The sequence below is a fragment of the Falco peregrinus genome, chromosome 4 (genome assembly GCF_023634155.1).
Source record: "Falco peregrinus isolate bFalPer1 chromosome 4, bFalPer1.pri, whole genome shotgun sequence".
Taxonomy (NCBI): domain Eukaryota; kingdom Metazoa; phylum Chordata; class Aves; order Falconiformes; family Falconidae; genus Falco; species Falco peregrinus.
In genome coordinates this window covers 92,450,389-92,522,477 of record NC_073724.1, presented here as the reverse complement: position 1 = coordinate 92,522,477, position 72,089 = coordinate 92,450,389, and the positions used below count along the sequence as shown (strand labels likewise).

General features: G+C 40.2%; 1 protein-coding gene across 3 annotated transcripts; it reads right to left on the bottom strand.

The window, feature by feature from the left end:
- Positions 1 to 14,977: 14,977 nt before the first annotated feature.
- On the bottom strand, positions 14,978 to 54,363 carry RNASEH2B (ribonuclease H2 subunit B). Of its 3 annotated transcripts, none has more exons than XM_027790668.2 (11): positions 54,193 to 54,362; positions 41,158 to 41,229; positions 38,096 to 38,203; positions 35,759 to 35,835; positions 33,028 to 33,145; positions 27,740 to 27,804; positions 26,463 to 26,568; positions 23,362 to 23,440; positions 22,391 to 22,433; positions 17,629 to 17,706; positions 14,978 to 15,676 (listed from the first exon to the last, which is right to left on the bottom strand). In XM_027790668.2, the coding sequence occupies exons 1-11, from the start codon at positions 54,254 to 54,256 to the stop codon at positions 15,569 to 15,571; spliced, it is 918 nt and encodes a 305-aa protein (XP_027646469.1). In that variant the 5' UTR covers positions 54,257 to 54,362; the 3' UTR covers positions 14,978 to 15,568. The 3 variants fall into 3 exon arrangements, with proteins under 3 accessions (XP_027646469.1, XP_027646467.1, XP_027646470.1); XM_027790666.2 differs by having other exon boundaries at positions 33,028 to 33,148; positions 54,193 to 54,359; XM_027790669.2 differs by lacking the exon at positions 41,158 to 41,229 and having other exon boundaries at positions 33,028 to 33,148; positions 54,193 to 54,363.
- Between the last annotated feature and the right edge of the window lie 17,726 nt (positions 54,364 to 72,089).

The following is a 72,089-nucleotide window of genomic DNA, read 5'->3' as shown; positions in this document are numbered from 1 at the left end:
AAGGGCAAATCCTGTAGTGTTCACTAAGGCAAAATTCTTACTATTGAGATTATAGTGGGACAACTGAAGATCAGGACTCCTGTATGCCAGAGCTGCATGAACATGGCTGAGGAAATGTGCCTCGCCTCAAGGAGCTCACGTTAAAAATACAAGGCATCACAAAACCCCTGACGGGGGGGGGGAGAAGCAGAGATCTATATCCTTCCCTCCCCTCCATGAGGCAATAAAAAAAGATGTATCTCAGCCCAGATCCCAATGAAGTTTTGGAGCAAGCCAAGAACTGAACCCAGACTACACAGATGCCAGTCTTGGCTTTCAAGCTCCTCCTCTGGCCACTCCATTCACCTTTACCTGTGTGAGAGGGGAATAGACCCTACAGCTGTTGGTTTGGGTCCAGCTGGTGCAGATGTTGAGAGTCTGCTGCTCCTAGAAATGCAGAGCAGAAGCACTTGTTGGCACCTGGACACATCTGCTGAATGTGAGGAGACCCTACCACATCCCCACAGCCCAGGGAGCCTCGCTGGGAAACTGTGCCTACTGCTACCCACAGCTCTCGGGCTGGGAACCAGTGTTGATGTCATTGGCTTCAGGACATGAGCCCTCCTCTCCCCGTCTTCTGTGGCTCCCTGCTCACTTTTCCTACCTCCTCACTGACCCTGGTCACAGGCTCTGGTTTTAATTCTTTTCCTAGTCCCCCAGGGAAAGCATCACTCATTCATTAAGATACCCCCCTCCTGATCCTTCCTCTTGTCTCATTTATTTCATTCTCAGCCCCTTGCAGAAGATAAACCACATGAAACCTGAAAGTGTTCCTTGAAGACAAACAAGCGCTGCTGTAGCACCAGTAGGTTAGCACCACATGGCTTCTTCAACAAGAGACAAAAATCAACGCCCCACAGATGAGGTGGGAAAAATGAACAAACAAACAAGCCCAAATGATAGAGCTCCCTGTAAGCACAGAAGGGGCATCAGTATCACCATCAGCTGGGCTTCCGTCAAGCAAGGCTGGGATGGAGGGAGACGACCTTTTTTGGCCCTCTGCAAATAACTTGGCAAAATGCACAAAATCTTTCCTAGGAGTATTTGCAGCTGATAGGGTGCTAAAAGAGAAAAACAAGTTAGTGGCACTGTCAGGACAGTGGGCCACAAGAAATCCATCTGCATGGCAGCACTGCCATGCCTGGGGGTAAAGACCACAGGCCATCCCAGGAAACAATGAATCTGAGAAAAAAGCATGGTACGGGCCTAGTGTACTACTGATGGACCACCCACACGTTGTGCAACACCGGTTAAAAAGGAGATTGTGATCCTTGGATTTTGAATTACAAAATCCCAAGTAGGATCCACATTTTGAAAAAAATTGGACTTGAACCAAGAGAACGGGAAAATAAGTGTTATGATGAAAACTCCAACCTACCCAGCTTTCCCAAAAAAAGCTGAAGGGTGGTGACTACTCAGGGTACAGAGGGTGGTTATGTTCTCCACCCCTGTCGTGGTTCAACCCCAGCCAGCAACCAAGCCCCACGCAGCCGCTCGCTCACTCCCCCTCACCCAGAGGGATGGGGAGAAGAATCGGAAAGGAATGTAAAACTCGAGCGTTGAGATAACAACTTAATAGGTAAAGCAAAAGCTACGCATGCAAGCAAAGCAAAACAAGGAATTCATTTGCTGCTTCCCGTGGGCAGGCAGGTGTTCGGCCATCCCCAGGAAAGCCGCGCTCCATCACACGTAACGGTTACTCAGGAAGACAAACGTCATAATACTGAATGTCCCCCCCTTCCTTCTTCTTCCCCCAGTTTATATACTCAGCATGACATCATATGGTATGGAATATCCCTTTGGCCAGTTCACGTCACCTGTCCTGGCTCTGCTCCCTCCCAATTTCTCATGTCCCTCCAGCCCTCTCACTGGCAGGGCCCAAGAAACCAAAAAGTCCTTGGCTTAGTATAAACATCACCCAGCAACGACTAAAACCATCAATGTCCTACCAGCATTGCTCTCACACCAAATCCAAAACACAGCACTGCACCAGCTACTAAGAAGAATATTCTCTATCCCAGCTGAAACCAGGACAACCACACAGTGGCTAGAAGGTAAAGCCCAACGTACTTCTGATAAAAATAAAGTACACACTTTCAATCAAGAGGATACTTAAGCACAAACACCTTGCCAAAGTCTGGATGAGCAAATCAACATTGGGTTTCCTTATTTTCCTAAGAATGGTGGTCTGCTTTATATGGGAGTTCATCTAGGTCCTCGGTATCATAGGAGAATAATTAGCGTTGGAGGGACCTCAGAAGGTCTGAGCAGGGTCAGATAGGAGATCACATCAGGTTGTGCAGGGCTTTATTCAGTCAGTCTTGAACCCTTCGGTAATGGAGACAGCACAACCTGGGCTGTTCTCATGGGGAAAATGTTTCTCTATATTTGCAGTCAGAACCTCTCTTGTTCCCACTTCAGAGTGTTTTTGTTTGTATTGTACTGCTGTGAAGAGCTTGGCTCCATCTTCTCTGTGACCTTCCTATAGGCACTGGGGTCTGCTGGTGGGTTCCTCAAAGGACGTTTCTTCTCCAGGCTGAAAAGTCCCCTCTCCCACCCTCTCCTCACAGGGTAAGTGCTCCAGACCCCAACAAACTCAGTGGCTTCCCCTGAGCTCCATTCAGTTTACCAGTGTCTTTCTTGTACCAGGGCCCCAAAACCAGACGCAGTGTGAGATAATGAATGCTGATCAGAGCGGAATGACCACTTTCCTGGACATACTGGCTCTGCTCCTGTCAGTGAAGAAGGCTGTTGCCCATCATTGCTGCCAAGTCGAGCTGCTGGCTGCTGTGCAGCTCGCTGTCCCCAGGCCCCCATGTTCTTTCTGCAAAGCTGTTCCCCAGCCAGGCAGCCTCTGGCCTGTGTCACTGCAGGGCTCCGTTCTTTCCAGGTGCAGGACTTGGCATTTGTCCTTGTTGAATTTCATAATGTTCCTGTCAGCCTGTCCTTCCAGCCTGTCTCAGTCCCTCTGATGGCAGCTCCCACCTCTCAGTGTATTGACTGATCCCACTAACTTGGTTTCATCTGCAGAATTAATGACAACACACTCCTCACCTCATCCAGGTCACTGATAAAGCTGTCCTACATCCAGGACAGATTCCAGGATAGATCTCGGGATAGCCCACTAGTCACATGCACCCAGGTAGGGTCTGAGCAGTAACCATGACTTTTCAAGCCCGACCATCCAACCAGGCTTTTACCCATCTGGTTGCCCACCAATCCAGACCATAATGTCCCAACAACAAAATACTATGGAAAAATTTGTCAAAAGCCTTAATAAAATCAGTGCAAATGACATCCACTGCCTTGCCCCAACCACAAATCCAGCCATTTTATCACAGAAACCCATCAAGTATGTCAGGTGTGATTTACCTTCTTGTAATCTGCGCTGTATTTTTCCTTCGTGTGCCTGGATATGTGCTCCAGAAGCACTTGTTCCATGCTTTTCTCAGGGACTGCAGTAAGGTCAACTGTCCTTTAGCTTCCTAGATTACTCTTTTGGCTTTTCTTTGCAAATGGGTGCAATGTCCACCTTTCTCCAGTCACCAGAGACTTCCTCAAACTGTTTAAAGACTTCATGTGCTTCCTCACCCTGGTCTGTGACATATTTCCATATCAGTCTTCTCTTCTAGTCCCATTTCACAAGTTCTCAACCAGGCTGTTGAGGAGCTTCATACATCCAAACTGCTCCTTCATGTAGACTCTTCATCTTCTCTGCCACTTTCCTGAGCTTGTATCAGTCCATCACAACTCTCCACTTGGGCAAACTGTCCTGCTGTGTCTGTTATACCAGTGATGTTGTAGTGTTGTGGCACGTAGAGCTCAAGTTCCTCCTGCTTGTTTCCCAGACTGTATTTGTGTAATTATATTTGAGGCAAGTGTCCCTTTGCCCTGCTCTATCATTTATGAAGTCTTTCTTTTATCCAACACGGAGCAGCTTCTGCTTTTGACCTTGTACACTGCTGCCTCACTTAAATGGGTCATCATCGCCACCTTCCTAGTTCAGCTCTCCTTACCAGGTTGGTCAGCCTATTGGCAAGGTTTCTTTTGCTCCACTTTGTCAGGTGGATCCCATCTTTCCCTAGCAGGCATCAGTCCTCAGAGTGGATCCCACGGTTGTAAATACCCGGTTCCTGTTGACACCAGGTGTACAACAAGGTGCTGACCCGCTGGAACTATCTGTTCTTCCCAAAGCCCTTCCCTTCACTCATGGAGACTAGTTGTTGTTGAGCATAACAGCTTAGGCTCTGCCAGCCTATAGACATACATATGTTAATACGCACCATTCATTTAAACTCAGTGCTTCCAAACCCCAGGACAGAATTTAGTACACAACTCCCATCCTGCCCAATAGGATCTGTGTGGTTACACTTTGGCAGAGTTGAAAATACTCACACACGCATAGAGCGGAACACATGGACACAAGTATGAGGACATCTGAGAACATCACTGTTTGTAGTTATTCTGCAAGTCCTCTGGGACAGATACTTCATCTCTCATGGTCTTCAAAGCCAAGAAAGACTTCTTTGTACACTGCAAAAATAAACAGTCTTCTATAAAGAACTGCTGAAAAAGGCCTTGGAAAACTCTGGACCCAGAATCTCTCTGATCTTTGTAAGTGCTACTGGCAAACTCATTTCTGTGGTGGTTTTCTCTTAAAAAGGCCCAGTAACATTTTCTTCTTGACATGGAGTAGCATGTCCATTCTAATGAGCTACTGCTTTTCAGTAGTTGCCTGCTGCCTAGTGGTTTTCACATACCACTGGCTCAAGTAAAGAAGAACATTTACTGCACAACTCCCAGACAAAATAAGACAATGGAAAAGTGCTGAACCACGGTCCTCTTTGCTCCCCTGTGCTGTCCAGTCTGTTTCCCTCCTTTCTGCCCTTCCCATCATGAGCCTTTTTTCCCCCATAGCTTCCTGCAAAAAAAGTACTCTGATCCCTGCAGGAGATCATCTGGCCCATGCTGCTGATCACTAAATAGTAGCCCTGGAAAGTAAATACCAGTTTCTTCGAGCCCAGCATATGCACACAGGGACAACTGGCCTTGGACACAAAAAAACACAGCAGACAAACCTCCCTGAAGATCTCCTCTCAGCCAAAGCCACACTCTCTAACCAACTGGCTGGGAAAAAAAGGACATGGTGCACTCACTGCGGTTCTGTGACAGCACATCCATCACAGATTTCACGGAGTTACAGAACGGCCCAGGTTGGAAGGGACCTTGAAAGATCATCTGGTTCAACATTTTGAGGGAAAGCCTAGCACCCTGCACATCGCATCTTGAAAACCTGTAGTGATGGGGACTCCATCATGTCCCTGGAGAGGTTGTCCCAGTGAATGATTGTTCTTACTGTATAAAAAATTCTTTCTTACATTGAGATAAAACCTCTTCCAGTGAAATTTATATGTGTTGCCCCTTGTCTTCTCCATGTGGCTCCTCATGAAGACAGAGCCTCATTTCTCTTTGTAGCTGCCCTTTAACTACTGGAACACTGTGATGAGGTCCCCTCTGAGCCTTCTCTTCTCCAGGGACAGGAGGCCCAACTCCTTCAGTCTTTCCTCATAGGGCAGGCTCTCCAGCGCTTTGATCATCTTTGTGGCCCTCCTTTTGGACCATCTCCACTCTGTCCACATCTTTCTTGAATTGTGGGGACCAGAACTGGACGTGGTTCTCCAGGTGCATCCTGAGAAACACTGAGCAGAGATGATCACGTCTGTCTCTCTGCCGTATTTCCCCACTACATTCAAACTTATTTCCTCCTTTCAGTCTCACTTCAGTTCTGCCAGTGCTCCACCTGCTTAGAGCTGGTGCAGAGTACATGCTTACACCTGTGCTGGGTGCGGAGCATGTGCAAAGGTTAAAATCCTGTCCTGCCTGTGAGGAGTGTGCATGGGGAATCTCTCCTTGTCTTCACAGATCTTGCAAGTTGTCCAAATAACTTGTCATTCAACAAGATACCCTGGGAGAAACTATCCTGCTAAACCCCCATGATTTCTGCTCCCGCCCCCCCCCCCCCCCCCCCCCCCCCACCTTATGGTATAACCAGACTCCAGGAAAGCCACAAGTTACAGTTCATGCTTACTAAGGGCAAAATCAGACCAAAGCAGTACAAAAATGGAAGGGTCTTTTGTTTGTTGGAACAAATGGCAGCATTAAATCCTCTACAAAGCTTCTAGCTTGCAGAGCCTAGCCTAAACCAACAACTCATGACCTGGCCGTAGAGAAAAACTCTCCATCAAGATCTGAGAGCCTGCGTTGGGGCCCAGTTACTTTGCAGTAGGTTGTCTGCCTCTCACAGTAGTACAGACCAAGTGGTAATCTCGCATTGCTTTTCCTGAAATCGGAGCAAATCAATGTCTCTGTGTAGCTCTGGTCTCCAAAGAGGTATTCCTGCTTGTGGTAGGCATATGGGAATTCAAAGAAGTTCAGGTTGAGTTCACTGGATTCAGTTTTAAATGTATTTTTATTTAAACTGTAATCCTGTGAGCTAGTAACTGTCACAAATTACTGTGATGAGGCAGGGAGATATAATTCACAGCTTACAGACTGAAGGCTGAGGGACAGAGCTGAAGTACACTTGGATATACTCTTTCCGTTGAGCCTTAACAGCTTAAACAGTTATGGCCCTCAGGTTGTTGGTTGCTGTTTTAATTCACGCTGAAAGGCTGCATGTGCCTCACACAACAAGTCACAGCATCGCAGCTAAAGGGGCAGGGGGCAGCTAACAGCTGAGAAACAATAACTGGAAATTAAGGGGCTAAACCCCCTTAAAATCAGTCGCAGGAGTACATCTGGAAAGGGGGAGAGGCCCAGATCAGCTTACTTACCTCCACTGCTTGCAGATAGAGCAGATAGTCCAGTCCAGTTCCTCAGTGCTTCCCTTGTGGCTGGTGGGAATGTTTCAGGCACCAGAGGGTGGACTGCAAAATTATTAAAAACAAGTTTTGCCTTCTCAAACACGGAACAGTAATTTGGCAGGGGGAGTAATAGGGCAAAATTTCAATGATTCAGTGGGCTGTAGGGGAAAACAGTATGGCAACTCTGCGGAATGTAATCTGTAGGGTGGAGAGGGGAGGTTTCCCCTTCCAACAGAACAGGTTAAAATTTAAGTTTATTATGTATTTATTAAATGAAGAGAGAGAAGAGAGAGAGAGAGGAACAATACTTACTGGAAAGCTAAGGAGATCTTGAGAGCCTGACTTACCCAGTCTAGCCTGGAGGCTAAGTCCAACTCCTCTGATACAGGACTGCCTCCGGTTCTGGAAGGCACTGGCGTCACGCTGAAGACAGCCATTGACGAACCATGTGTGCAGGCACACACCATGCCCAGGCTCGTCTCACCCTGCAGAGAAACAGCCACAGTTCCAGTGGACCCTTCTTCCTGGAATACAAAAGCCGCCTTTTCAGGATCCTAGCTATGAATAACAGAGAAGCTGTGTAGAGGTGTGCAGAGACCTAACCTTCAGGTGGTTAAAAGGAGTAGGAGTGACTCCTTAACGGCTTCCTTCAAGGAAGCTGCAGTTATCCCTAACTAGCAACCTCTGTAGCCATTCATCTCAGTTTCTCTGACACAGACTACAAGATCAGAAAGTGTATCAGCTGGTTTTTAAATTTCACTCCTACTAAATCAGGTTTGAACTGTTTATGAAGAAACTGTAGCAATGCCAGCTGCACAGGGAATTCAAGAGGAAGCGGCTGGTCGCTCCATTCATGACCAGGACCGGCTTCACTTATTTTGCAGGGTTGCAAATAGCTTTGATTTTGGCTGTCTTCATGAATGTGGGTGCCCGTTCTGCAACAGTTTGCTTGGTTGGCCTGAAGTCAAGGGGAGGTGGGGCTGTACCGAGTTAGCATCTTTTGAAAAATAATCAGGCCCTCAGAGTGAAAAGACAAAGGGCAAACACAACAATAAAAATAATCCCAAATTAGAAGCCAGATTTTAAAGCACAGCTTTTAATTTTTTCTGTTAGCTTCCCTTTTTTAAAATTGATGAGCCTTACCGGGGCATTGTTTTATCTGATAACATTGCTTGCTTTGCAACTATCTCAGGGTACCAAATTAATTTTAAAAGGGAGCTTTGGACAAATTAGCACAATTTGCAGTGTGACAGACCTCAGATGTTAACAGTTGTGCACACAGAGGGTACATGAGAGCTAAGCTTAAGACACTTGAGCTGTGGCAGTTCTTTAAAGATGTAAAACAATGTGTCATTTTCTTCAGTCTTTGCATTACTTTGCAAATTGACTTTATTGAACTAAGCAGTATAAATGCTGTTTCATATTTAAATAGAAGCTGCCTTAGCGCTTTGTCCTTAGCACTATTAATTCTGCTTTTACAGAGAAATGCTGATGAGTGATGGGCTTATAAAATGGTACAAATTTTCCTGCTTTTCTTGCTTGGTTCTCATTAATACCAATAAACTTGACTGCCAAATTACAAAAAAAAAAAACCCAACCCCTTTGTTCTGCTTCTTGTTCTCTGGATTTTACAAACAAAATGGCAATAACTCTCCTAACTGCCTTGAAGCCTTATGTCACCATGTCCTGGTTTTGGCTGGGATAGTTAATTTTTTTAGTAGCTGGTACATTTTGGGTTTTGTATGAGAATAACATTGATAACACACTTATGTTTTAGTCATTGCTATGTAGTGCTTACCTTAAATCAAGGACTTCTGAAGCTTTCCATGCTCTGAAAACACGAGCATGTGCATAGGAGCAGGGAGGGAGCAGAGCCAGGACAGCTGACCTAAACTAGCCAAAGGGATATTCCATATCATAGAATGTCATGCCCCGTATACAAACTGGGGGGGGGGGGGGGAGGTTGGTTGGGAGCTGCTGATTGCTGCCTGGGGACTGGCTGGGCATCGGTCAGCGGGTGGTGAGCAACTGTGTTGCGCATCACCTGTTTTTTTCCCCTTGGGTTTTATTCCTCTTTCCCTCTCCTCTTCATTACAATTATTATTATTGTGGTGGGTTTTGTTGTTGTGTTTTTTTTTTTTTTACTTTATTTAATTTATTAAACTGTTCTTATGTCAACCCACGGGTTTTACCTTTATCCAACTCTCCTCCCCATCCTACAGGGGGGTGAAAGCAGGGAGTAAGCAAGCAGCCACATAGTACTTAGCTGCTGTCTGGGGTTAAACCACGACATGGCACTTAGCACAGCACTGTGGTGATACCAGGATGATGTTTGGTACAGGACCAGCTTTCCCCATGTGTTTGACCGACTGTCACTACAAAAAACATGGAAAAGAATTGTCTATCAGTTCTGTGTAAGTCTGTGATGGAGCACCTATATACTACATATGTGATGGAGAAGATTATGAAATATGTAAAAAATGACATTAATATCACATCATTCTCCTCACTTTCATTCTCCTCATCCCACCGCTGCTCAGAGATTCACTGCCATATTCATGAAACTCAAAATCCTGAGTACTCAGGTCAACAACTATACGTACACAGAAATGAGTTTTCACTAGAACATCTGTAGAGTAAGGCCTTCCAGTATTAGTCTAATTGCTTCACTGAATCTGTCTTATTGAACTTCTGGATTTCTATCGATTCCTATCGATTCCTATCAGGATTCATTACTTCCTTCAACTCAGTCTAAGAACTACTGACTACCCTGTGGAGACTAACAGTATTAGTCTGACTGCACTGCATTTTTCTTTGCATTTCTCTGTGAAATTAATGAAGTAACAATCATAGAATTATTCCAAATATATTTATTTATTTCTTGTAAATGATTAAAAATAAAATCTTTCCAAAAAATTTTTACTGAAATATATAATCTTATTCATACATCAAGGAGTTTTTTTAACATAAGCTAGAAAAATAGAAATTTCATCTTGGACATATATAATATTCTTGCAGTACTGCTTAGAAAACTATGTTAAATATTTTTTCCTTGAAAAGGGGCAGTGCACATTATTTAACCAGGAAAGTATAAAAGTAACAAAAAGAATTCAGTGCGTATTTCTAAAATATGCATTCAGATTACATTTCCTTTCATACATGATTTCTAAATAGTTAACAGTTCAGGTTTTTCATATTCTGAAACAGAGTGGACCAGAATCAGCTGAAAATAAAGTTGAATAAGCTATTGCCCTTTGTCTTGGAACTTAGTTTTCAGCAATGTCGTAATAAACTCTTCTTGGAGCTGTTCTATGACTTCAAGTTAGGCAGAATTTGCCAGAGCGGAAGCAAAATATTTTTTACTTCTTATCTAGAATTCTTCAAATAAATTCAGGCTTTATAGAACATTTTGGCCATTTGCTGTAGGCGTCTAAGAACTGGGGTTATAGTTAAAATTTACAGAAGTACACATTCACTGTGTTCAAAATCCTGTCAAGTATTACTTTTGAAAAGTTCTGTAGCACAGAGTTAGATATTAATGGTAGTTTGATAAACAGGTATTTAAATTAAAAACATCAGACAACATCTGACAGATAACTTTAAGGATCTCATTAGCATTCACCTTGTGCATATTTTATGTAGATTCTGGTTGACATTTTGGTCGAAGCTCACTCCATGGAAAGTGTCTTTACAAGAGAAAAAATTAGGTTTTGTTTTTTTTTACCTGGAGCTTTTGCTTTAGTTTTGAACAAAAAATGTACATGTTATTTTCTATATGTTTCTGAGGCTTCAATCCCTTAGAATAAAAGAAGTAAAATAAAAATTCAGCTTCTCTATCTGCCCTTCTAAACACAGATCCTACCTCAAGCTTTAGCACTTCAAGAGTCAGACTGTCCACACAACCAGAGCTCAGGGACCTCTCCTGAACAATAAGTCAGGGCTGGACAAAACCATGTAAATCAGACTCAGCGAAATTATTTAAAAAAATGTACATGTCCTAAAAAATAGAATTAACTTTTTTTATTTTGGATGATTCTGTATCTGAGCATTGGACTTCTAGTCCACAAAGGCCATCTTGCTGAATTTGGCTAGGTTTTGAAAAAGAGAAAACTGCATACAACATATTTTGCTATGCAGCTTCTAAAACTTGTAATTATGGCCACTAAAATCACCTGCTCTGTTGAAAAACGAGTACAAAAAAAGGAAATTTGTTCAAAAGCAAGTAATTATTTGAGACTTCCTAAAGGATGCTGTTGGGCTGGCCTTGCAAAATACTTAGGCAGGTGCTTAATTTTAAGCATGAAAGTCATTGTGCCAAGACAGATTTTATGGTGAACACTAATGTACAAATACTAGACTGGCTCTTCCACTTCAAGATAAGCATGGATCTAAGTGCTTTGCTGGATATGGATCAGGATGCTCAGCACCTAACAGGACTTTAGGCGTTGATCCAGCAAAGCACTTATCCATACGAACAACACTGCTGACTTTAAGATCACTGCTCATGTGCTTAACATTAGGCATGCTCGTAAGTGCTTTCCTGGAAGGGCCCGATAGACCAATAGTGTATAAGCTATAAAATCTGAAGCAGTGTATGTTTTACACACTGCATATTTAACAATGTTAATCTGCTGAGATTTGCTTTTTCTTGGAACAGGGCATGTCTAACTTCAAGCATTTATTTTCAGAAAGTGTGTAAAAAAAGCCTTTAAAAGCTGCTTTGAGATTATGGCAAGTTAAAATAATGTTAGCGAGTCTCCTTATGCTCCTTTCATTTCTTCTTTGCATGTCTTTGCACAGGCATCTAAAAAGGAAAGAGAAAACCCTAGTCATAAACATTTATTTATTCAAATATGCATCAATGCATTTAGTTTCCCTCTAAAAAACAATAAAGTCAGATGCAACTAAACACCTGAAAACAAGCATCACCGAACTCTTCCAGATTTCAGACCTGAATAAAATTCTGCCAACTATGCCACCTTTTCCACTGAAAATATTGAAATCACCAATTGTCGCTTCTACAAATAGAACTAGTTTATTACTTAAGACTGAAAATGATGTGCAATTTCAACCCCTGCATATCCCTAAGTCACTGCTGGTATTTCCATATGAAGTTTTCCAGGCCCACTGATGTCAATCCATTTGCAGTGTGACGTCTAAAAAAAGTGGAAACACAACAGCTGCTTAATCCCAAAACAACAACTATAAAAGCATCACAACTCATCAGATATTTACACGAACAGGTAGAAATGGCATGTTAATCCAGAAAAAGAAATAAAGTAAGACTGCATTTCTGTAATGGTGTTGGCATATTGTTTCATACTAAGCTAACCAAGGAAGAAATAGCAAAGCAGTGCTTCATAATGACCTACTGCTACTGCTGGCCAGGCAGAGTAACTATATTTAAATCCTCGTTGTGGTAGGAAATATTGTTTTATGTATTTGGCTCTATATGCTCTTCATAACTTCTTACAGCTACACACTGAGGAAGTTTCAAAGTTACTAAATGTATTTCATTCTTTCCTAAAGGGAAAAGAGTTTTTTGTTTTCACGTGAAAGCACTAATGGCTTTTGGAAATGGCTTACTTTTTTTTGTCGTGCACAAATTCTTGCTCAACCAAAAGCACAGTCACTAATAAAATTACTATTGTTGTAACTTAATGGCATAGCTGACAGCTGAAGTCGAGATGTGACACACTAAAGCACAACACATCTATGCACAGAGGAAAAACTCTAAACTTATGTCCTTGAGTGCAGCGGCAGATGTGAAACTCATGTGGAGAGAAAGGAAAAATAAAAATTGCCACCTCGGAACAGAAGTCAGCACAAAGGCCTCCCACCTCTATCAGAATTGTCCTCCTCCTGTCCTAAATTCTGACCAGAGAAACCAGACTTTTTCTCAGAAGTAAGGTTCTTGAACTGTTCAGTCAATGAAAACACATTTTGAAAATTTGCTTCACAAAACGTTGGAACTATTAAAACCAAACCCCTAAAACTAGCAGATTTAAATATCCAGAAGAGCTTCTACCATACATCTGTCCTACTCACAGTTCCTGTTCCTAACATAACTCCCCCATTCTTGGTTTTCCACTTAAGCATCCATTTCATGCTTGTCTGTTTTCTCAAAATCTTCTAGTGCTTGGAATTAGCTTTCCATTAATAGATACACAATTCCATTCCTCTCATTTACCAAAACACTCCCTAAGATGTTGGTTACAGCACAAAACATCTCCATTAACACAATGGCATGTGTCTGTTCTTTTTTTTTTTTTTTTTCATAACATTATCCTGCACTTTTGAGTGGTGGTTTTCCAAAGCTGTCATCCCTTCTCCTACTGATAAGAACTTGGGGTGCTTCTTCAACTGTAAAATAAACTGCATTTTTTTGAAATGTTTTTCAAAATCTAAACCTTCCAAGTTCATCACCACAACTGCTCATTCTGGGCTCGCTAAACACTAGTTATTTCAATTACAGTGAAGACCCAACGGATAAACCAATACATGCTGCAACAGGGCTGGTCTTCACTTACAGCCCACACAAGTAAGGTAGGAAAAAGGCAAGATGGCAATTCTAAAGGTTGTGCACATAGAAATTGTCACGTACAATGTGCCTTTTTTTAACTTTTAAACTTGCCTCATGGTTAATGTCAGAAAAGAAAACTTTACCAATAGGGCTGATGAAATTCTGCTAAAGAGAGCAGAACAAGGCAGTGTGGTATAAGATGAATTGCTCTACAGCTCCATGTAGAAATCCCTGGGTTTTGTGTGTCCACTATTGATCCCCGCCCTCTTATATCATTTCAGAAAGTTGACACTCATGACTCAAATTTTATTAAAGCACCAAATGACTTGGGAGAATTATTCTAACTGAAAAAATCAATAAAGTCTCTGCATCTGAATCACACACTTCCCAACCTACAGTCAAACACTAATATTACCAGCGCATTTTCAGAGATAAGGAAGACTTACAGTAGTGATTCCTCAGAACACCTGAAAAGTATTTTTTTCTAAGGAACTTAATTCTGGGTCTAGATAATCCCTTTCAGACAAACATATTTAAGACTGGGAACATCTACTGTATGGTATTGGGAAGCCATTTGCATTTGTTAAATAAATCTCTCTGTAATCAGAGATAGCAATTCCACAGATTTTCAAATATTTCCCTCTATCTGGAATTCCAACCATACTGACTTCCCCCTTTACAATGTCTGAAAGTTTCAGAAAAACACTGGTTTAAAAGGCATACAAACCATAATTGCAAAACTGCACACAACACACAGCAAGGCTTCTCATTCTTTTCTGGTTGGAAAAGAATGCCACAGAGCTTTTTAACCTAGCAGACACCACTGTAATCCAGGGGTTGTAAATAGCAGCAAGCACAGTTACTAAAAATGAAGAAAATCCTAGTTTCTCTGAAACTCCTTACTATCAAGGGACACAGGCAGATTCTCTACTGAGCTGAAGTAGCAAAGAATGACAATTTTAAGAGTGCCTCTCTAAAACACACACTGCAGTTGATCCACAGTAACGACTCAGTGCAACAACTGACAGATGAAACTATGAGTGCTGCGCAGAACTGGCTAGACCTATACAATCCAGTGACCTCATCTCTTTTTCAATTCGTGAATCAAGGACATTGCAATGTAGCAGACAGCTATCCCTCTGAATATATAGGAATACTCTCTAACGAGGTAAGAACACACGCAAGAGCAAGTAGCGTGTTTTTAGTAACAGTCCTACTTTACACAAAACTCGATAAAACTAAACCTTAACTAAGGCACTCATACTTAAGCTTTTGAATCCAGCTCCAAACAGACTTCATTAAAAACCCCAGTTTTGCCTTTAAATAAATCTTTCCCTAATTATTTCTGTAAGGACCTATTGACCTTGGAACTGAACATAAAAATATCCCAACATTGCTATGTGTTAAGAGATTTATCAGGTAAGCCCAAAGTGACACTGTAATTCTTCAGGGATTAAGAATTATACACAGAAAAATACCAAAACTCCCTTAAAGAAATGTCCTGAAGCCTATCCCAACTCTTGAAGCATACAGCAAATACAACAAGCACAAATTTCTAACAGAAAGCACTTTATTGAATTACATGCACATTGGCATTTATTGCAACTTGTTCCTAGCATATTCAAAACAAGTCAAATCCCAATATAGAAACATATCAGCATTTAGATTTGGGTCAACATAAAAATCTACTGATGCCATTCTACTCTGGTGTTATACTGTGTAAAAATCTCCAGAAAGTCTCAAAAAATAATGCTCTGTACAAATGAAAAAAATCTCCTCTTAAGATCTCAAAGGAGGGCACATTTCCAGCCCAGAATGGAGTGCAATGCAGAAAACTGTGGTGGCCTTGACTGAGCTTGCTCTAGAACAAGCAGCAGTACAGCACAGCACCATGCTAAACCTCGCTTCTCAGCTAACAGAACCATGCTAACGCAGCTAGGCTGTCTTCCCCACCCAGGCTGGAATATACACATGGTACTGCCTCGCCCCACTGCAGCCTAACAGCTCTGTGCCACACTCGCTCACAGATCTCTTCATCACACTACATCATGTACACAGCACGCTCGGCATATAGTATACTAACAAAAAAATCCAGGAGACATCTTTAGCTTAACATAAACCCAACTATTTCAAGAACAAGTCTTTATTTTGATGCTTTGGGTTTGGAGCTGAAGAAAGCAGAAATAGATTTCATTCCACTCTTATCAACTTTGGCCAGAGCCTTCTGTGCTGCAGACATCTTGCTGTTTGCCTGTTAGTGAAATGATAAACAGAAAAAGTTAAGCAGCATCTGCATAAGAGGGGAGTATAAGCTACAAACTCCTAAATACAGAAGTCAAGCAAGAAGCTGAATTGCTTTTTTTGTGTACAGCAGTAAAGATAATGTTATGCAGCCTTTAAATTGTAGGAGAAAAACCTTACAAAACAAATTTGAGATTATTCAAACAGAAAAATACTTGTCATGAATTACTTAACCTCAGACAAAGACAGAGAATCAATTACAAGGACAACGAGGTGAAACAACTTTCCTTTTTGCAGCATGAGGTATCCCAACTCAAACATTTACTTTGGGATAATCCCTAAGTGTACATTAAGAGGAATAATGCATGCAATATAACAGATGCATACTGTACCCTCTGACTCAATCTCATGATTATGCTGTCAGCAGGCTGAATTACAGCCTTGCATTACAGATGATGAATAATTCACACTGATTTATTATCAAGGATTCTACACACAGTGAAATGAAAGAAAGAGAGATGGAAGAACTAAGAATGAAGAAGGTAACTAACATTTGCAAAGCACTTTGAGGCCACTGGGACAACTTCCCAGACTTTTACACCTAAAACACATTTTATGAGCCACATTTTATAGAGCTGACCTCTTTTCTTTCTTACATTTTAAAATGCTATGTTTTAAACCTCTAGCTGTTTTCCCTATTAAGAAAACTTTGCATTGACCTTTCCTTTATGATACTCCTCAGTCTGCAGGACTTCACAATTGCAATACTTGGGATCAGCTAGAAGGTTATGGATAGGACGGAGATACGCAACAACAGTATAATCGTCTGTGTTACTACACAAACAAAAACACTGCCAAAGTATTTAAAAAAGAGTAGTATACTGCACAGAGTCCAAGAGCTATCTTTTCTTTCCCAGATTCTCTCATCAACGTGCTTCATTATTTCAGAAGTAAATCATATTTAATGTTAAAATGAATTATCTCTCCTCAGTTTTTTTCTATCTTTATGCTCAGTTCAAAAGCTATAGTTACATAATGGGGGAAGCAGGGGGGAAACATGCATATTTTAAACTATTTAGCACCTTCACTTAGGGGGCAATCCTCTTCTTACTTCAAAAACAGCACGTGCCCTGAGTACAAAAATTCTGGGGTTTTGTGGGGAGGAAGGAATGCATCTGTCACCAGCTGCTTCTCTTTGCAAAGGGATAAAGAGTAGTCAGCATTAGCCTGAAGGTCACAAAACCAGCACAGAGGGCCTTTTTGGCTCCCGATGGATTGGAGAAGGATTCATTTTGTTTCAATGTTCAGAGAAATAAGCCAGTGCAAGCCTCACAAACCTTGGCACACAAAGACAGAATCTATTTCTTTTCACATCTCTGTTGCTCTCCTAGGAATAGTACAGTGGCAGGCATCACTGGACTCAGATTTGAATTGGCCTCCAAACTTGCGTTGGAGCTGGCAATCAGCAAGCTCTGTGTTGATTTAACTTCATTAAGTTGACATAAGTAAGTGCACAAGCAGTATTTCTAGGTAAAAATAAAACCTGTTTTAGCATCCCTTGGAATTCAAGTGAATGCTGCCATCTTTGTGTCTTTTTCAAATAACTGAAATGTAACAGTTGCTATTATTAAGCCATAGGATTTCTCATCTAAAGATCTCAAAGAACTTTGCAAACATTAGCTGAGCACCTTAACAAATGTCAAAGTCTGTGAGGTTCACTGGAATGTTCACTGATAAAACAGCTGACCAGTAACAGTATAGAAGAGTTCAAAAAGGGATAGTAAGACTATCAAAGTCAAATTAAACCTCAATAAGAAGTTCAATGAGTTATAACTATGGGTATCTTCTGTTTTGTATTTGTTTTTCTGATGTGTTTTGGAGAGAAAAATAGGCACTCTTGTGCTGATGTTGGATATTAACCTATGCTTCAGCAAAACATGCATGAATGCAAGGCTTGCTTACCTTTTTGTTTTTCAGATTGCTGTTAAACTTAGTATAGTCTTCTTCTGCTTCCACAGGGACATCTGATAATTTCCTTTTCTGAAATGTTAAGAGTGAGAGGAAGCTGCTCTGTCAACCACTTTTATGATGTACACACATGGAAGTTAAAAACTTTGGCTTTATAATGGAACCATAGCACCAAAATAGGACTAGCAATCAACTGAAGAATCTGCAGTAACAGTGGAAGATTCCTCTTTGTAATTGTCATCTACTTACGTGAATATATACCATCTCTACAGTTTTCAGAAGAGATCACTCAATGTCATGGGAAGCATTTTCTCCTTCCTAGCCTTCTGAAGAACGACTTCTAGAAATCACTTGAATTCCATTTTTAACTTCCATGACTGTGACTTTGGTGTCACTCTATTTAGAGAACCTTTATGGAACAGTTGTTGGAAGCTAGTGCCTAACAGCTAGGGAACCCAGGCTCTAGTCCCCATGGTCTTGTGGAACTGTGCAGCAACTTCAGTGTTATTTTATAGCTGTCTGCCAACACAAGTGGATCACTGTCTAGTCCATTATCTGTTTGTGCACAACCTTTAGAAGCAATTAGTTTCTACAGTTTGGCAACAGTGAAACACTGACATAGTTCTGCTAACTGCTTCATCACTTGAATCCAACAGTATATTAAAGAAGTTTGATGCTGCACATGCTGGGTGCCTTCTAACTTCACAAATAATGGAAGTGAACGGTTCTCGGCACTTCACATGATCAGGCCGTAAGAATGAATATTTCTTTCCATAAACTGTGAGCATGTGTTTAGTTTAAAGGTGAAAACTTCCTGGTATGTTTCCAAAAGGGAAAAAAAGTATATAGGTTTTTACAACACTGTATTTTTATTATTATTATATATCTGATATTACTACCCTGTCCTTAATATCCTGTGAAATCTAAACTGCGGCCTTCCTAGTTTTTGTGCCAAAGAGAGTGATTTTGCAAGCAACTTGGATGGTACCACACATTTTAAGATCCTGTTTTATTCATTTTGTTTATGGTGCTTGTGATCTCTCTCGCTCCCCCCCTCCCCCTCTCTCTCTTTGGCACAGAAGCCAGGTCTGCAGCTTAGATTCCTCAGCTCTTAGAACCAGATCCAACAGCAGCCTTTTCTTTTGATTTCAATGGGATCTGGACCAGCCTCTTTAGGAGGCTGTGATTACATTTCCAAATTACAATCTAATGAATAATTACTATTCTCCTCTTTTTGGAATCTTATAAACAAGTTTTTAAAACTTACAACAAAATGTTTGCTATTCAGCAAAACATTTGCTGTTTAGTTGTAGCAGTCTGCGTATTCTTTGTAGATGTCTCTGATCATCTGCCTATGGCCAGAGTCCCTAACGCTGACAAGCGGCTTACAATTAATACACAGAACAAGCAATTTTGATTTAATTGTTAAATCACAGAGTCCAGACTGTACCCAGTTTAATCTTGTACTACAGGACAGAGAATTTGTTGTAGCTTTTCTGTTAACCACTGAAGTTTCTAAACCTCTCCTACTTTCAGAATTTATTCAAACATAATTTCTAAACATGCAATTACTTCTCCATAATAGGAAATACGTTAGACCCTTTCTTTATTTGCAATAATCCTATACTATTGTCTGTCAATACATCTTGCCCTTATGAAGAGAAATGTCAATGCATGTGAATAAAAATGCTTTGATTGAAGGAGACTATAGGTTCCAGTGTAGAAGGTTGTCTTGCTCCTGTGAGACTGTGAAATAAAGGAGTGTTTTAACCTCTGAAGTTGCAAAGACTTAAATGCAGAAGCATCATACACACCCTGGTCAGTGCTCTGGAAATTAATCAGATCCTCAGCAAGATTTCACTGCCCAACAACTGAACAGTTCTAAGCCTCATTTCCTCTGTAACCAAACTGCTGAAATAAAACTATTTTTAAAAATAGATTCTCAGAACTATCCCAATGGTATAAAAGCTATTCGTATATAAATGTAATGTACATCACATGTAGTTTAATATAGTTGTTGTAATATGCTTATATGGCTAATGAATATCAGTTGGCTCCTGATCTGTGTTTAATATTTCTTACAATGCATAAAGATAATTCTTAACTGAATCAAAGGTTCTTAACAGAATCAAAGGGCCAAGTAACTGTGCAGCCAGAACAACTGTCCAACCACATGGAAATAACTTATATCCATGGATATGCATTGGAGAACAAATGCTATTAATAACAGTAGGGCCCAATTATTCCTGCATGTGCTAACTGACATACTGCTTAACAGAACAGTCACTGAACCAGCCAGAAATGAGGTTATTTTAGACTTTGTTTCCGTAAGTAGCAGGGACATGGCAGGAAAGGTCAGTGTAGTAAGTGACCTAATTTCAGTAGACATGGGGTGTCTCACTTTAAATTAAATGAGAAGAATAACCAAAAATGGGGTTCTTGACTTTAAAGGGGCAAACTTTGCAAACCATATGTCTTACATCTCTAAGCCAAAGCCAAAGGACTTGATGTGTGGGGAGGACACTTGGAATGTAAAAGAAAAAAGATGGAAGAAGAGATTGTGTATCTTTTATTACAAACCAGGTGAAAAATCTTGAAAGTTAAGAGCTTCTAAGACTAAACTATATGAATGCTCCCCCTTGCTCACACAGATGCACACACATCCCCCCCAAATTAAAAAAAAAAAAAAAAAGGATGCTAGGAGTAAACAAAATTCTACAATGAATGGGGAAAAGGCGGCTGCCAAAAAAAAAGAAAAAAGATTTGTTTTAGGGGTCAGGTAATACTGGGATATAGTGAGAACTGCCAAAACATCAAGCTGAGTTAGACCTTGGAGAGGAAATTAAAACAAATAGTGGAAGGTTGTTTAGCCACAGAAGCAAAAAGGGAATCAAAAAGAAAAAATGAAGCTGCTATACTGTAAGGATTGGCTAGATATTAAAGCTAACGTATGTGTAGCCCCAACACGGAATAAATCCTCTGCCTCAGTAAATTGTTTTCAATAAAGATGAAGAGGTTAAATACAGAGGCAGAAAACAGACTAGAAAGCAGTCTATTCAAGACCTAAGTAAAATTCAATATGCTGACACTGTTGAGAGACTGCCTCAGAAATCACAAGTCCAGAGGCAAAACCTGGCAACTGTTCTATCGGGTAGGGACGATACTGCTGTGGAATAGCCAAACACCCCTATTTATGTAAGGAGGAGGAAACAGTAGTAGGCCTCAGCAAAATGGAGGGGGGAGAAAAAGTGAAAGAAGGAAGAGTAAACAACAACTGAACATCGGTAATGCCTACCAACTTAGCTTTTTTTCTCAAAGTTAGCACATTTTCTGGTGACAGAAAATGTGAAGAATTGCCAGAGAACTTGACATGGTGCCACTTAAGCAACTGAAATTATAGAGAACAAAGACTGCTTAACAATTTTAACATAGGTAAGAAACTGAGTAAAAGGGAAACAAAGGCAAATAATGCAGAAAGGGATGGATCAGATGGAGATTATTACTTGGAGTGCCATGCACAGTATCTATTCAAAATGTTCATTAATTGTTCATTAAAGATAACAGCATGCTAACATTTGCTGAATGTACACCACTGAGTAGCATTATAAATACCTAAGGAGCTTTTAACACTGTGATGGAAAAGCCAGAGAACCTTCAAGACTGGAAACACTAAAAACGGATGAAATGTACAGAAGTACAAGGTCACGTACACAGCAGTTAACTGCATGAATTTCTTGTAAATCTGAATGCTGATCAACTAAAAATCGCAGTGGAGGAAAAAACCCCAACTGTGTGTCTTAACTGTTCACAGCATGACTGTGAGCTATCTGGTACATCGCACAATAATAGAGGTAAATGGGATTCTAAGATGTAATGAGATAACGTAATTCCAGTTAAGACATGAAGGGAAGAATGCCATCATATTGTACCAGTAAAGGTTTTATCATGAATAATTATATATGATTCTGGTCACCTGCTTTGAAACAACTGAATTCACCTTGGAATAGGTGTAAAGAAATGTTCCTGCAATGATGAGGGAACAGAGAATCCATGTTACACAACCAAGTTTGGCTTCACAAAACGAAAACAGAAAGGATCTATGTTTTCCCTTTACACATCAAGAGAATTAACGTTAGGGAAATGTAGGGAAAAGAGCCATTTCAATTAAAAAACCCAATGATAATGTTAGCACAAAAGCACACGGGAATAAACTGGCCATGAATAAATTCAAGGTGGAATTTACAGAAAGGTTTCTGAGCATCAGAGGAATGAGGCTATAGAACAGTCTTCCAAGAGAGGTAATGGAAATAAAAAATCCTAATGAGACTTAGAGTGAAGAATGGTCAGTGTACGAGAGATTAACCAACATGGTTGTCTGGGATTCCATGACCCAGGAGGTCCCTTTCAGGGTCCTCATAAATTACATATCAAAGAAAACCTATGAGGTCATATTGTCCCATCAACCTCAGTAAAACTTAAGTAAGCAAAACACTATGAGAAGACTGCTGACCAGAAACATAAAATATATCTCTTTCTTTCCCTCCCTCCCCCTTTTTAAACAGGAAAACCAACTGAAATATTCCTTATTTAAAAATATGAAGTACCAGGTAAATTTCTTGTGTTATTTCAGACTGCTTTTCAGAAGGCCAACTAACTGTATTGTACTCAGTGCTTGGCCTAGTCTAGTTTTAGTAATAATCCAGAGAAATTAGCTTACAACACAAAGTATCTGTCAGTATCTTAATGTCCTCCCTACCTTCAATGGTGGCTCTGATGCTGGGCTTTTAAGTTCTGGGAGCCTGTAGAACAAAAGATTTTAAGTTACAAAGTCAGCTGGATTGCACAACCTAAAGTTTATAATTCCTTCCTCACAAAGGCTGCTTTGGTTATCAGTTGCTCACACATGGCATGCATTTGCGAAAAAAGCAGCTCATGGACTCCCTATTTTTGACTTAGATAACTAAAACAAAGCCAGGCACCATACAGAAACACGGGCTCTTTTTAAGTTCTTAGACCTGGCAACCAAAACAGGAGAACTCCACCTTATTTTTGAAAATCTTGGCTATTAGTAAGATGATTTTAGAAAGCATGTTACATCACTCTTCAAATGAAATTGTTAAGCTGTGAGCCTTCAAGCTGCAAATTGCACATACTTCTGTAGGCCATCATAACAGAACCCTTTGAACAGAACTGAATGGAGGGGCCGGTACAGGGTCCCAGTGACGCTCCAGGCAAAGTCTGTTGCTGGCAGGGAACACCAGGGTGAGGAGCTGGTTCACCTTCCAGATTTAAATATAAACTAATGCAGGTTAGATATGTGAAGTCAAACCCCATCAGCATTGAGTGAGCAGGGTAAGAGGACTGGGGATGAGGGTCCTACTCCTGGCTCTGCTGCTCAGGCTTGACAATTCTAGACAAATTGCTTTAACTCTGGATTTCCTTCCCCACTTTGCTTTAAAATGGGACACATTACTCAGGGTTTCATGATGCAACTGTGATAAAAGACCTACCAGACTTACATCTCTCCTCCAGCGCATGGTCCTTAACATCACAGGAACAACAGAAAGACATTATGTACATTTGAAAAAATGTAAAATGTGGCAAACATAATCTCATTGTGTCATCCACTGCAACCTCGATAAACAAATCTCAGTATTCAATAGAAATGACCAAAAGGACATTAATGCATGCCATATAAAACTAGCAGCTAGCTGCAACAATACTTACCCTAAGTATTTTAACAACTCCTTACTCAGATCTTCAGGAATATATTCTGATATTAACCCATGGGCATACCGTACATAGTCTTCAGGAACAGGGCAGGGAGTGGGAAGGAGAACAAAAAGAACATTCACATTATATAGACACATTGCCTTAGCCATGTTGCATCCACTACTATAAATCATAAGGTTGAATTAATAGTAAGAGACTTCTAATTGGATACACTCTGATGGTTCTTTGTGTTTATGTTATATGACACTTGTAGGTTTATTTAAAAAGTAAAGACTTACTACACTCACTTTGTCAGCACATGTTATTAATATCTGCTGTATGTACTTTACAAAAGCTGTTCGCTTTTTGAGAATACTAGATATCATGTATTTTTCCAAAGAAATTAAATTTTAAAAACCTGCAAAAATAAAAAGCTGACTCAACAGAACACGCAATCATTAATTTTAAAGCATCTGGATCCTACAATTATTTGGCAAGTGCTTCAGTACTAAAGTACATTTTCTGGCTTCAACTGAAAACAATTAGATAAGACAATGAGTCTATTTCAAAGTCTTGTACTTAATTTCAGTACTTTACAGAAAATGCCAAGGCCTATCTAAACATCACTGGCAAGACGAGGTAATTATCTGCGGAAATATGAACTACTAGAAGCTGTTTTCAGTATAGGGCACTTCTGCTATAGATGTTTTTTTCTGAGAGACTGGGGGAAAAAAGTGACCCTTTTATAACACAAAGTCCTAAACCAGATCTTTTCCGGTCACGTTCTATACAAGTGCTTACTGATCACAGGCTGGATCTTTTAAATCCGCTGTTGTCAGGGCTGCTAGGGAGTAACTATGACCATGCAGAGGAAGTATTTGCCAGACAGACATTAAGCTAAAATCTCGGATCTGAATTCCATCTACAACAGGCCAGCTCTATCTGTTCATATGCCTACACACTTAAAGAGTTCAGCAACACATGATAAACTAGCCTCAGGGTGGTAAAGTACTATTTCTTCTGTGCCAGAGACAGTTTCCTTCTTTTTTTTTAAAATCTAAAACGTCCAGTGCAAACTGGCATTGAAGCAGAAAGCATTAAACTGACACCAGCATATGCAATTCAACTATACTGACATCAAATTCTTAGTATCTCCTATCTGCACTTCTTCCTCCTCCACTGCCTAGATTCATCAAGGATTTGTCACTCCTTAAGCCCTCTTTAGGATCAGGAGAGAATAAAAATAATTTCAGTCCAAGACCATTTCACCTCAGCACTTAATATGTCCAATTTATTGCTTAAAAAAATATTCCCATCACTTCACTCTTTGCATTATGACACTGAATGGGGAGTCCAATTGCTATTATTTGTCAACTGCTATTATTTTGTACTAAATATAAAATCCATTCTCTTTGCATTTCTGCCTTGAAGTAATCTTTACCGACTTCCTTTACCAATTTAAAAATACCACTGTTTGCCTTCTAGGGAACCTCTGTTCTCACTCTACCCTTGCTTTAATATTAACCTCCTACTGAACATCAGGAATACTTGCGCATCTCCCTTTGTCTTCTGAATGAAATATTCAGGTTTCCCTTCCTTCCCTATTTGCACTCATTATATACTCCCAGATTTTTGCCCTACAACATCTGTAGATGCTAACTACAAAGACCCATCTATTTATAAAGTACTGAAATTTCATAATACCCCTATGAAAGCAATTATCTACAGAAATAAATTGCACTGTCATGGCAGTGAAAGGATCAGACAAGAAAATTAGTCTTATTAAAAATAAGTGTTGAGTAAGGTCCATTTGACTCCTTGTCATTCACCTTGCTACACACAGTGGGAATGCCTCCAAAACTTACTTACTTTTTGTTCTAAGTATTCCCTATTACAATGCTGCTCTTTTAAATCTAAAAAAGGCTTTTAAAAAGACTGTTATATCCTTGTTACTATAAGTAAGAAGGAAGGTGGAAAAAACACTGCAGATGAGTTATTTAATTATAAATTTCAGAGATAAAGTATTTAAGCATAATCAAGATGGTTGCTGTCAGGACAATTTTCCCTTTCTTTAAAAAAATGGGGGTTGGGAAAAGGATGAAAAGCTACTGTAAAGTTAAAGTCGCTTACAAGTTTTGCAGCTTTTCCTCTTTTTAAAAAACATATATTACAATCTCTGTTCTATAAAACTGTCTAGTTGCCTCTTAAATCTCATTTATGTTGTTTCCTTTGATATCATTACTCGGTAACTCATTTTCCACTTTGTCAGCAAGTTGCTTTGTTTCTCCTTATTTTTCAACAGCATGCAGACTTCTGCATGTCTTTGTAATAAGAAACAATTTTCTTTTGTTCATATTGTTCTAAACTTTCCTTAATTTTCATTAACATTCCAAGAATTTATTCCAAGAACATTTTCAGGTTTCTCTACACAACTTCATACAACTACAGAACTTAATTCCCAGTAACATTCAGGACATTGTCCTCCCCAGGGAAAAGGCGACTAGAAGCAAACATGATTACTCCAGATTTTTTGGTACCAGGATTGTACATTTCTGGGCAATTTAATAAACATATTATTAATTTTTTTGTCTTTAATCAGCAGAAACATGTACATTCTATACATCTGTCACATAAAGTAATGTTTGGACCAGGAGCTTTTACTTTGTGACTATGACTTCCTACAATCCCTTCCCTTTTGGGAATTTTATGAAGAGCTAATAAAAATAATAAAAAAGAAGTCTGTTCTGATACTGAGACACTTATTTGGTCGATGCTTATATATATTATAAGCATATGTCCTATTGTCCAAGACAGTCTCAGTTCAGCAAAGCACTTCAGTACATACTTCACTGAGAAAAATGTCTTCCATGAACTAAGGAGAAGCTAATAGAAGGCCAGCTGAGACCTACTGCTAATTACAATGTCATCCAATGAAGACACCAAAGAACCCAGAGTAAGTCAAGGCACAGTCACAACATATATGGAATTTTCTGTACAAGGAACACATTTACTGCAAAGGCTGATTTCAGTACATTTTACATTCTAATCATGCACTTTTATCTCCACATATGCGATTTCATAAAACTTAAATTCCTTACAATGTTTTCTTTCCTTACCTTCTTTAGTATCTGTGATCTGTTTACCACTGATAAATGTAGCTGCCCGTACCCTCTCACCTACACATATATCGTTGCTTTTAAGTGCTTTCACTGTTTGATTGACCTATAGGAAACCACAAAATGAAATATCTGTATCAATGTTGTTATGCACATGTTAATACAGTGACAAAGCTCTTGTAATTTTGTTTCAAGCATATAAAACACTCAAGTTATGGACTGTGGTAAAATTTAATATACATTTGTAATGACTAGCATATGAGCTCAAAAAAACCCAAAGAAACTAGCATGTCTTTGAACATGTTGCCTTGGCAACACAGCACCAGTTTTGCAGTACCCTAAGATGAGCTGAGCTGCTCAGATGCAACAGCCACAATTACACAGGTGAGAAATACACCTGCCTGGAGAACAGAAAATGTGTGAACTCAGCTGGATTGCAAAGGCAGTCTGCATGGAAATCAAAGATAAAGGGCATTTACAAGGCATTGCAATACTGGATCTAACAGAGAGATAACTGGCAGAAGAAGATATTTCTAACACCACAAACAGGTAACATGTTCAAATGTAAATATTCAGGTATTCATTGCAAAATACATATCCCAATACCTCATCATTGCAGAAAGCAGACCAGATTTGGTACTGACATTGACACTAATTTAAATGAGGAGGCTTCCTCGTATCATGTGATACAGACATTCTACAAAGTGGCGTAACAGTAGTGGCACATGTGTGTATGTAAAATGAGATTTATCTTCTTTACACCAAAACACAGACACATCAAGCTCAGCTATAAGACTAGTGTATTTTCTGCAAGCTGTACAGACGTCTTGAACAGCATGACTGGATCAGGACAGTAGCAACCATACCAGGACCATTCTGAGAGACTGTGCCAAAACTTCATGAGGAAACTCACTTGTAGCACAAACCCAAGGCATTTCTGTCCAGCTTTAAAGCACGGCAGAATTTAGAAGTTGCAACAATCAAAGCTCTCCTCTAGCCCATCCATGAAGTGGATGAAGCACAAGACAAGGCCTTCACCTTATGCAAAGCTTAACACAGTGATAAGCTGAACTTCAGCTTCCTTTTCTGCCTCCCTGCACTCCATGAATTCCTTTCATGCCAGCCCCATCAGAAAGAGAAACGTATGTCATTTCTCTAATACCTCACCACATTCCCAAGTGCAACTTTACATGGCTTAAATGCAGAGATGGACAAGCTAATAAGCATTTGCATTTTAAACATAAAGCAATTTCAAAAGCAAAAGAGAAACACAATACCTTTTTCTTTAACCACTTCAGTGTCTTCTCCTGGCTGTATTTGTGGAATTTCTGACTGCCAATCTCTGAGAAAAACCAAGCAAGGGGAAGAAAGCGATCACTGGTTTGGACTGCATTTTCACTACTTTTAACATATTTTAAATTGTAGATACAGCTTCAAAGTTATTTTGTGGCTTGCACATGTTTGATATCAGGGCAATAAGTTTCCATAATATTGGAAAACAGGAAAAATAAACAGACAGCTGAACTTGACAATTCTTTAATTAGGCCCTAATCCAGTAAAGCACATGTTATATTTATGTGTAATCTTGGGCTGCCTGAATTCACTAAGATGCTTCTCAAGCCCTTGTAGTTTACCAAACCTTCACTGCCCTGTGTCACCAGAATGGTCATTTTAGCTACATAGTTCACAACACAAAATGTTCGTTCCATGACTGCTTTTACTTTACGTACTGAATTCCAGCACCTAGTAAGGGGCCAAGACACAAAGCTGGTTAGTGAAGACAAACCATTCAAACTTTCAATAAACCCTTTTTCTTTCAGTTCTCCCAATTCTCTCCTCTCACTTCACAGGGTGACTAAAGCAAAAGTTTTACTTCTATCCCCCCTTTTACGTAGTTTAATACAGCATTAAAAGAAAATACAGAATCCAAAACAGTGAAACACACTCCTTGTGGGAGGAAGTACGTGATTCATTTATCATTTATTGAGCAACATAAATTAACTCAATGGTATAAGAATTTCAGAAAGTGTTCCCCCTGTGATAACTAGGGTAACACGAACACTTGCTATTCACATACGATTAGTTATCTGGAGATATGTGAATTCACAATGCTGAGGCAAAGGAGAGAGAAAATTACAAAGGCTCCTTGAAATTTCAGTATAAAAATTCAGTAGTAATTCACAGAAAGCTGTATTTTGGAAATGGAATGAAATGCCTAATGAGAATTCACAGGAGATTTTAGAGCCCAGAGTGTTTCAGTCTTTTTCTTTAACAGGTATTTCAATAAGTTTTAATCTCCTGTTTACCATTCCCATAAATACCTACATCTGTTTCATGTCATTTACTGATCCAGTATCATATTCCAACACTCAGTTCATGGAGTTTCCTTCTCCCCTTGCAAACAACAACATATTATTTATGATTCCTGCAGCATTTCCTTCTTTGGGATTTATCTTGGCTCTTTCAAATTGCATACAAATAGCTAACTATTATGTGCTCTTTGTGTATACATGGCAGGGGGTATGGAGAGGTCGAGGAAAGCTGTTTACAAGATAAAGTTTAAATCTATCTCAGCACTCGCAGAAGAGTAAAATGCCAAAATTCTTCATAGCAAAAAGGAAAAAAACCACTAATATACACTTTGCTTCATGGAGCTGATGAGTTGCAGGTAAAGTAATTAGCTGCGGCACTGCTGGCTGCAGCCTTTAGGACTTAGAAGCTTCTATATGGCTCTGAAAGAAAAGAAGAAAATGGGGGAGATGCTCTGGATACATGAACCTGCTTCTCAAAGAACTAACATGGTCTAGGTCCAAGTACAGTAAGTACGATTTGTGGATTCTTATCTAAGAAAGTTCGAGGAAGGGACATCCTCCAGCCTCCACCCTGCAACCCATGCTGAAAAGTAATTCTAGTTTGTATTCCCAGGCAGGCTCCCCCACAACAGCATGATTCAGAGTGACTCAGTTAGGGAAAGGAAACATAGAACTGTGAAGCCATTTTCATTAAAACATGAAAAATAATTACACTGAACCCTTCAGAGATCACTTTGTTTGAAAATATTTTGTGTGCTTGACAGTTTTGACTATTAAATTCTAGAAACTGACAGTATTTGAGACCTCTGAAGAATTGAAGTGAGTTATGAAAGTCACAAACTGCTGACAAAAGGATTCAATATTGGAACGTGGATTTAACATGTGATGCACATTTGATATTGGTGAGAGTTAGCAACTATGTTTGATAATATGAGTATATATTGGAAAGCCTTTTGTTCCCTAATGTGTCTGGTGCTTATAAAACTGGTCTGAGACATCTGGAAAGATTGGGTTTGAGAAATACAGATGGAATATAAGTGGTTCTACAATTAAATAATATGTTCAGTGATCGGGTAATCGCTATGTAGACTTGGAAGTTTCCCTGATGTATTGTTGAGCAAACTGCCTAAAGCACATTTTAACATCCATTTTCTCAGTGTTTTCCATAACTCTGAAACTCACATGGCCCCTTTTTTCCTACCTTCTGGGAATACAAGCTTGGCAATATTACTTTGTTATTCTAATCAGGTAAGTTTTCTTGGCTCTTCATGTTAATCACATCAGACAAGATCACAGTGCAGTTTTTGCCTTGCGAAATGAAATAAAAGAGTAAAACTCTAGAACTGGAATTCATAAACCTTTCTTAAACCTTTTCTATTGTATTTCCTACCCGATGTTTGAATTCATTAGCAAACAACCTGCCTCACCCAGATTTAGCGAGCTGTTAAGACACTCTTTCCTCAACTACTAAAGCAGGTAACCAGGAATTTAATCCAGCAAAATGAATTTGCAGTGCCCTTCAATACTGAGGCCAGGGAAGGTAGACTTTCTGCTAATTCAGTAAACTGTGTAAACTGTGAGCACTCTAGGGTAAGAATTTGTTAGACAGATGTTAAATGCCTTAAGATTAAATTAAGATTGAAATAATTATGTTGTTAGGTTCTGCCAAACAGAACAGAGCTGCAGAAGACTCAACACAACAGATACTTCTTGCCCTAAAGCCCTACTCCTTAAACAAGAAAGGCTACAAAGTGGGCAACAGGTCTTAGACCTAGAAAAGAGTACTTTAGTCATAATAATTTTACAGGCAGTGAAAGACGTGAGAGTATGAAACACATAGAAGTGGACTGTACAGAAAGGTGACCTGTGCATGACAGGCCAGGAAGCACCAATGTGTTTGTTGCATAACAATATGCTTGGTGTTCTAAAAAAAGAAAGAAATCCTAAGAATAAACCCCACTGTTACATTTAACCCAAACCGGAATAAGAAAAAAAAGCTTCAGGTACATGCAGACACATACCTAAGGACATCCAAGAACATCACATAATGCTGGTGTGTGCATGTGTGTACAGCTTTAATGACAAAGGCAATTTTTACCTTACATTTCAAAACAAAACCCAGGAAGTGAACACAAATTCTTTAACAGTTAGTATCATTTGCTGGCAAAATGACAAAAAACGTATAGGTGTACATATTATGTAAAAACACAATTGCAAAAAAAACAAGCAGTAAAGCATCTTCACTACTATCTAACAGAATAATGTTTATCAGAGGATGCGCTGATGGATAACTGCAAATACAATTTAAGAATGGACACAGAGGTTAGACCAAGACACAAGACCTTGTCTATAGCAAATACTTCATTTTTTATTATTATTTTTACTTTGCTGCTAAGAAGGGAATAAATAAATACTGCCCTCAAAGGCAGCACTGCTGTTAGGAGGAAGTGCCTTTTCAGAAAAATAATCCAGACCTAGTTCTACATTCCTATACAGACTTCTCAGTTTGACAGCCAAGAGGATCTGGCATAATTTTTCACCTTCTCAGATGGGTGCACAGCAGTTTAGTACCCCTTCTCTCACCCTTAGCTCCTTAGCCAGTGTTAGACAAGTTGCAGGGCACAGTAATTGCCTAAAGGCTTAATAATGGTTCTTTCTGGAAGTATTTATCACTTCACAGGAAGGCAAAAGCAGTTTTGTATTTCAGATGCACCTGTCTTAAAGAAGCCTCAAAAGTCAGAACTCACCCAAGGAAAAAGTTTGCCGGCTCCTAATGATGCTGAATATAACTAAATGTTTTCCAAAGGTTTTTTCAGAAATGCAGGCGTATCACAACAGCACATAATTCCAACTACCCCAGTCTCAGCAAGAATGCAACAACAGTCTTGCTGCCCAGATTTCCTCATCTCTTGTTAAAGTGATCATTTTCAGTGAAAATATGTCCTGCCTTAAAATTCAAATTGATTTTCTGGGGGAAGCAACTGCCCTACATGACTGCATATGCACCATATCACACAGGAAATACTTAAGCTTAAGCATCTGAATCTTTAAAGAAAAACTCACAGCCCCACCCCCACCCTCCCAATATTCTATACAGCAATACAGAGGTCTGGTGTTTTACTTCTTAGCAGGGTTTTTGTTCGTCCATCACCCTTCCTTAGCCACTTCCTAATTATTTGTATATCACCTAAATATTTCTTCTTTCATATATGTTTGTATATCAATGACAAGGGCAGAGTGCTTTGTGAAAGCAAACTCCTAATATTTCTGGCTTTTAATCTGTGTACCTCAACTGCTTGGAGGAGCTCTACGTGCATAAGGGTCAGACAGCTTAGTTGTTATGCACTTGGTGGTAGACTTATGTTCTCAGACTCCTGTACCTCCTCCTGTAGAACTCCATCTGCACGTAGGTAAGTCTCCATTCCCTATCAGGAAGTCAGCAAGCATAAGGAGAATGCTCTTTAAAGAACTGAATATAAAAACTGAGGTCTTGCATCTTCTGCAGGTCTGCCAGGCTGCCAAAATTACATAATGCTCCTTCATCTTCCCTCGAAAACAATATATGGTCCTCAAACCAAAAGCCCTTATACCAAAGGGAGTTCTGTGCAAAGACTGAGAAAACTATGTACCAAATTAATACTTTGCTATTTTTTTTTCCATTTAGGTTTTCTCTCTTATACACTTATGCATCCCAATCAAGTTTTCTATTTTTAAAAAATTAAATCTTTGAACTTAAACCCACAACATGAAATTATGCAGAGCCAGAAAACCTGTGCTCTCCTTTCTCAGCAGTATATTCTCTCTTCTCCAGCTTCTTCCTACTTATTTGAATGCTTTGCAACAAAGGGAGAAAAAAAGCCAAATGGACAATGGTTAACTTCTTCCCCACCAGACCATCCTACACTAAATAAAGAATTTAGAGAGATATAAAACTTTCTTCAAAAGGCAAAGAAAGTTCACAACACATACAGTAATGTCAAGAAGGCAGCTCTGCTCAGTTTATCATTTTTATGAAACCTAGCAACAAGACTGCACAAGTATTTCAGAGTTACAGTAGATAATCTGAGATCCACACATCACTATTCACAATACTGCAATGACAACTTCTAAGCCTAAGCTTCTGTTTTTAAAGTACAGCTGCACGCAGCACATTAGGTGTTTGGTAAAGCAAAAACCAGTATTTAGATCTATCTTGTAATGAAGTGACATTAACAAATCCAGTCTTTTTTTGCCCCCCCAGCCCCTTTTTTCACCTTTTTCTTCTGTTATATGATGTATGTACTGTTTAACATCTGCACACTTCAGCAGCAATGGGCAGCTAGGGTACTCCGCGTCTAGCACAACTTGATCAAGTGGCTGGAACTTTCCCTGCTGCTGAAAATACATCAAAGAGATTATAAAAGCATTATTATAATGTTAATACACATATATACACTACACATATATAGAAATATATATGTGTAGAACAGTCATAGCTTTAAAATAAAGGATTTAAAGAAGATCGCATTTTGAATGGTAACACATGACATTCAGAAACTGATTACAAAGCAAGCTATAAGTATTTATTTCAAACCAGTAAATACCTGCAAAATGCCTAACTCTTCAATTACTGCACTTAAAAGACCAAATTTAAAACAACATGGGGAGAAACTAATGTAAAGTACAGTGGGATTTTTTGGAAGATGACATAAGGCACCATAGTCAGTGTGTGCCAATAGTATTTTAGACCAAAACCTGTTGGATTAAACCCAGTGTCATAACTTCCATTCAAATTTTGCTTCTCCTTCCATAAAGATAAATCTCAAAGGAGCAGGGCAGCTTCTGGAACACAATATTAACCTTTCACCTCTGCAAAGTCAATTCCAGTTTGGCCAGAGTATGTATATAAAGTGATTTTGGCATAACTTAAATAGCCCCACACATGACAGAACCATCAAACAAATTTTGCTGTTGCCAAACAATGCATAATCATTCAGCACAGTTTGGCACAACTGGCAGCCTTCCCTTTGGAAAGATCCTTTAGCGCATCAGTACAAAGACTCAGTGAGCTCTCCATCCTCAGAGTGCATGGTCTCAGGAGCCAAAGCTGAAGTCATTATACAGATCAGCATGAAAAAAACCCACTTGGGTATACTGCTTTCACTATTAATTAATCCTCTTGCTAGACAGTCAGAGGCTTAATAACAGTAACCATCCATTGTTAAATCACAATAAAAACAGGCCAAAACTCCCTCAAAACACATTAAAAAAAACCCCAAACAAAAACCAAAACCAGAAAGGATTTTAAGTTTTTTTCTCCTGAAAAAGAAAAGGCACAATAACACTGGCAAAAAGAAGGCTGAGATGCAGAAATAAAGCTACAATGAACTGCTTCCTATAGATAACTTAACCTGCACAAACCTGCCTGTGTCTCAAAGCAAGACAGCCACGCTTACATTGTACAGGGGCCCTGGCCTAAACCAAGAAAGCCTGCTGTATAGGGGATGGCTCTGCTCAGAAGACACATCAAGCAACTCTGCATCACAGTATCAAAACCAAAGGATTGCACAAAGGATGATCCTAAGATACCCACTGGATACCTTGATACCCATTATTTCAAGCCAGAAGTGACTGTGCTGCATTCAAGCTGGCCTTAGACAAAGTATCTGCAACACAGTTCTCAAGACTTCCCCTTTACTGAAGAATACACTAACTTAAGCAGGGCACTGCAGGAATGCATTTGCCCTCATTTAGGACACAGAACTCTGTGCACTTATCTGGCATCATGCCTGGCCTAGAAAACCAGAAAACCTAGAAAACAACGTACCAGGAAAGTAAAGGGCAGTACAGGACTATTCCCAAGAACAGGAACATCAGCAGTAGTTGTCTTTTACTCAGGCTACCTCAAACACTCTACCACATAGAGGAGATTTACTGTGTCCCTAATTTAAGTTTGGTATAAAGCTTTCAAAGGGATGATGAATTCAAACAGAGCACAGTGCCTAGAGAATGAGCTAAATTATTCCTTGTGAAATGACGACTTCTGATGGGCTATCCTGAAGCAGAAACAGAGAACAGATACACAGGATATATTTGCGCATCCTATACCATATATAATTTAAAAATTATTACAGAACAATAGGTTACTATTACAAATGTGTAGCTGGGCTTCATTTCTTCACCATACAAAAATTGTTTTCCTGCATTCTCCACTTGCAATCAAAAGCAGAGAATAGCAACCAACCTTACAGGAAATGCTCTTGGAACAAAAACTCTTTGGATGCATAAAGTGAAATTATTGCCTCCATGAAACAAAAAACAAGGATCAACATTAACGTTTTATTTTATGCCCTTTTTTCCACAGGCAGATTATAAACAATAAATCAGGAACTGCCTTTGCCTTTTGATACACTTCCAAATTTTAAATAAACTTTCGCCACACCCACGATAAATCAATTGTCATTTATTAACTATCCGACTTTTGGATACTTGATCATCCTGTTCCTGTTCTGTGATATAGCATCTATACAGACACTTCTTCTAAAGAGGCAATGCTTCCTTTCAAGTTCAAACTGCCACAGAAATGTTCCTTGCTCCTCCTCCTTAGCATCCAAATTCTTCCTTCTTCTTCTCTTCTTTCTTATAATAATTCATCTCCTGGTGCCTCAGAAAGGGCACTGATTTGTTTCACTCTGATGATATCTCATCATTTTAAATTCAACAGTCCTGGGACAGGCTCACACAAAAGGACAAAAGAGATTCTCCACTGCTCTTAAAAAGCAGGTGATTCGTTTGTTGAGATTGCAAGCTGACTCCTGGAACATACTTTACCAACCAAAAAACTTGATGCAAACGAAAGTACTGCTAGGGTGGCTTTCACTGCTTTACATGCAAATTAAATTTCTATTATTATGGAAGCCCCTCTTTGTAGAATTAACGTAATTTCTCAAGTCAGAAATAACATTTTCTCCTGAGAATTCCAGTGAAAAAATAAAGCAGCCTTACCTCCTTGTCTGCCTTTATGAGGTAGTGAAGTATCAGAAATAAGGGGTCCATCGGTGTAACAAATAGCAGACGCCCATCTAAGTGACAGAAATGTAAAAGCAAGCTTAGTACTAAGAGACACAATATATTGACCTTTGGATTTTTTAGGATGTTTTTCAGGAGTGGAGGCAAGAAGAGAAGAATCTTTTTTTCTAGTAAGTATCTCAGTATTTTAATCAGATGGGCAGGAAAATAGAATTTGTGATTGTATATTAAAAATACAGAGCTAACTCAATTCTCAACCCTGCCAAACCAAAGCAGAAGCTCCGCTGCAGGTCTGCTAGCTTCAAGTACTCGTTATTTTTGCCTTTTTCTGGACTATATTAAAAACATAAAAATTGAAGCTGCCCTCTATTGGCAGATTTAGGTGTAACAGAAACTTATTTTGGGATACCAGATGTATCCAGTATACTTCACCTCAAACACTGGGCAAGGCAACACTGTGCTGGCAGAAGAGGTAGGCAGGGCAAGAAAGAATTTCAAGAGCTAGTTAAGTTAGAGCTGCCTCTCATCTATAAGGGGAGAATCTGCACGCTGTCTCCTAGTAGAAAAAAAATAATTAAATAGATCAGAAAGTATGGCTCAATATGTTGTATTCACTTGGTCTCCCATTGAAACAGACACCTCTGCCCATCTGGAGCTCATTGCGGGACAATGGCTTAGTCAGGCTTTTTGTATAATTGTAGATAATTGGAAACAATGTAACATCAAGAAAACTCACTAATGAGACCAAATAATTGACGACAATTTGACATCAATTAGCAAACCAAAAGCAAATAAATGTAAATTTTTTTGGCTTAAATCAAATGATTAAGATAATTAAAGAAAAGGAAATCCTATTGCAATGGCCCTAAAACTAACAAAAGATGAAGTGGGAAGGCAAAGCTGATACCCAATCTAACATCTGTATTACTAACATAATGCACTAAGTGAGACAAAGCAAGCACCAGGACTACTTACAAACATGAAAGCTTTGATAATAAAACTGGAGGGGAAAAAATACTAGCCACTTTCTCACAGCTTCCATTTAAATGCTTTCCACTGTACATCCAGGAAGAGGTATTTTTATTTGTTCTAAAGAATTTGGGCTCTAGATGTACAAAGACCTTCCCCCTTCTCTGCAGATAATAAGATAATTTGCTTTAACTGCAAACACACAGCTTTTTTCTGTTGTTCGTTCCCTGATTGTTTTCAGAGATGCAGCAGCCCTAACATTCAGGAACAATTTCTTCTCCTCTATCTTTTAAAGAAAACAGGCAATGATTCCTTAAGGCAACTGTTTCCCAAGGGCCAAAAGAGAGGTTAGAAAGGGAGGGGGGAGAATACAACGTGGACATAATTGGGAGCAGGGAGCAGACTCAGTCTTTTGGCTCAGCCCCAGATGGAGCAAGGAAAAGCTCACAGACATACCACTTGGATTGCTATATGCACCTGCAGAGGATGTTTAAAAGCTAACACACGCTTTGGGATATTACCATTAAAGAAGGCACATGTCCAGTGGGGTTGCTTTTATTTGCTTTTATTTATCGATATAAACGGTCTTTTTTCTAGTTAAAAAGGACACAACAAATATACCTTCTTCTCCTGAATTAATACTTATTGTTTGGTCTGTGGATATGCTGGCAGAGAAACACTACTTCAGTGACATCGTTACTGATAAAGGCTTGTTAAAGCTGTCACAAGGAGTTACATGAGTTTCCTCCTCCTTTTCAGAAAGGCAAGCTAGGTACAGAGTATGACTGGGATGGTATAGATGAGCTCACTTCAGACAGAACAGTGAAATGGCACCTTCAGACAGCAGGCCTATCCTCAGATCCCAGCACTCACACACGGGACTACAGCTGTAATTAAAAGAAAGCAAGACCTTACATTCCAACACTTGGAGCTCTAACACAACACTCGGCTGTTCAGCTAGCTAAGGCCTTCCAGCCCTTTTTCCCTCCCGTAAGATCACACATATTTTTCTTGCGCCGAGAACTTGCTGGTGTGATTGACAAGGCAAGCTAATCACTTCAGTTTAAATACAATTGAATGACTTACACACACACCCCCAACCCCCAAAGACAAATGAACATCTGTCTAATTGAGGCTGCCAAAGGCTGCCTTTTAAAGAGAGACCACAAAGCCCCCAGCCCTGGTTAAATCCAGATGGCAAATGAGTGTGTCAGAAGCTGGGGATATGATACAGCATGCCTCAAACAACTAGGAAAAACACCTGTAAATTTACTAGAAGTGAGAGGGAAGGTCTGTGTATGCACATTAGTTACAGCTGGGAGAAGGATACATTATAGTACTCACCTTGTTGAACAGTCTGACCTATAAACCAGGAACGATATTCCTCATGAAAAGCTTTTACTTCAAACAGCTGCTGTGCACCGCTATTGAATAAGTAAAGAGTTGCTTCCCCTGTTGAAAAGAAATCTGGTTTGTGTTTGTAAGCTTTCACAAAAATCAAAAGAATACCCAATACATCTGAAGAATGTGCCTTATATACATACAGACACACAAACATACACACATTCTACATAAACTCACTACAAAGAAAGCTCAGACAAAGAAAACTATTATATACAGATGTTCATTTACCAGCTCTATAAACTAAACTGAATTTGAATCAATAAATAATATGTGTGAATAGTTCATCTTACAACACAAAGCCTTTGATCCAAACCCAAATCAAAATCACTCAAGAAATCAGCTTTTGTCTGTACTGAAGGGGGAAGGTGGAAAAACAAGAAAATACCCTCTCCTTTGATCATGTTTGTCTCCAAGATAGCAGTCTCTAGGTTAGAAAAACAAAAGTCTCAAACCTCCAAGTGACAATTTGAAATATTTTTTTTTGCGTGTATCAAAATGGATTGTCGATGACTCAGTATGGGTAGACAAACAATGTGAACAAGGAAGCTAAAAGGAGTTGCTTTGAAGTGCCCATCAGAATCTTCATAGTTTGGAAAGGAAAACTTTATTTTAGGCCACCCCATAGCACAGCTCTGCCATTTCACATTAGTTCTGGGTTACAATAAAAGGGTGAGGAATACGTTGCAAGCAGGATTGGCATTTTCCATATCTAAAACAGGAAGTTGCTAGAACTACAGAAAGAGCCCCTGAAATTTGGTCAGCTGAGTCTGCTGGCTGGAGTGGTCCTGTCTTGGGTATCAATGCATCTTCAAGAGACAAGAGCAACTACAACAGGGCATTTCTGCTCAAAACACATAAATTGCAAAGCTGCACTGACTTGCAGACCATGGGCTGGCTCAAAAAAAGTTTCAAATGTAAGCACCTGCAAGCTGATGTCAGCACTGCTGTTCTAAGTTTGCAGAGATCCCTTGGTGCATAGGAAGGTCAGCAAAAATGGCCAGACACACCTCTTCTAAAAAATTACTGATAATGCATTTCCCCCCCTTTATCCAAAAGGCTGACCAGATGTTTAACCTCACCTAAGGATACAGTTTGAGTTCTCTCATGATTTTTTTTTTTTTGAGGGGGAGTGGAGAGTAGATACAAGGGAGAGCAGAGGGCTCAATCACTACCATGTGCTTCTCAGCAAGGGTCTATACCATAGTTTGCTCAGTGCCAGACATCAAACTACTCACAGAAGTGCTCACTGAACAACTTTAGACTCCTACCAGTGACAGCACAAGCCAAATACTATGGTGACCTATGAAATCTTGAGAAAGGGACCATTCCTACTGCCTACCTCCAGCTCCTTAATTTATTTGAGTATGTTAAAAGGACAGTCACCACAGGTTCCCAACAGTGTCATTAGACAGAAATACTAATGGATGGAGAGAGAACTTAGGCAGCTTTTCTCACAACTTTACCACTTCAATTAGTTGCTTAAGTCTTATGGTACGGTTATTTCCCTTCTTTTAGTTCAGCGCTTTAAAAATGCTTCTTTTTCAGAAGTGGTACTTCTGAATTGCAGGCTGAACCCTAACTTATAGTCTCTGTAAAGGACAGACATTTTGTCCTTTTTGCCTGTCTATAAAAAGGACCATGCATGCTTTTATTTAATAAAGTGGTTAGCATCAATTCTATAGCGTGCTGAGTCCTTCAGTGCATATTTATACAGTATCTGGCATCAACAATTCATCAGTTAGACCCAAACATAAGGAAAATACATTAATAGGGTGTTCTCAGTCCTTCCATTTTCAGACCCTATAGTTATAATAGGCTACATAACTGGAAGTTTATGCAGGTCTATAAATAAGCTCCTGTAAATTCTAAAGGAACACACCCAGGCAATCATTGTGCTTTAGGCTTTCCCCAGAAACCTTTCAGAAGATCTCTGATTCTACAAGGTAAACAGATCTCTTCTTTCACAGAATAAAGCAAATTATATCTATGCTTTTAAAAACAATAAATTAGAAAGCTAATATAATACAACAGGTGGAAAATATCCATGACTATACATTCCCACTGTAAATCTGAGCAATCAAAAAACAGGTATCATGATTAGTAAGTGATTTCACATTCTGTTTCTATTATTTTTAATTCTTTTCCTCTTTCAAGAACAAGTAGGAGTTAGTACATTGTGACATTAAAATGTACCTGAAGACTTTATTTACAAACACGTAAATATGAGCAGTGAATTTCAAAACAAAAACATACAACTTAAATCTACAGAAACCAAAGGAGCTTATGAAAAGAAAAAAAAAAGCATGAAACATGTTTTTCAAACAAAATACATTAACCCTAACAAAGGCTTACTGCAAGTTTCTGTTGCAGTATCTCATATTCCAATTATTACATTACTCATATAATAATAACAAATCGTTGACAAAAAGAACAATCTGATTATAAGAAAGTAACTGTGGGATGGTGGTGTCATGGTATCACCTGCATTTGCTGGTCTTTCCAATGTACTTTGAATTCAAAGTGCCTCATCATGAGAAAAGAGACACCACCACTTTGACAAGGGAAAGAAGAAAAATTAGATTTAAAAATGAAAAGACCCAAAAATCTTGGTAAGTATAACTGAAACACTTCTTCTAGCTCCAACTATTTATTTTATAGCATAAGATGAATGCTATGAAGTCTAAATTTGGATTAAAAAAAGCCCAGGCTCAACACCCAACACTGTAAGCTTCCCAAAACTAATGCACTTAAAAACAGAACTTAAATTACACCTCTTTTTTGTGCTGCCAATATTCCTGATGAATAAACAGTTCAACCAATTAAAATTATAAAAGAAATCCTAAATGTTTGCACAGCATTAACTATCTGGCATCACCAGCAATATCTTTGGCACATAGACTTAAACTATCATCATTATTTCAGCTTGCAAAATATGAATTTTTTGGTGGTGGAGGGAACCAACCAGAACATTAACAGGCTCATGTCACAATTCCAAAACTTGCCTGTGCTTGGATTGCGCAGTCTCGTAAACAAAGGTTCGCTGTCAGGTGTCTTAGGGGGGTCAGTAGCAGCCTCTGTAGAGGGAGAGGAAAAAGTTATGAACTTGTAAATTGAGAAGTATTTCAAGTTTTGTCATGCTTCTCCAAGACATTCGGAATTGGATTGACACTTCTTGAAAACTCACGTATTTTCCACCTAAAAGTTGTAAGTCTCAGCTCAAATTCATCCTACCTGATCAAGGCACCAAAATTATCATTCCAGACTTCCTGGCACTCTCCATCTGCTACAGGAAAGATATGTACCTAGGAATGATTTAGATTCTGAAAACCACTTCGCCCTAGAGAGCCTCAGGCAAGAGATCTCCTAAGTTTGACATTTCAGTTAAGCAAGATGAACTGATATGTCGCCCTGACTAGACACAAAAGACAATGAGAACGCTTTGGTAAGTTAGGACAAGCACAATGTGGGCATTAAAAAGTTAAAAGTGCAAAAGGTAAAATACTTATGGGAAGAAACAGTGGTCCTCTAAAGCTTTCAGGAAGTCAGATTACGCAGGAATATGCAGCATGATTTGTCTGAGTGGCCATTGTTTTTGTGAAAAATATACACACTTGTTTATCTCTTATGTATAATCTTGAAAAATAAAGAGTGCGTTTAATTCCCCTCCCCAGGAAAAAGAAGTTGAGAGAATACAGCACCTTTGGCTTAAGCCTCTGACAGTTGTTCTCTTTTCTGTGTCCTTAAGCAAAAAAAAAGACAAAAAGCAGAGCTACAAAGTACAATTTCTCTGTGAAATTATAAAAAAAAAAGAAATAAAGGAAACAGTTCCCACAAGGATGCTGAATCAAGTCTGAAAAAAAAACCATCTATAAGGATCCCCAGTTAATAATATTCTATCCAAGCTCTCTTTGTAGCGAAAGTCTAACATATTTATGAAAACAACTTCCCACATCTGAGTGAAGAGCAACATGACAGCATCATCTTTCTTAGCTTGCATACTGCCAGTTCTGTCCCAATTCCCTTCATACAGCCATTCATCAGAGGAAGGAAAATTACTAAAGCATTTCACATACACAACCAGTATCCAGACCCCAGAGAATTGACTGACAGGGATCAGGCTGACAATTTAGTTACGGTGCTGCTGAGGAAAGCAGAGAGCAGCAGCAGAAGTGGGCCGCACAGCTATTCACAAAGGCTTGTTGGAAGGAACACAAGTGCCACATCGTCCTTCCCCTTTCAGTAGCATCCAGGAGGTTTGCAGAGTGGGAGATAGCACAGTTCTTTTCTGTGGAAAACAGGGAACTAGGAACCTCAAGCACAACCAAAAATAGCTGTCCTCCACTCTGGCTGAAATCCTATCCCCAACACATTCAGAAAGGACAGGTGGACTTCTCACAGGTTGTTCACTGGCACCTCAGTGGCAAAAAAAGCTCCAAATAACCCTCAACTTTTACATCCACTCCTGCTTATTCAGTTGTGTCACAAACAGAAATTGCCCAGATAAAGACGTAAGCAAGGCTTAAAAAGCAAGTGTGTTTTATGATAGTGTTGGAGGATAATAACTCTCAGAGCTGTTTGGAGAATTTACAGTCATTTTCCTTCCCCGAATTTTTAGCTGAGTCTTCAGGTGGCTTGAAAAACTGCTCAAAAAGTTTCAATGTAAGTTGAGGGGGTTTAATGGAAAAAGTCCATATTTGCTAACCAGACTTGCTTCACATGCGAATACATAAACACACACGGTTGTCAAGCTACATTTGCCCTGGCAAAGGCAAACTTCAAATTTCTAGAGCTGTGTATATTTCAATTCTTGACCACAGTTTAACATTAGGGTATTTTTTGTTACTTTTTAAAACACTACAGTGATTAATGACAGTGAAAGAAACACTGTGTTTACTTTGATGTTTCACATGAACATGTTAAAATATACACACTAAATGTGAGTTTCAAAATTAAAAAAAAAAGCAAAACAAAAAAAATCCCAAAGGAACTTTTAGCACTCAGTTGCTCTGCTTTCTTCTTGCATAGATTTATGAACACTGGGAATGAGTCCAGCTGAGCCCTAAGTTGCATCTTGTATAATGTGAACAATTAAGTAGACAATCCTTCCTAATGTAGCTGTTTTTAATGAAGTTCACATCTTTATTTAGTTGACACGTTCTTTTCCTAACCTTCTAGTAACACACTGAATTTATCTAGCCCTGCTAAGCCTGGGAGACACCTGCACTTAGGGAACATTCATTGTAGCAAACCCAAGGGATACAGTGTCCCATCTCTTCCTCATCAATCTTCTGCCTTCCCAACACCCCATGCTATCCCAGGCTCAGCAGCCTTTGCTCTGCCCCTTTGTATATGCAACCTGGCCCTGCAGCTGCCTTGGCTCAGCCAATAGCTCACCATGTGAAGAGAAGCACAGCACTGCCCATTTAGTTCTTTGGTCCTCTCCAATTTCTGTGGGATTCATCACCGCACAGAGGACAGCTGTGATCAGACCCCACTGAACAGTCTGAGCTGCAGCCTTCAGTCCCAGTATCTCATGCTGATGGAATCAGAGTATACACGTCACATTCTCCACACAGCTGCCAGAGAAGATGGGACACACACACACACACACACACACACACACACAAGAAGAAGGGAAGGAGTGGGCAAAGGCAAAAGTTGTTTCTCTGAGTTTCTTTTATCTTCAGTTTCCTCAAAATGTAGGCAACACCACACTCCATTTCCAGGGGCATCTGAAGTATATCTTTGTTATAGATTGGTTCTACTAGATGTCAAATTGGCAGTTAAAAAGAGGCAATTGGGCAAATGCCTGCTTGGAAAACTGGATGCAGTATTAACATGGCCTTAACGGTGAAGGCGGCCTTATTTATCTGAATTTAAACACTGTATAACTAGGAAAATGCTGAGCAAGAGAATTTTGAAGTTAGGTGTCCAAAGCTAACTTGTGTGTGTTTTGGCCTTTAGCCAGGAAAGGTAACTGGATTTCTTTAATGTCATTACATTATCAGTCCTTGTATTTGTGCAAGGATCTCCTATAGCTAAATAAATACAGACTTCTTAAAAAACAGTACTGTAGAAATTTTCTAACAAAACTAAGTTAAACTAGTTTCGTTTTTAGTTTTAAGATTCACATCCACATAAGAAATAATCTTACATAAAATAAGCAGACAAAAGGGATATTACAGGAAGAGGTTTTTTTGCTAAATCCTAAAGGAAAACATCAGGTGATTGCCACTATGCTTACTACAACAGCTTCCATAGCTCAGCCCAGAGAAACTTGTTCATCTACAAGAACAAGTGAGAGATGTAAGAGTTTTCTGACTACTATACTCTCTACCAACTGTCTTGCAGCTGTAAGCTGCAGGTAACACACAGTCAGTACAGGTCAGCTTACTAACAGATGTGCCAGCACAGCATGCTATTCTCCTGGGACAACATTTACAAGGATACAAAAAACTGATACAAGGCTACAGGACACAAAAAACTGACACAAGGAGGGGCTCAATTAATCCTGTCCCAAGAAGGCATCTCAATTAGCAAGCCACTCTCTAAATTGCCAGGGAAGACAGATGACAGGCACTTCCAGGAGGCAGTTGAACCCACCTAAAGCCTAAACCCACCTGTACCATCCCCTGCAAGTATATGCCTCTGTCTCCATGAAGCTTACAGACACTTCCAGTTACACAGAGTACATCCGGTTGCAGTACTGCTACTGCTATACCAGAGGAGGGAGTTCTGAGGTAAGCACAATGCAAGACAATTAAATGCCAACACTGGACTGGTAAGTATGTCTACTTTGCTTAAGTTATAGTCTACTGTTCATTCACTATTAACAACCAAATCTCACACAAAGTCCACCTAAAAATGTGGGTGATACGTCAGTTGTACTGGAGTCTACAGACAGAACCTCTGAATCTTGAAGCTGAGCGAAAGAGACTATAAAAGTTTAAAGAAAGCTTTCCATTACAGAAAAGGAGAAAAGCCTATCGTATTTCATGGAGGTCAGACATACAACCAGGCAAATTCTATAAAACATACAAACAGAACAAAGTAAAAATGAACCAGCTGTCAAGGGATTTCTGCCAATAATTCTTCCACAATGGATAGATACGAGGCACTAATGAATCTGGCCATTTTAAAAAAAAAAGTGTTAGCTGGTACAGCAACATGTATAAATTGGAAAAGAACATAAAACTCCCACTAAGATCTATGAAACTGTTATGGATGATGCAAGGTCTACTCACCTTTTTTATAAAAAAAAAAATGCTTATAGAATACTATATATATAAGACTAATATCAAGTTATATGGAATTCCCATGCAAAAAGCTGCCAGCCAGGCAAGCAAAGAGGCTGTAAATATCTGTCAATTGCGTAAGAGGAAAAAACCCTCTGAGAGCACAGATTTCCCTACCACCATCACCCTGCAAAAAAACAGGATTATTTAAAAGTCTGGAAATATAAAGTTAAGATTTCATTTAAAAACAGATATTAAACCATACGTCACCTACACAAGTCTTTTCCATTCCCTTCTTAACTTCTAACCATGCATGAAAGGCGTGTCAGATGGAGACATTATGATGGAGCCCATTAAATGGACATTTTATGGAAGACTTTAAACTATGTAGCCTAAGGGTACAGATATGTTAGATCTAATAATCATTTTATTTATGTTATTTTTAGAATCAGTCAACTCTGAAGTAAATGGTTTTAATTCAGCGCCTGTGTCCTCTGTCCTGCAGCATGCCCTGAAAAAAGTCCAGTGAAAATTAATAAATCTAGTAGTTTGTATCACCCAAACTTCTGACATATTTTATAATTTACAAGGCAATTAACTCTTAATATAAGGAATGCATTCACATACGCACAGGCTGAGGATACAGTTTCATGAATGGTTTCAAATGACCAAAGATCATAGGCCATTCAAAAGTGTGGTCTTGAGGTCCCCACCTCTCCTCCCTCCCTGTTCCACATCTCTGATGCTTTCTTTCCATTTAAACTAGCAATCCCGTGGCCACACAGCAAGTCAGCTCATTTCACTGATCCAGCTGAGAAATAACCAGTCACAAAAAAGTATTAATTTTCAAGCAGATCAGTAAGCTATTCTCACTTACCATATGGTTACATGATCACCGGAACAAAGGGACAGAACCCATGGCAGGAGCAGATGGCACAGAATATAACCTACCCTGTATGTGACACTGGGGTCTTTAACCACTGTAAGCTAACTGGAAAACTACACTGTATGTGACTTTACAGAGGTGAGAACAAGAGATGAGCCGCAAGACTACATTGTTGCTTCCTTGGCTCCCAATACTCTCAGGGGGGTACTAAATGGCGCACAGCTCAATTTACTGCTGCAGCCCCTTTTCCAGGTGCTTATAATTAAGGTATGGCTTTGCACTTGCACACACTTGATTTTGTAAAATTTTTTAGTTGTTACTAAAGTTATGTTAACTTGATGCTACTTCACCACCTTACCCTCTCCTTTACCATACACAGTACTAGACTTCTGACATGCCTGTTGTAAAAGATAGAATGGTTTTCAGTTTGGTAATTATAGCATTTATTATTTGGTGACCTAATGAAATAACAATTAATGTGACATAACTTATACCCCTTAAAGTTTTTCTGGCTCCCACTTCACCTGCTAATCCTATGATAAAACACAATGGTATCTAAAAATGGCACTGTTTTCTATCCTGAGCAAAACTTCACATGGAAAGGCTACTAGATGGTTTGAGTGGTGTTTTGCTCCAGTACACAGCTTGCAATACAGCTAAATATTAAGACTTCTTCCTGAGAGCATCGCTGTCCTTATGCTGGCACAGTTCACCTCTTACGCCAATAAAACTTTCATGGACTCACTGGCAGCAATGGACAGTACTAATTCATCTGTTACTGAAATCTAGATGCTTGACAGAACATGCAGGGGTTTGAGCTGAATGAAGGAGAGGTCAATCTGGAGAAGTTCAAGAACAGGTTATCACTTGAAAGGATAAAAACTTCAGACTTCCCTTCTCAATATTTATAGGGTCAACACTGGTGCAGCTGTATTACTGGCTGAATCAGCCCTATTCCCATGTGCAGAGAGGCCTAAGTTGGCATAAGTTGGCCTCTTCCAAGCCAGATGGCAGAAAGCAGAAGTAGGAGATGGTGTTACACATTAAAACATCTCTTTTCAGTTATTTTATTTGCTGTGCTTCCTTCTGGCTCCTTAGCTTGCCAGTTATATCTGCTTTATACACAGCTGAGCTCACTATGCCTTTTAAGAGATGACATATAAGTAATCGTGCAAATTACCTGCAGGCAAAAGGCTTTGTTCTGGAGATGCAAATGCCAATTTAGTGGGAGGTTAAGTAAAATATGCCCAGAGAGTGCTAACTTTAAAATAAGCGTATTCACGTTCACCTTATTTAAAAGGTATATAAATATGTGCACATATTTTTATATGACCTTTCTAATGTTTTAAGTCAGCTCTTAAAAAACATACGTACTTGTTTATTGTAAACATTACTTCCAAATTCTTTATCTAAATTATTCTGGAAGTATTAATGTTCAAGTATCCTGCTCAATTCTGACATTCATTACAACTTCTGAAGCAAGCTCCCTAACAGCCCAGCAGTGTGGTCTATTTTGCAGCAGATAAATTGAACTGTTTTTCAAAAGCTAAATAAAAGCATGTATCAAAGCATTGTGCAAGGTGTGAGAATGAGAAAAAAAGAAACCCCCAACTTGCCTACTTCAGATGTTAAAGCAAACTACTTCCATGCATTAAGTATACCACAGCTTCTTTTGCTATATCTTCTCTCAATATGACCCAAAATCTTCAAGTCAAATGCTTCCTCTGTTGTTGCACTGAAAGAAAAGTTCCTTAGTTTCATTTGAAAGAATGGAGGATTAAATTAATGTTTGCTGATGTCCTATGGTTTGGCATCACAGTCCATTTATTTCTGCCTCCATCTGACTTTTGGCATACATGAGACGTGTTCAAACAACTTGCCAAGTCTAACGTGAAACTGCTCCTTTTTAAAAAAAATAAGTAATTCCTAAAAATAATAGGATTGTTAAATTTCCTCCCCCCCTTGCAATCCTTCCCATGCTATTCATACAGCAGTTCCCATTAAACAACAACAACAAAGCTAATCAATTTACTGTTTTAGAAAACAACAGACTGAAAAAATGTAGTCAACTAAACTTCTAGTTCAGAAAAATAAAGGTTGAAAATAATTTTCAGCTTGCAGCTAACCCCTACTTCTTTTCCTATTACAGACAAACAGAACAAATTAAATACAGTCTAGAGAAGAGAAGCCTCCAGGGAGACCTTATAGCAGCCTTTCAGTACTTAAAGGGGGCCTACAAGAAAGATGGAGAGGAACTTTTTACAAGGGCATGTAGCAATGGGACAAGGGGTAATGGTTTTAAACTAGAAGAGGGTAGATTCAGATTAGATATTAGGAAGAAATTCTTCACTGTGAGGGTGACAAGACACTGGCACAGGTTGCCCAGAGTAGCTGTGGATGCCCCATCCCTGGAAGTGTTCAAGGCCAGGCTGGATGGGGCTTTGAGCATCTAGTGGAAGGTGTCTCTGCCCAATGCAGGGGCTTGGCACTAGATGGTCTTTAAGGTCCCTTCAAACCCAAACCATTCTATGATTAACTTCAGGTGTAGAGCGGAACACCTAACTTTGAAAACTGCCTTGAATTTCTGACCTCTTTGCTAAAATCAGTGGATGTAAATAGTTCCAAGTTCTGATATAACACCTATCCTTGAGAAAGTGTACTCAAAAGAGACAGCCCCCTTCACACCCATTCTGTTAAGCAGCTAGTGTGATTTTGGTTGCTATCAATAAGACCAGTTTGAAGCCATTATGTAATAATGTTTATTTGTTATACACAGCCCAGATCAGATCTGTCACCCACAGTGACTCTGCCGCAGCATTTGAGGTTTTTACAGAGCCCTGCCCTTAGAACCCTGCAATTAAGTTGGGTCTCAGTATTATTTCTGTCTAGAAATTAATTTCTAGATCTTATGATTGTCAGAGAAAACATAAAAAACAGTATTTCCAGGGGCCCAACTCACAAAGCAAGTAGAAATTTCCTATATGCACGTGAAAAAAAATAAAATCTCATTGGTTCAGGTAGTAGGGATTTTTAAAAAAACTACATGAATACTCAGTAAACACAGACACAATCTCCTTTACTAAAGCACCTCATTAGCAACTTTTTAGCTGTGAGATAGCCAGGTTTCAATTCTCAGGAGCTACTTTTCCCTTGTACCTGTCTAGTTGCTACAGCTTACAACAGAAAGCCTGTACAGGAAGCTCTGCATTCTCAAGGGTAAAGGAGGGCTCAGCTACATGGGTAATATAATGTTCCTGATTATTCAACCACTATGAGAAAAGCACAATCTGGAAACTCGGCCATCCACCAATGAAGTCTGTGTGGGTCCTTCAGGACTTATTAGTGCTTTGGTATCTTGATTCCTCCAGAACTCCAGATTCAGGAGGTCTTCTTAACCATCGTCAACTACCCTGCACAAAGCAAGTTCAGATCCAGATTTCGAGCCAAGCTAATAAAATCCCCTGGAACGTGGAGCACAGCACAGAAACACCCAAGTGGGCCTGCACAGAGCCAGCTTGGGTCCATCAGGACTTACTAGTTCAGACACTGTCTGAAAGCAGCTGCACTGCAAAGCTGGTTCTGGAAATAGCAGAGATGTGTTAACATGGCACAGTACTTGAACTAATAAACAGTTAGTGCTGAGCTGAGTCTGCTCTAGGCCAAATCTGGTGCCTGTATATGCACGGCATAGTTCATCTGCAACTGGAGAAACTGCCCAAAGAGTTGACTATTTCGAGCCCAGCATGCACAGCTCTATCCTTACCCACACACTCAAGTTTTCTGTCCTCATCGTTTCCCTCCCTATGACAAGTGCCTCTGTCTGACTCCTCCTGTTTGTTCATCATTTTCTCTCTTGACTATAAACATCCATTTCTCAAGCTTCCTCTAAATGTCCGTGATAAGGCTGCATAACATACACCAGCAGCTTCCAGCCTTTCAGAAGTGATTAACATGGTTACTGCCCTCTCCTTATCCTACCTTCTCCACCAGACCCACACTTCCTAACTGCTCCCCCTGACTTCTGGCTTTGCCCTTTGTCTTATCCTTGGTATTTTGATCCCTAACACAGGAACAATTATGTTTATAAAAACAAAACAAAACTACGATTGCACCAGCATATCAAACCATCCTGTCTCCATGTGAAAAAAGTAAGTATCAGCAGAAACACCATCACAAGAGCTCTCACCAGGACAAGGGCAGGCTACCATCTGTAAAGGTAAAATCTGCTACCTGACCTAGAAGTTGCTTACCAGCCAGCCCAGATATGACTGACTGAGGGTCTCCTTTTCAACTCCAACTTGGACTTCCCTTGTGTGACTCTCCCATGCCAAACAGCCTGAGTGTCTTGGTGTGGGAAAGGGCTGGTGAGAGCAAAGATTGTCATCAGGCTGCTCATAAAAACAGAAGGAAAAATAAAAGAAGGAAAGAATGCCATTGGAAAGAATGAGGGTAGGCAAAGACTGATTGAAATGAAGCACAGGGTGACTGGCCTGCTGAACATCACCGCTGCCTCTCAACTCAGGCAACTCTGCTCCCCTTCCCACCTTCACGCACCTCTATAATCCATGCAAAATACCTGCTGAGATATGTGGTTTGTAGCTCTGTACCTCTGTAGTATGATGTATAGACATGAGATGGACATCACCAATCAAAGTTTTACAGTACCAGAAATACAATGATAGAATTAACCACTTGCAAAAGGAAGTGACAAAGTCTGGCCTTCTAGAACGTTTCAAGAGGGCTGGGATAACACACATCATCAGTAAAACAACCAGTCCAACTGCATTACTCCTCCAGCCATAATCATGCCTTCAACAAAGAACATGGGCAGTTTCACCTGACCAAGGAGATTTCTTGTTTCTGAGCTGTTTCCAGAACACTGAAATCAGTATCAAAATTAAGAAATCAGAAACAAAATCGAAACTTATCTCCTTGGTCATCAAACATGCTCTGAACATCAGAGCAGCAATTTATTGCCTATGCATCAGAACATAGTGTAGCAATGTGGACTGAAACAAGATTAGTAATAATCTTATAATCTTCAATACTAAAGCAGACAAGCATACTCTGCTCACTTTCTATGGCAATAGAAAATGAAATCTGCCTGCTTTTTAGATGCTGTGTTCCAGATAATCAACCTGATGTTGTTAGTTGCTGATGTCCAAATTGGAAAGAATCTCACCTTTCCCTTACACGTGCTTTTTACAGTTAAGTGTTTCTACATGTCACATAAGCAGCAAAACCAGTCAGAGACCTGTGCAAAACCAGATTCTCAGAACATCATAACAACTATGGAATCAGAGCAACACATGCACCATTTTTCAGAACTCCAGCCATATCTTTGCCTTGTTCTAGAAAGCTACTGTTGAACCTCTAACAGCCCGAATAATTGAAAAATACTGATTCTTAAGAAAGCAAGTTTCAGTTCTCACTGTTTTACTTCTATACTTCTGAAAGACTTATTCTTTTTTTGGCTAAGATATCCAGTCTCTTTGTAGAACTAGTCACCATCAACATGATCTTCCATCCATACAGGCACTTTTAAGATGTCACAAACAAAGTGAGATGAATGGCACATATCCAAGTGAGATGCTATTAGGTTGTGTAGGATAGTATACATTGTTAACCTCACAAGCTATTCTAGGAGGCAGGCTAGCTAGGTGGTTAGTTCAAACTAACTTAAGCACTTGAAACCAGACCTTAGAAAGCGCCTTTATTACAAGAAAAGTTTTGGAGCTTCTTGCATCACATTAAAACACCTTGCCCCATCCTCTCCCTATGCACAGGATAATGGCTACAGATAGCTACAGTAGCCATACAATGGCTACAAGAAGATAAATAAGCTATTTACACCTAGAAGGTGTTGGTAGATTTATTAACAGATGGTATTAAACTCTCATCCAGAAGCAGATCCTGTAACTATTTACACCAGTCATTTTTATGCATGCATGTAGCATAATGCCATGCGGGTGTTATGAAGATATGGATTGCCATGAGACCAAAATTTAACACAAAGCAGCAGCATTTTTTTGTCATAAATCCAACTGCATCTGTCTTTGTTCCTAAAAGCAATCAGGTATTCCTACTACAAATTCTGCTAAATGGCCAGTGAAGAATTTCTGAGATCCATTCAACAAACCAGTTAAGAAATGTGAAAAGTGATGTTAACTTTAAAAATCTCTTTTCTGGAAAAAAAAAAAAAAGTTAAAACCAAACCAAAAGCATTATTTTTCAGCAGTTCTATTCATATAATTGGCAAGTCTCATCAGTTGTGAAGTTCTGAAATTATCAGCCAGACTTTTTTAAAAATCACTATGTGCTCTGAGGTTCTACTAAGGCTTTAATAAACTTTCTTACAGATCTGGAGTACTATATAAATTTTTTCAGAGCTGTGCTGGCATAATTGGTAATACAAACTGTCTGGCTTCATGAAAGTTACAAGCTCTGGCTCCAGTCCTGCAAACGCTTACTGAAGAATTTAACTTACTGCACAGAACTGACTACTCATGCATAAGTTAAGCATATTTGTAAATATTTGCACAGTATGGACATCTGTTGGCATAGCCAGTCATCTGATACAAGATGCAGCTTTAAATCCTAGTCTGTAAAGAGTCAATATTAAAAAAAACCCAAAAAACTCCTCCTCACTTATAAATTCCTTTCTAAGGCATCAAGCATGTCAGATACCAAAAGGTAGAATCAAAAAGGTAAAACCAGAGGAAGAGAGGAATCAGTGAAATCATAACAGTTGGTTCTGTTTCTCATGTAACTACAGAAGCCTGGTCTCTTACAGATGCATGTGTGACTGAGCTCTTGCCTTGTTTTCAACCTTTGCTGGACTAAGCTCTTGCTATACCCTTCCTTCAGCAGTCCCACTTACAGCACTTCTCACATCATCACAGTCATTTTCACAAAGCTCATAAAATTACTCCAAAGAGCTCCTCCTTTTTATCAGGTTTAGTCGAAGTTAATGCTCTAAAGTTTTGGGTGGGGTAAGAAACAGGCACAGTACAAAGCTGACCCACAGATAATTGTGGAAGCTGCATTTCCTTAAGCAATTAAAAAGCACTTACAAGACACCTCCTTCCTCTTGTTGCCCTGGAGCATCCTGTTTTGCTCACTCTAACACAAAACCCTTTTGTGATCTGTGAATTTAAAATTTTAAAACCTGATAGTAGCCGGAAATAAAAGGGGGAAAGGCATCTTCACATTTATTCAGCACGAAGTGAGAGAAACTAAGCCTACTGAGTGTTTAAGGCCTTGTGTATATGGCACTTGCAGAGCTGCGCACATGGAGGTCTGCTTCTTCAACCTATTGAGAGGAAGAGCCGAAGACATTTCACTGCAGCTTCGGACTTACGGCTTCCAAGGAGTTTGTTTTAAAGCTGAGGCTTAGGGCACTAAACTGTTTCCTTCAAAAAACGCAGGAATGGACTCTGGGAATGGAGGCAAGGTGGGCTGCCAGCAGCAGAGAGGCAACGGTGAGGCTCTATCTGGGACCTTGGTGACAAGACCCCTCTCTTCTACAGCTCCTCTCCCCAGGCCTCAACACGCTGTTTGCAAACCAGAGGCGAGCTTACCTTTGGAAAAACCTAATGACACACAAAAATGAAACGCAGCGATGCAGTGAGGCAAACAGGACCCTGGAGAGGAGAACACGGGTACTCTGCAGGGCCTTGTGTAAAGGCTGTGTCTCAAACCGTCCTTACCACACCAGGCCTGGGGCTGGCTGCACACAGCAGCCCAGAGACCTGCTCCGTCCGATGGAGAAAGGCACCCGCCTCCTGCCCGAGCGACGGCCCAGCCCCGCCGCGATGCGGGCAGGCACCGCCAGGGCCAGTCAGCGGGGCGCGGTGGAGAACCAGCGGTCGGCGCTGCGGCAGAACCTGTCCCACCTCGGAGCCCCGCTGGGTTACCTGGTGCAATGAGCACCCACTGGCCAGGGTGCGCGTCCCCGGGACGCTGCTTCGCGCCGCCCATGCTCCGTACAGCCCGGCCGCCGCCCGCGCTCCCGCCGCCGCTCCCGCCGCCACCGCAACATGGCGGCCGGGGCGTGGCCGCACAGCAGGGCAGGAGAGGCGGGAAGAGGCGCCGCGCCCTATTGCCCGGCCGGCGGCCGCGCGCTCCTCAGCCCCGTGCGTGGCGGCAGGACGGCTCCACTCCGCGGGCGGCAGGGGGGGAGCGGGCGGCCCCTGGGCACTGAGGTGCCTAGAGCTGCGCTGCCGCTTCCCCTCTTCTCCCCCTCCCTGGGGAGAGAATGGTACAAGCCATTGCGGGCGGGACAGAGCGTGGCAAAGCCTCCCCTCTCCCCACGTCCTGTCAGATGCAGCTCTGCGGGCAGTTGGCCGTGTGGGAGGCGGGCAGCGCTACGGAGCCCCTCTCCCTGCTCTTGGCCCAGGAGCGGGCAGGCTGTAGCGCTGCTTTCCCGTACATGCCTCCCCCCTCGTACCCTGAGGGCTGGCAGGCAACGTCTTCCTTTTCACCCAGTCCCGCCGCAGGCTGGGAGGTGATCGTTTTGTAGCGGTCTGTGGCAGACGCTGGGGCGGCCGTAGCTGAGCAGCGTCCGCCCCTGCCCCATCGCCGCCAGCCCCTGGCAGGAGGCAGCAGCACGGCCGAAAGCTTTGTCCTGAGGGGGGCACAGCTTCGATTAGGTGTGATGAGTTTGGACCTGTAAACAGAAGTGCAGGGCCACGGCGGTGATTAGCGGATTTGAACATCCGACCTGAGGAAAGGCCAAAAGCTGGGGCTGTTCAGCTGGGAGAAAGGCAGGCTCGGGGTGGGGATCTTAATCCATGTACATAAACAAATACCTCACAAAGGCAGTAACGAGGATGGAGCCAGGCTTTTCTCAATGGTGCCAACTGGCTCGAGGCAAAGAGCACAAACTTGAAATGTAGGAAATTCAATTTAAACATAAGTAAAAATGCCTTGAGTGTGCAGGTGGTTGAACACTGGAGCAGGTTGTCCTGAATGACTGCAGAGTCTCCATCCGTGGAGATGTTAAAAACCTGACTGGATGTTGCCCTGAGCACCTGCTGTAGCTGGCCCAGCCCTGAGCAGGGACTAGACCCTCCCAGAGGTGCCTGCCAGCTTCTGCTGTGCTGTGGAGCTTTGGTTCTCCAATGCTGGGCATGGGCAGAACAAGAGTTCTCATAAGAGTCATCCTCCCTGGTGTATAATATGATCCTGTTAAATAGGGCCTATACCTCCAGATCACACCAAGGAGCTATAGTCGCAAAATAAGATCCACGCTTATGCAATTTTCATTCACATGTACATATGTACATAAACTCAGCTTCACCAACACAAGGATGGGTTGATGGCCACCATCCCAGAGATTTAGGAGGCAAAAATTATATATTATCAAAAGTATTAAAGAACACATATCGACTGTAAATCTCAGAGATTTGAAACAAATATTAAAAACATATTAATATCTATGCCCCAAACCAGAGCACAACTAACCAAGGCCAACATATGCAAAACAGCTGAGTTGATATAAGGCTGAAAAAATAGTTTCCTGAAGTCTGAGCATATACATTCGTAATTCTGAGATTACATTAATCTAAATTTATTTTAATTTTCCTGATTTTTTTCCTCTTCTTGAAGTAGGGCAAGATCTAACTGCCAAAGACCACACCACACCATGTGTTTTGAAGAAGTCCCCACTGAAATCACTTGCTTTCAAAGCGATTGCAACTTGCCACAGCATATGCCTGGATTGCAACATTCACTGATGGGTCTTGTAAACCCCCCCTCAAGATTTGTGTTAGTGAAGAGAGAAAGAGGCTCCTGACCCACTGTAATTTGTGCAAGGGCACTGGAAGAGCAGAACAGAGCTGGTTGCTGTGTTTGAAACCTTCTTAGAAGGTAAGCCTTCCATAAGGAGAAAAGGTTCTCCATAAGTAACAACACAGATTTGGCCTCCAGTTCTGAAAATGACAAGCAGTTACAGGCTGTTGTACACTGCTGAGCTTAAGAAAGCTCTGGAAAAGCCAGGAATCCAACCCTGCAAGCCTCCAGATGCAGTGTGTGTCAGGGTCAAGTCTAGAGGCATAACCTGCAGTTGTTCCAGGCATCCGTTTTCCTCCCTGACTGTGGCGTGTGGTGGAAATGTTATAGCAAACATTGCTGTACGTTTACAAAACTGACTAAGTTCACATTTTTCAAAGCACCAATCCATCCTTATTTAGGTACCTGGTAAGCAAGCTAATTTTCAGAGGTGCTGAGTATTCATAACATCAATTGAACTGAATGGAATTTCAGCTGTTTGTTTCTTTTGATTTATGAGCATCTCTTTTGATATCTGAGTAACAGATGCATATTGGCCCTGGGATCTATAATGTCCTTTTCCAGGAACATTCAGGTAGAAATGTTTTTCCCAGATACTTTAAAATGCCCCAAACAGAAGTTCTCAAATAGGCCTGAATAAGGCTGTAGAATTACATCGGTTTTGGAATAAAAAATAATGCAGTAATTTGTACATATTAAATATTATAAACTTTCTGTTGTTACTAATGCACATCTGAGATATACTGTCTGTCTTTATAAACAGAAAATATACTGTATCATTATAAACAAAAGGTATGCTAATTAGGGGTTTCTGTCAGAGGCTGATGATACTGAAATCTTATTTGCTTAAGAATTGAATACTTTCTCTCCAGGCTTGCCAACACTTTTAAACCTTAGTGATAACTCCCAGAAAGAAAATGCTAAAGTTTAAAACACTAGGCTGATCTGAACTGCTGTGGTGATGTCATTTTAAGTACTCAAATCTTAATTTTACACACATGGGCATTCTTATTTGGGTCCGTATGACTCATCACGTCCAGAAACTAAATGCATGCAATATGGGACTGCATCCTATCTGAGGACAACCATTTTACACATTTCAGAGCCGTTTGATGTGCATTCAGACTTCACCTGCATGCTGTCCATTCATTCATTTCTGCTAGGGCTGCTTCTCATAATCCAAATGTCTGTGCAAAAGCAAGCATCCCTTTTTGCCAAACAAAATTACTTACTTTCTGCTGCCAAAGAAACACTACTATTATCCACCTTCAGCTGCGGAATTTACCCCCCTCCTCCCCTGCTATATGAGCTTTAAGTGAAGCAACTTTTAAACCTGGCTTGGAGTAAGAAACAAAACAATGTTTAGAAAGAAGTGCGATTCATTGTTAAGTCAAAGTTGTAATTTAAAAGATAAAAATGTTTCCACTTAAGATTGTGTTCTATTTTACACCATTTCAACAAACAAATTATATTTATGGGCCAAGTTTATTTGTTTTATGCTTCAGTGGTTCAAACATTTACCTGCATAACTTTAAATCCATTGATCTGCACGTTTAAGTGTCAGATGTATATATGCAATTGTTACGTTTCATCTCAGTAAAAGGCCTATTGACACATGTAACTTTAGCTGATGTATCAGGATAATTATGATTCATTTTAAGTTGCCTAGTTTGAAATACTGTTCTCTGCTCATCACAGGTCAAATGATTGTTTTGTTTGGTTTTATTCAAAACCAAATATGTGTGGCATTGAAACAAACTGAAAATATTTTATTCTGTCCTTTTTCCCCTTATTTTTCTTCCTATTAGATAAAAATCACATCCCTTTATCCTCACAACTAATGATGGATACAGGCAAAAAAGAAAAACAACAGATAAATATGAAAACTGAAAAGCCTACTACAACTGTATAAGGCAACATGAATCATGCTTCTTTATACATTAAAATAAGCCTATTTAAATGACAAATGGTATATTCTTAGCATACTTTAACAGAACATAAACTGGTGATGAAGTAAGTATCTGTGCTCTGACCTACCAAAGCAAACCATAATGCTTCCTCATCATATGACCAAAAATACTCCCTGATTTGACTGAAATGTGACATCTGACTTTGTCAGTTCAAGTAATGGGATCATCTTGTCACATGTGCCTCGGCACAGTCTGATTCTGTGGCAGGAAAAATTGCCATGTGGGTCAGATGAAACACACACATGCTGGCTCATGGTGGGTCCAGGTGTGCAGCCTTCTTATCCTTCAGAATAGGTTTGCTTGCCTCACAAAATGGTTTCCCAATCTCAGTTTATTTAACTCAAAAATACTTAAGAGCTGGTTAATCCTTATATTTAAGTCCTAGTAACCTTAGAAGGTTCTGCTGTGACTCAAAAGAATGTATGGAGTCCTAATGTAGAGATGGCACTGACCAGAAAGAACACATACAGGCATTACAAATCTATAAAACAACTCTCAAAATCATGTTTGAATTTCTAACTGAAATTCTAAGTCAATTTTTCAATCCGAAAAATAATTATTTTAAATAGTTCTTCATGACATAAGAAAGTACTTCTCTTATTGAAAATAGTCCATTTTAAGGAAAATAACAGTATCCATTTAAAAGTATTCTGGCAATGATGAAATGGATTCTATAACCAGTTATAAGCAGAAATTGTTTTGTCCTTTGCACTAAACAAGGTTGTACCACACCTAAAGGTAACAATTAGTGATTTTTGCCTTAACAGAAATAGCCTGCTGGGTTCTAAAGTTTGCCCATATGTGAGGTCGAATAGGAGTAAGAGAGCAAAAAGGAAAGAAATCAGAATTAAATGGGGAAATATAGGCACACCCACAGAAACCATGGGATTCATATTGTATGAATCTCATTTTATACTGTAAACATCTAGCTTCAAGCCGATTATGTGGTGTCTTTTTATCATCAAACATAAACAGGGAGCAACATTCATCGGACCTACTTTGTAACTTTATCTCAGAGGTAGCCCATCTATCTAGGGGTAGATAACCAAACTGCAGATACTTCAGATGAACAGGTAAAAACCTTTCTGCCTTACCTTTTTTCTGTACTGGGACAGGCCTCAGTTTACATACAGTTGTTATCATTAACTCTTCTTCCCCCTGTCATTTCTGCATCCATCACACCCTAAGGATGGGTGAGGACCTTACTGTGGGGTTAGCACAAGCAGATATTTATTGACCCAAGTATGCTGGATCTCTCAATTTTCTTTTGGAGAACCTAAGAAATATTATTTTTCCTCTTTTTAATCAAATTCACTTATTGGAGGTGTGTTGCTATAGGAAGCAGAACTTGGTAACTTGGTCTGTTTATAGAAGCTGCTCAGAATGATGTAAACTGTTTGGAGATAAAAGTTGAAAGAGTATACAGATTTTGAGCTGGTTTAAAGTGAACAGTAGCAAGACTTGTTTAATGTGCATGATACATTCATCCACAACAGTAAGTTACTGCAAAATATCCTCCAGATTATGACTCAGACACTGGCCAAAAAAAAGAACAAAAACCAAAAACAGACAGACAACACTACATTTTTTTTTAAAAAAAACAACAAACATATGGAGACATTTCTGAACACTTTCAGATTAAAATTTGTTGCATCAAAAGTGTTATAGTGGCCATATTAACCCTGCCTTTCTGTACTGTGGATTTCAATGAATTTCTCAGCCCCATCAGGACAGTCTCAGAAAACAAGTGTTCTCTTGAAAAGTAGAGCATGAAAAAAATCAACTATGCAAATACAATGTCCAGACTGGCAAGAAAGAAGGCAATTCTTGAGTTTGAATCACAGAATGGTTGGAGCTAGAAGGGACCTCTGGAGATCATCTAGTCAAACCTCACTGCTAAAGCAGGTTCACCTAGTGCAGGTTGCACAGGATCACATCCAGGTGGGTTTTGAATGTCTCCAGAGAAGGAGGCTCCACAACCTCTCTGGGCAGCCTCTTCCAGTGCTCTGTCACCCTCAAAGTAAAGAAGTTTCTCCTCATGTTCAGAGGGAACTTCCCTTGTTGCAGTTTGTGCCCATTGCCCCTTGTCCCTGTCACTGGGCTCCACTGAAAGAGCCTGGCCCATCCCCCTGACACCTGCCCTTAAGGTGTTTGTGTGCATTGAGAAGATCCCCTCCCAGTGTTCTCCAGGCTACACAGGTCCAGCTCTCTCAGCCTGTCCTCGTAAGTGGGATGTTCTAGTCTCCTCATCACCTTTGTAGCCCTCCTCTGGGCCCTCTCCAGTAGCTCCCTGTCTCTCTTGAACTGGGGAGCCCAGCACTGGACACAGCACTCCAGGTGCGGCCTCACCAGGGCAGAGCAGAGGGGCAGGAGAACCTCCCTCCACCTACTGGCCACACTCCTCCTAATGCACCCCAGGGTCCCACTGGCCTTCCTGGCCACCAGGGCACACTGCTGGCTCACGGGCAACTTGCTGTCCACCAGAACTGCCAGGTCCTTCTCCGCAGAGCTGCCTTCCAGCAGGTCAGCCCCAGCCTGTACTGGGTGCGTGGGGTTGTCCTTCCCCAGGTGCAGGACCCTGCACTTGCCTTTGTTGAACTTCCATGAGGTTCCTCTCTGCCCAGCTCTCCAGCCTGTCCAGGTCTCACTGAATGGCAGCGCAGCCTTCTGGTGTATCAGTCACTCTTCCCAGTTTTGTAGCATCAGCAACTTGCTGAGGGTACGCTCCGTGCCTTCATCCAGGTCACTGATGAATAAGCTGAACAGGATGAGACCCAGTGCTGACCCCTGGGGAACATCACTGGCTACAGGCCTACAGCTAGACTTTGCACCACTGATCACAACCCTCTGAGCTCTGCATTCAGCAATTCTCAATGTCTACTCGTCTAGTCTACACTTCCTGAGTTTATATATAAGGACGTTAGAGCAGACTGCGTCAAAAGCCTTGCTGAGATCAAGGTAGACAACATCCACCACTCTCTCCTCATTTACCCAGCCAGCCATTCCATCAGAGAAGGCTATCAGGTTGGTCAGGTATGATTTGCCCTCGGTGAACCCATGTTCACCATGTCCAGACTGTTCCTGGTGACCTTCTTTTCCCCCACATGTTACAGTGAATCTCATAAGTGCCATGTGACGGGGTTATTATAAACTGACAGCACCTTGGCAGTCTCGGTGCTGGACTTTCCTTCCACAGTATCAGTGGTTAGAAATTTAGTATCTGTAAGATAAAAAACAGAGAAACTATACCATTCTACCAGAATTCACACAAATGGATACATATACATGAAAATATCTGTGTACACAGACACAACCATTTAAAATACATATAGATATTTTCCATGTAAGATATTCATATACATATGTTTATCTGTGTGTTGTTCGGTTCACCAAAATGTTTCAGAAGTCGATGTACCAGTCTATTGGACCTGGGGCTTTGTCTATTTGATATTGAGGAATAGAAGCCTAGATTTCTCAGGCAAATCAATGCTATGTATCCTAGAATGCTATCTATATAGTCCAGAAAATGTCTGGGTTTTTCTCCTCATCCATCTTTAAACAGCTATAATTCCCTTTCATCTTCTGTGCTCCCATTTTTCCTCTTTGAGGGATTCTCTCTGAACAACCACTGCGTTTTTAATTTCTGCCAATTTTTTTCCCTCCCTGCTTTTTACTAACAGCAATTCTGTTACTAAAGCAACACATTCATAATTCTAATATCCAGCAATTACTAAGACATCATTCCATCCTCAGAAATCATTACAGAGGTCCATGATGGTTAATTGTGAAACTTGAATAGCTAGCTTCTGCTTTCAGTCATACAAGCATAAACCAACAGACTTACCCTTCTGCAGAAAACCCTCCAGGTGGGACCTCAAAGAACAAACCTGTTTATATTGCTGCCTTCAGAGAAGTCCTTTCACACAGGCTCAGTTTCTTTCCTAGCAAATACTGCAGGCCAATCTGCTAATCACAACTGTCACCAAGGGTGGTCTTTCACATGCTTCAAACCCAGATGTAGTCCCCCAGCAGACCGACTGAATTTCTGTCACTGGGGATGGCTTAATAGTCCTCCTCTAGATCAGGTAGAAGGTCTCTGTCCTCTACAATGGATAGAATGGGATAGGGAACTAACAGCAACAGAAAATAATTATGGAAGCTCTGAGTGGTGCTTACATCCCAGTCTCCTAAGGAAGTAGGGCTTAGGGGAAGCGTACTGTGTGGACATATGCATGTCTGAATCCTCCTTCAGTAAGTAGTCACTGACTTCAGCCACCCCCAATGCAGGTTCATATTTTATGAGAACACACAGCTAGGCTGAGGAGCGAAACACCCTTCAGGTGATATTCTAAAACAGATGCCCACCTTTGAACAGCCCAAATGGTCTCTAAAATCCATGGCACGTATTGACTGCAGGCTTAATTTAGTTGCAGAGTGGGAACACCTGGCCACCCACTTCTGGTCCATGGGGGCACTGGTCTCCTGTAGGTCTTTTGTCATATCTTCTAGCTCCATATGCATGTGTCAGATACCTTAATGTATCTTAGATGGCATTAGTGACTTTTCTGAGGGAGAAGATAATTTTAAGATGAAGAAACACGAATCCTAAATGCCGTAGCCATGAGTATTTTGATGTTCAGGCCCCAGAAGGCAGTGAAGTATCAACATCATAGCCAAGATTTCTCTCTTGTAAGAATTCTTTAACATCACACTAGGTGTGAATATTCCTGCAGGCTTCCCAGCTATGAATGACAACATTAATAAAATGGCTAGTATCTGCATGGATTATCTGATGTCTAATAAGAACTTGAGCTCATGCCACAGTTCAAAGGAAAGTTAAATCAGCCATGGGACACACATTCATCAGAAACCAGGCTTCACTGGTGAATTTAGAGCTATTGTTTTGTGTTACTCTGAAAGCCAAATATATTAGAAGGGTGATCTGCCTGCTCTGTACTTGTATCCCATCTGTGGTTATGCACAAAAATACGTCCACAAGGCCAGAAATGTGGGTTGTGTAGTGGCTGTGGGAGAGCTGAACATTGCTTACAGGTGGAAGCAGGGAGATCTGTAAGCAGAGGGCACTTGTATGAGCAGGTTTTGAAAGAACAATCATGTCTATAGCAGTTTGAGACACCTGAATTTCAAATTCAAGGAGGCTAATGTAAAGTGGAACACAAACACTGCCCTCACAGACAAAGAAATGTATTTATAACAGTGGCCCAAGTCCCCTAGGACACAGACTGTTTTGCCTGCCTCTTTTGTAATTCCTGGTTGTGGCTTCTTTACTGTAACTGTGAGTGACATCAGAAGAAGTAAAATAACAGGGTTAGAGCATGGCCTCAAACACTGTCTGGAAGCTATCTGTATTGTCTAATTGATAGCAACTGCTGTCATAGCCCTGTGCCTACCCGTAAGCTCCCAGACACTGCCCCAGCACAATGTAAGGCACAACATGACTGTTCCCAATAAGCAGTATGGTTAGGGACACCCTGTTTTGGGGAATGAATGCAGCATCAGCATCCTGCTTCTTCCCTTGGGGCCGTGGAAGGCACCCTGGCCTGATTTATTCACTAGTATAGAGACAGCCATGCTTCAGTATGGCTCACAATGTGGCTAGTGAGAATCTTTGCCAAACAGGTCTACTGCAAGCAGGCACAAGAAGTCAGTATTCAAATGAATTTTATGAGGCTCATCTGTTTCTAGGAGTTGAGGTTGAAGATTGTGTAGAGATGGCCAGTTCATGCACTGTGAACCTGGCATTTGTGGAAGTATAGGGCTTATTGCACAAGCAGAAAACATACTGTACATACACATCTATAATTTGGGCAAAAAGACTTTATAAGAAGTGCAGGTACCAGTGCATACATGGTGGCCATTTGCCCAGAACTGACAGCCCTGGCAAAGCTATTGCCATGGCTCCAAATGGAACAGCCAGACATGCAGGAATCCTTCACAAATGATCATGTTTTTTGTTTTATGACAATACAAAATTTTGAGGTGGAAAAAGGGGTCTTTTCTGTGGAAATATGCAGAAATACCTAAGGTGGGTTTTTTATATATATATGCCTAAGAATATGAGATTTTCAATTGCTTCTGAGTTAATGGTTTCAGCTGCCATACTATAAAAAATATTTTATTTCACAACAGTTTTTCATTTATGTTTTAAAAGTCTTCTGAATTCATGTGCAAAATTAATCTCACTGGTAATTAGATATTTGGTGAATTATTAGCTTGCTGCATGTGTTAATCATGTTGAAACTAGCTATTTTCCAAGGTTACTTTTATATCAGACTGAAAATCAGAACTCTCAGTTGAATTATGCATTGGCTTATGAAGTGTTGTGTCTTCACTAATGCAAGTAAGTCTATTATTTTGTGAGCACTGCAAAGAGATTATTAATATACATAAAAATTGATTTCAGCCAAGTATGTTCTCAAGGGGAATTCTAGAAGGCAAAGGGTGCTTGTTATTTGGAACATCATTAACAGTATTTTGTGACCTTCAAAGCCGATCGGTAGAAAAATTACTTGTTAAGATATATGTACCATCCATGGCTTTATTGAAACAAAGGGCCTGTGTGAGATGCTATATCAAAGATTCTGTACAGATCAAGAAGTGTTGTCTTTGACATAACCCTTATCAAGAACATCATACCAGAAATGAAAAATTGGCAATAAAACATCCCTCGTACTGGATTTGGGAAGTAACCAAACTGATTACATAGAAAGATTGTAAATTGATTTAAAATGTGAAAGGGTAGTATTAAACCTAAAGACTGCTGTACTTGTTCCATATCTTTAGAAGTGACTGGCTGAAGACTGACTTGCCTATAGTCTGAAACAGACATTTTATCATCTGTCTGCTGGATGGAACAATAGAGGCATGTTTCATTTATTTAGAAAATGGCCAGGGGCCAAAAAAAGATTAAAAATGTAAGAAAGAGTCAGTGCAATGCTTGTTCCTGTAAGAGTCAGGCATTTGAACTGCAATATCAGCAAATCCTCCCAAAAAGATATATTCCCGCAATGCAGGACTTGAATTTGATGTCCTGGAAAAGCAACTGGTATGGTAGGCTTACCTGTTACTCCAGCAGCTGAATTTCGAATGCATTTGGCATTTACAAGAGTAAACAAAAGCAACTCACGTACTTGAGTAAGTTGTTTTGTTAGCAGCAGAACTAATGAATGCAAACAAATTCTAAAGGACTGAATTGTTTCTTAGGGATTTCTACCTTTGCTGTGCAGCCCCCCCCCCATCATAACCCCAGCTCCCCTGTGCAGGTCCTTTGCACCACTTCAGCCAGCTGAGATTCATCCTATGCTGCGGCTTACCCAGAGCTGTGGGTGTACTGGTTAGCCCCCTGGCCACGGGCAGGCAGACCATGCAACAGCTGAGCTCAGCACGTTTGTCTCAGGGAGGGCAAGTTGTCTGAGGACCGCTATCCTCCAGAAGATCTTAATTGACCTATAGATGCTTAAGATGGGATCAAGCCTGCCTAACAGAGGGACCTAACTTGAGTTTAAATTCAAGAACGCTAGGGAGCCAGCCTTCCTTCAGTGTTTTTGCCTCTACCACAAGCAACAGATCATCGCTGCCTTTCTGAGCCTAGGCATCTAAATTGCTCAGGCAAAGGTCTGCCTTCAGAGACATCCAAAGGCATTTACCGGTCTCCACTGACTGTAGACGGAAACTTGGCTCTAGGAGGGCTTCTTGTCCAGTTCCCTGAAATGTCTGTTCAAGTTAAGAACCCAAGGTAAGATTCCAGTTTGAGGCTTACTCTTTTTAATTTGATTGAAACTGCCCATGGAGGTCAGGAGAGGAGGACAGACAGATTGCCCTGATGCAGGAATTATGGGAAATGAGGCTAAAAGTAATAGCAATTAGGGAACATGTGTATTTAATATAGTGATTTATCAGCTTTAATATTGCTATAGATAATGTAGAAAAATATGGCAAAGAATATAATAAATTTTCATTTAGTTCCATTAAAACTTTTTATGAATAGGTGAATACTGGTCCAAAACTTGTGTCTACCTGGAACAATCTAGTGCAAGAAACACAGAAGAGTTCAGTCCACGATTTCATTTTGGGTAAGGGAACTGGTTCTGCTACATACATCATAAGTGAGTTGAACAGGAGACTAAAACGTTTTCAACACAAACTTGTGCAGAAAAGCCATACATTACCGGTTGAACTCAGGTTTATTAACATTCCTGAGTCTTCTGAATGTACCCAGATTGGTGGCTGATGTGATTCCTTAACCTCTCTCCAAAAGATGTTTTTAATTTTTCCTTGACACTCAGGTTCAGCAGAGATCCATTTTTTTATGATTTAACTTCACTCAACTGTTTTGGAACACATACAGCTCATTACACAAAGAGAGCAGGAGAACAGCTAGTTCAAAAAGACAGTAACAGAACTTGAAATCAGTCAGTTTGAATAAAATAAGAAACAGGCTGAGCCTGAATCCAAAAATCTGACTGATTTCAAGCTGAAATCTTTTCCACATTTGTATGAACAAAGAATACACTATGAAATAAAGTTTTGTGCCTTCTTGCTCTGTTGGGGTGAAGCTGGAATGAGGACATACTCTGACAGCACTTCCACTGCTGTGCTAGCTCGACTGCAAATGCAACTGAGAAGTGGATGAAGTCTCACGGAAGTCCATTTCAAGCTCAGTTGCACAGACAGCAGCAGCGAGCTGTTTGGGAATGAGTGTACCTAGTTTTCTTCAGTGAATGTCTGAAGACTTTACTGTAAGACCCTGAAATTCACAGTACTGTCTGTTTTTCCACCCATGCTTTTTTTTTGTTTTTTTTTAATTGAGTGCCAGTTTGGCTGGATATGCATTGATGGAAAATGCTAATGAATCTCTAATCACCTGGGCTTGTTTTGTCTCAGAGCATCCACAGCAGTGCTGAATTCTCTTCTATGAGCAGTGACTTTGGCAGAACAAGGAGTAGTTCTCCCTGCTACCAATAACCAGCCTCCCTTCAGAGGGTAAGTGGGTGATTTCCTTTGGGTTCTTCCATTCACATGCGGTAAGGCCTTGCTTCTTCCCTTCCCTGATGTGCAAATACACTTGAAGTCTGCCATGGTCTGGCTTTAGACCCATCTGCAGTCACATTTCTCTTCACAGAGATGAAATAAAACTTTCCAAGTCAGTTTTGCTTAAGCAGAAGAATGCTTGGAGAACCGTCTGAACTCAAGACTGAGGTATTTCTACTGAGGTACTGAAGATACTAAAGTACTAAAACCATTATTGGATTATTTCTGAAAAAGAAGGAAACCTAAATAGTATGGAAAACATCCCCAAAGTATTTCTTTAATATATAATTTGTGAATTATATAGAACACATCTAGAACAGTATCAATCTTTAGGAGGATGCCTTAGTTCTGCCTCACAGGATTTCCACGTTCAATGCACCTAGAAGTAGAGCAGTAAACAAAAGCTGACACCTTTTTGTTGGTTAAACTAAGACTTTTATGCTCTACTTTTAAGTGATTTAATGTGGAAATCCTGAGGCCAAAAAGCAAAAGAGGGAAAAAACAACTGGAAATAAAACCACAAGAAACAAGGAGGACTTTGGCAAAGACAGATGAAAAGATACAGAAAGAAAATCAGAAGTGAAATATGTCTAGTGAGAGAGAAAGAAAAAGTAACTGCAGGGAACACTAGAAATTTCCTACCCTCGGAACCACAGCAGTGGCTCAGAAGGAAGCAGCTGTACCCAGCAGAAACCCAGACTTCTCAGAGACCCTGGGGCTCTCTTGCCAGAAACCGGACCCAACTTCTAAATGCCAAGGAAAACAGGAGTAGAGAAGAAGAGAGCTTTTTGCCTTAAATATAAAGCTTTGCCTTAAAAAAAAAAACCACACTTTCAAAGGACTGTCCCCCTTTGTCCTTTACTGTATGAAAAACAGCAAACTTTAGCAATGGCTGTTGGGCTCCGTTCTCAAAGACTTGGTTAAAATGCAGCTTGGACAGCACGATGGATGAGGCCAAAGGGTGATACAAATGGAATCACTTCTTTCTGTTGTGTTTTGGGTTTTAGTTATTAGATTAATGCTCTTTAGTTTAGGTCTCTACCTAGGTGTTGTTTTTTTTTTTTAACCTAGATATAAAACAGTTTGGCTCCATCCTAACTGGCCAGCCAAACTGTGTTATAAGGTCAGGCCATAAACAAATTTAACAACTGTTGTTAATTAAATAGTTATTGTAGTATAGATGGGGTCAAACAAAGGGTATGTGTGGGAGGGAGGGGAAGGGGAGGGAAGAGAGGGGCTAAGTGGTAAAAGGTGGGGGGAATCTTGGCTCCTGATTTAGAAGGCGTGAACAAGCAAGAACTCTGTGGAAAAGGCCTTTGGGACATAACAATAATAATTAACATTTCTAATTTTGCTGCCAATATTAAGCGATTAATAGCAAAGGACAGCTCACGTTCCCTCATTCACACTTTCCTATGCTCTGAAACTATCTTGATAAATAAAACTTGGCTTTCCTCAAGCAGAAATCCTGTATCTACCTCTATCAGTGACACCGCTTTAACAGCAGCACTTCATTGACATATTAATGCCTTCACATGCCAGGATGTTGCCTAAGTTCCAGCTGGTTAAAAGAGTTGTTATGGAATGGAAATTCCAGTTGGAGATTTATAGAAAAGCAACAAGGGGGGGGGGGGGGGAGGGGAAAAAAAAACCCAGAACTATTATATTTACTTCAATGCTCAGAAATGTGCTTTCCTTATCATGGAGGCAGAACCCTGCCTGTGTGTCTGCAGCCTACCTTGCCTACTGCTTTTGTGTGTGCCTAGCTAAAACCACTGCCTGTGATATGATCTGATTTTGACTCTACAGAGGAAGGCAGGAGGAGCAAAATTTATGTTTCAGGTCTGTAAGGCATTTTAAAGTTAATCGAGTCCTTTGGGCCTGATATAATTTGCGTATGATTGCTGTTCATGATTAGAATAGCTATTTAAGATTTTTGTTAATAGTCTGTTACATGGACCCAGTGGAAAGATTCCAATAGCAGTCTGTTAGTTTTTCACTGTCACATTCAGGTTACAGACCCTTCACAGATGTTGTAAATAGACATCAATACTAGAAGGGAATATTACACAAATTAAAATCATAAGTGTGCTCAAACTGCCAACACAGACATTTTGTTAAAAACATCTGTCACATAAAAGCAAACATTTAAGGCCATTATATTTATAACAATTGTTTTCATTTTTAATATGTATTACATATTTTTCTTTTCTTCTGTTATTATTGACTTGAATATTTTTTCTTAGACTTTAATACCTATTTTTCCCAACATTACTTATGCTTTTGACCATATAAATAAAAATCTAGACTTCTAATGAAAAGAAATAAATCTCAGTGGTTGGAAATATAATAGATACTTGCACAATGAATGAGTCAATGGAGAATCCAACACTGTGTTCTCCAAAAAATATATAGTTATCAGATATTATAAAGACAAATATTAAGCTGGATGTCTGTTCAATTACATCCAGTTACTTCAGTCTGTTCTGAAATTAATTTCTCAGATGAAAAGGATAAATTACATATAAATGTCCTATTCTGGGACTTTTTGTTGCATTACTGCTGATGCAGCTGTTCTGGTTATACCAGTATTCACCATGAATTCACCATGACACCGTGCAAGAGAGCCCCCTGAAGCTGGACACCCCTGGGGTGCTTGCTTTCTAGCACACTTACTGCATTGGCATTGTCCATCCCTTCCTTCTCCTCTTCCACTGCTGCTAGCAGTGTCTGGGTAAGCCTCTGTGATATCTCTTAGCCCAAGGAGCTCTAGGCTTCTCTCACCAGTGTTGACCTCTCAAGCTGTTTCTAGTACGAAGTAGAACAGGGTTAGGAACTGTCAGTGCCCCCATTTACTCTGCTTACAGCTCGTCTCTCTCACAGCTTTGCTTTGGGGAGAGCTATTTGGAGCTAAAGCAGGAAAGGAGGCAGCAGTGAAGGAGTGGGGACAACAGAAACCTTGCACTCAAGCTCACATCCTTGTCTCCTTCCATTAGTAGCAGGCTACCTTCACACTTCCTAACAGCACAAACATGTCATAAGTTTATATAAATTCAATAAATTGTCACAATAAGGAAGGCTTTGCTGCTCATAGAACAACACGTTTGGTCTGGTTAAAATTGATACTTGCTCTTTATTATCTGTGTTCTGAAAACTGCTTAAATATATGATCAGCTTTAAGTTCATGCTTGGCTTTTCCTTAAGTCAGTGAGATATATCTTGATATAAGGCCTCCATATAATTACGCACAATTTAAGAACAGTTGCAGTCTCTTGAGATACTGGGTTTTGCCTGGTACAGAGGGTGTGCTGGAGCCTTTACAAACATAAATAAGAGACACAGCTCATGCCTGGGGAATCACTGAACCAATTCAAACTCACACAGAAAAGCCATGAAAAACATAAATACTGGCTTCTGGTTCAACTCAAGAATGGAGCAGACCTCATGAAGAGATTAGAAAGATGCTCTGTTGTGTAGAACTGAATGAGACAGGCCCATAGCATCATGGAAAGTTAGTTGGAAGAGAAGTCTGGAGGTCGCCTGGCCATGCAGTCCGACCTCCCTCTCAAAGCAGGATCATCACCAGTGCTAGAGCAGACTTTACTGTGAAGGAATGTTGTGGATTTTTTTTTTACTGCTGTACATCACAGAGTATCTTTACTCTTTAAAATCTTATGATCAGCTTGTCCAGAATTATCCTGCACCTAAGGATCAGGTGCAGATGACTCAATAAAAGGCACTATACATTAAAAAGTGTAATTATTAAGATCAGACTAAAACCAAACCCAGAACTCACTGGGATTCATTGAGTTGCTGAAACACAGTCAAGAGTTATTTTAGATAGTAAAGGGTACCCCTGCAGCATCCCGCTGCTGCTGCAGCTGGGTACTGATTTGCCGTAAGCCCCATCATAACTGTCTTATCTGGCAAACCCTGTATAGGTGCCTCCTTACGGTACTAGGGAATCTCAACTTGACATCTATGTTTAGGCACCTGAATGAGCTCCATTGACTGTACTAAACAGATTTCAGCTGACTACAACAAGAGCTTACGCAACATGCTTACAGATAAACACCTGCATATAGACACCTAAAGGATCCAAATCCTACCTTGAGTGGCAAGGTGGGACGTTTCTGGAAGAAAAAGAATTTTGAACACTGTTTTAAAGAACAATACATTCATCACCCATCTTTATTGTAGAGATACATACCCCATACCCTTTATTTTTTTAAAGAAAATGATTCGGAGGCCATGCTGTATGACCCTGGACTCTCAGTCTATGCAAACTCATCCTAAAGCATCAGAATTTAAACTTTTCTCACTTATTCTTCAGGGCTTCTGTGCTGTCTAACTAACGCTTAACTGAATAGTCATCGTATTTTTATGTTGGAGTATTTAATAACAGTTGTTCAATTGTCTTCCATGGTTGTTTTTCATTTAACAGAAGATACCTGAGAGAAACAATAAGAAAAGATAGTGGACGTGCATAAAATGGATGAGCTATTACAATTTTCCCCACAAAAATGACATAATGTGTTTTAGGCTTTTTTGGTGGGAAAATGGGAACACAATGGGTCACATATAAAATGTTGCTTTCAGCATTACTGCTTTTATGAACTGCAAACCAGAACCATCAGGCGTTCCAGCAGTGTGCAGATAAGAACCATCAGCATCAAGGCACTAAACTGACAGATTCCTGTAAAGCACGTAGCCCTTAGGTACGTGATCTGCTTGAGATCCTGCACTGGAAAATATACAATTCCTGCAACATGTCAGTTCCTCTGCTTTCTGCTCATCTTAATTTTCATGTGTATCTTACTTCAAGATGCCTTATTTGCTGTGCTCTGCATTAGTTTAGGCAATCATTTTCAGTCTGTAAGTGTGTCTAGTTCCCTTATTTCCATTATTTTGCTCTGTGAGCATAGTTACTGCTGTTTGTGGCACGAGTTCTGGCAGCATTGTTCATCCCTGTTCTTTATGAGCTTAAAAGTGCATGAATT

Excerpts from the sequence above, each read along its gene's own strand:
- RNASEH2B (XM_027790666.2), bottom strand. The coding sequence starts at position 54,256 with ATGGGCGGCGCGAAGCAGCGTCCCGGGGACGCGCACCCTGGCCAGTGG. Across the intron at positions 41,230-54,192 it reads GTGGGTGCTCATTGCACCAG|AGGCTGCTACTGACCCCCCT; the intron begins GTAACCCAGCGG and ends CTCCCTCTACAG. Across the intron at positions 17,707-22,390 it reads CATCAGAGCCACCATTGAAG|AAAAGGAAATTATCAGATGT; the intron begins GTAGGGAGGACA and ends TTAACATTTCAG.